Raw genomic sequence first — 72,089 nt, forward strand, 5'->3', positions numbered from 1 at the left:
ATTTTCTGTGCATCAGTTAAGAATTCATATGGTTATGATATAATCAAAACCTTTTTTAAAAACCCTAAAACAATTATAACACAATTCATCTCAAAATAGCATAGAATCTTATAGCTCTAAATTGTGGTATGACAATGGTAGCAGCAAACTTGTCAAATCAGATGAGAGAGTGAATGATTAGAAATCTCCAAGTGTTCTGTCAATCACTTATTATTCCCAGAAAAAAAGGGACAATAATAGAAAATATACTGAGACAACATAACAGGATTTTTTTCTCCTATTTAATTTAAAATGTCAAATTACTTTTTAAAACCCTCTCAATTAGAAATGTACTCTGAGGGATAACCAAAAAAAGTCCCTTTGAGCTGTATTTTATTGTTATTTTTAAGAAAATAGAAACCAAAGTTTTGGCTTGAAGACTTACCTAGAGTAAATCTATTCTGGCAGAAACCCAAACAGATACTAGAAGTTTCACATCAGGAAATGGGATTTGATTGACATCTTGCTTGAAATCCATCTTGATAGTTTAAGAAAATCATTGAGTTAACAGAGAGTGCCTTGCAAAAACAGTACAGAAAAACCAAGGAACATTCCAAGACTCAGATTCCATGAGATAAATGTTAGGTAAATTTTGGGCAAATGAGTTCAAGGTACATGGCTTCATTATTTCTTTATTGACTCACTGGATTACCCAGTATTGACCAGCAACAGGAGCCATAGCTGGAAATGCATTCCCAAAGTCACTAGGTTATGAGTATTGCAGGTGCATACGATCTGTTTGTTTGTTTTTAAGTGAGTTTGTATTTGTGGGCAGCCCTTGGGGACAATTAGAATTTTGGCAGCTGAGAAGGCAAAATGACTAACAGGCCCTGCAGCCAAAATAGCTTTACATAGAAATTCTTATTAAAGCCAATACTAAGTATACACAATTTCCTCTATGACTAAGATCCCAGAGATGGGAGAAACTAAAATTAAATTATTGGTTAGAATGACATTGCTATAAAACAACATGGCATTTGGCACCTCCCCCAAAAAAATCAAACCCCAAAAGTAATTATAAATCTAAGGTATCCTGACTGGGAGAAAATGCTACTTAGAGTTCCACAGAGGTCCTTTAGAACCCAGTATCATTCAACATTTTTATTAAAAGCTTTGAGTGGAGATGTTAACACTAATCAAACTTATTAATGGTTAGAATTACAGTGTTTTAGAAAATTAAGATTAAAGTCGAATATGAGCATGAAAAGTTTGAGAAATGGGTGAAAAACGATAAAATGCAACATTCAATAAAGGAAAAATGTGAAGTGGTTTACACAGAAAATGGTGAGTACTACAAAACACTAACAAGAACAAAACACTGAAAAGTATGAGAAAAACGAAAGATATCAATAATGTGTCACTAACACAAAAATGCTATATTTTATTCTTCATTTAAAATAGTATTTAATACATTGAGTGAATTTCATTTGCATTGCTTTGCTTTAGGACAAGTGAAATTTGAAGTTCATTGTGGCAGAATTGTGTAATAAGAGATAGTCCAATTACATCATTCAGAAGAGAATAGAGGAATTAATAAAAGGTTAAGAAAGAAATACCTTCATGGCAAAAGTTATAGAAAGTTAGGCCGGGTGCGGTGGCTCACGCCTGTAATCCCAGCACTTTGGGAGGCCGAGGAGGGCAGATCACGAGGTCAGGAGATCAAGACCATCCTGGCTAACACGGTGAAACCCCGTCTCTACTAAAAATACAAAAAATTAGCCGGGCGTGGTGGCAAGTGCCTGTAGTCCTAGCTACTCGGGAGGCTGAGGCAGGAGAATGGCTTGAACCTGGGAGGCGGAGCTGGCAGTGAGCCGAGATCACGCCATTGCACTCCAGCCTGGGCAACAGAGCGAGACTCCATCTCAAAAAAAAAAAAAAAGAAAGTTAATAGTCCAGAAAAAGAAAAGGCAGCAAAGGGGAAATGGTAGAACTCTCGAGTAATATATAAATAGAAAGCAGTAGTAAGTGTAATGGTTAAAAGACTTTTTAGAGCTATACGTATGGGTTTGAATCTAATATGGTTTGGCTCTATGACCCCACCCAAATCTCATCTTGTAGCTCCCATAATTCCCACATGTTGTGGGAGGGACCTGGTGGGAGATGATTGACTCAATCATGGGGGCGGGTCTTTCCTGTGCTGTTCTCGTGATAGTGAATGGGTCTCACAAGATCTGATGGTTTTAAAAGCAGTAGTTTCTCTGCACAAGCTCTCTCTTTTTGCCTGCTACCATCCACGTAAGATGTGACTTGCTCCTCCTTGCCTTCTGCCATGACTGTGAGGCCTCCCCAACCATGTGGAACTGTAAGTCCAATAAACCTCTTTCTTTTGTGAATTGCCCAGTCTTGGATATGTTTTTATCAGCATTGTGAAAACTGACTAATATAAATCCTACCTCTTCAACTTCTTACCATGCACAAAAAAATAAAGTCATGATTTAGTAAGTTTCCTCAATTCTCTAAATTTCCTCATCTGTAGAATATAGAAAATGAAGGTATCTAGGATTGGACAATTGTTGTGAGAATTAAGTGTGATAATACATTTAGTGCAGAGTTTGCATTGGTTTCTGGGTCTCATTTCCTTCATTAATTAATCAAATTTAGTTAAAATTATGCTTTTCTAAAGTCAAAGAGAGGCAATGCTAGAGTAGATCCCAAATATGAGCATTTTGTTTGTTTGTTGTTTATTTTTGTTTTTAATTTTCTTTCCAGAAAAACCAAAGGAAGGAGATCACCAAATATAGATTATTTTAAGACCAACTTATCCTTTCCCTCAAAGTAAAGGGAATGTTCTAACTCAGGTTCCCAAATTTGCAGACAAAGCTTGTTTATGATATTTTACCTTTCAGGAGTGCCTTTTGTCCTTGGAATATGGATTACTCTTACTCTTTCTATCTTCTGTGCCTTAAATTAAACTTCTCAACACGTTCTTTCCTACCTAAACCCTGTATATGCTCATCTTTTCTCATTCCAAGATACATATAATCTTCAGTCTACTTTTTTTCCAGCCTCTTCCCTTAAACGTCCACATTTCTTATCACTTCTCTGACCACTTTGATCACACTTTGGCTGTCCTGGATGTCATATGAAATGTGAGATATTCTATGAGGAGTGTTGAGAGGACTTTGGGAGAAATCTAGACCAAGAACCTGTAATGTTATAACTAAACACACCATTCCATGTATTTTATTGTATGTAGTTATCAAAAATATTTTCATGTAACTTTAAGAGAATTTACTAAAGAAAGGTATAATTTTCCTAATTTAATGTACATCTAAGTGTCTAAAAGGGAAATAACACATCATATATGTAGATAGGTGTGAATATGAAGTCAATTATGGTAAGTGCCTTGCAGTCTTTCATGATTCATGAAGCCTATCACTGAGATACAGGATATCTGGTGGCAGGTGAAGGCTCCAATTTTGTTGAAATAGATCATTTAGTAATGTGAAGGCTGTTAAAAATGAAACTATTTATATAATAAAAAGAAAATAATTCATTGCCTACATCTGTCTGCTGAAATTTAATAAAAATTGGTTATTCAAATGACATATTTTTACATGCAATGTGAAAATTCAGGGATGGATGCAGCAAACACAAAGAAATAATGGAGAAATTCTCACTAGGAGTTTGAACAAATCTTAAATTTAGTAAGTCCAAAATTAAACTCGTGCTTTTCCCCTGACAATGTTTAACTTTATCTTAGCCCTGTGCTCTCACTCTTTTGTGTTCAAATAAATGGGGAACCACAAAGAACCATCCCGCCCTTTAATATTCCAAGATAACCCATCTCTACCTTCCTTAATGACTCAGTTAAGAGCCCTCTCAACTCCTTCTCACCACTCTCAGAAGATAACCTGGTGACATTCTTGCCTATCTGCCCTTCATGCAAGGCCTATTTTCTTATCTTTGAGATCATCCTAGTTAATGAATTATCTCCCTATTACAACAGACTTTATAAAACCATCCCCTTAATTGTCTGGTACATTTTGTCTAGAAAAACCTATTTCAACTCTTAGTTGATGGCAATTCCAATTTTTTTTTCTTTTCTTTTTTTTTTTTTTTTTTTGAGACAGGGTCTTATTCTGTCTCCCAGGCTGGAGTGCAGTGGCACAATCACAGCTCACTGCAGGCTCAACCTCCCTGGGCTCAGGTGATCCTCCCACCTCAGCTGCCCAAGTAGTTAGGAACACAGGTACACACCACCATGCCCACCTAGTTTTTGTTTTTTGTGGGGTTTTTTTTTTTTTTTTTTTTTTGGAGAAATGGAGTTTCACCATGTTGTAGAGGCTTGCCTTGAACTTCTGGCTCCACCTTGGCCTCCCAAAGTGCTAGGATTATAGGTATGAGCCATAGTGCCCAGTGGCAATTCCATCTTGATGGCAGCTCAAGCCAAAACCCTGGAAGTCATTCTTGACTCCTCTTTTTCTCAAGCATCTCCATCCAATCTACCAAGGAATCCTTTTGGTTTTAACCTCAAAATACATCCAGAATCCTATCACTTCTAACCAATTCCATTGCTACCCCTATGGTTTGAGCCATTACCATCTCTTGCATAGATTATTTTAAAAACCACCCCACAGGCCTCTCAGCTTCCACTATTGCCTAGCTATAGTATATTCTCAACAAAATTACATGAATGAACTAAAATTCAGATCATGTCATTTATCTGCTCAAAATTCTCCAAAGATTACCAACTTCAGACAGAGTTCTTGCAATGGCTTAGAAGTTCTGTATGTTGTGGTTTCTCCATGACCTCTCGGAACTCATCACCTACGAGTCTCACTTGAATCTGACAAAACTAGCCTCTTTCATCTGTCTTGAATATGCCAAGCATGCTTCCACCACAGAATCTTTGCACTGGCTATTTCCTCTGACTTAAATTCCCTTTTTTCAGATAGCTACGTGGATCACTCTATCACCTCTTTCAAGTGTTTGCTCAAATGTCACTTTCTCAGTGAAGGCCATTCTAACCACCCTTTTAAAACTTGCACATACAAACTGGCATTCTGCATCCCATTATCATGTCCTATTTTTCCCAAAGCACTTTACACCTTTTAATATATTACAGAATATCCTCATGTCTATGATTATTGCCTATCTCTTCCTCTAGGAGGGAGAAGGATTTTTATGTTTTATTTATTAATGCATATCTCAGTTCCTCTTTTCTCTTTCATTGCTATATCCCTAGTGCCTAAAAGAGTGTCTGACACATAGTAGGTAGTTCACTAAATATCTGTTGAAAGATTGATTAGCCAAATAACTAATTGATTGGTTGAATGAATGAATAAATGAATATAATAATACTATCTGTTTAAAGTAATAATAAGTGCTGCAGCTGTGCACTGATAATCTGAATGATTTTCCATTCTGATTGTATTCAACTTTTTCTCAATACCCCTAGTTCTCTTTCCAGGCTCTGTATGTGGTAAGAAACCATTAATATTGCTGTGTTTCTTTCTAGTACCATGGACACCACACATGCATTACCATAATCACACAGCCCTACACAGGAAAATAGTGAGGAAATGGCATAAGCTAAGCTGTGAAGCAGACAAGAATATGTCCATCAGATAATTCTGATTGTGAATTCATTAAAAACCAGAAGACTCCGATTAAATCAGTTGGAGTGTATATCAAAATTATACTCTCAAGATCAAGCCATAGGCTACTAGGCATTTAATCAAGCCAAGAATATTCATTCTTGACAAGTACTATATAAACTGGCAGAATGAAAATTGAGGAAATAAGAGACTCTTTAGCCCTCTCTTTTATTGAAAAGAGATTCTTGATTGGTCTAGGAGGGGACCACAGGATTAATTTAAATTTCTAACACTAATTCTTAAGGCCTTTCTTTTAACTAGTTCATTTTCAATTTCCCTATTAATTACACTGACTTGATTTATCATTGCCTCAAAACTTTTATGACAAATCTTTGTGCATTTTAACATTAGAACTCTCCAGTAAATAATATAGAGCAAAGAAGTCTAGTGGAAACAACTGTACTTTAGAATCAAAAAGACAAAGTTCAAACCCAGTACTAACCATTTATTGTGTATCTTTAGGAGGTTATTTTTAATTGTGGTAGGAACATTTAACATAAGATCTACTCTCTTGACAAATTTATAAGTGTACAGTTTGTTAATTATAGGTACAATGTTGTACAGCAGATTTCTAGAACTTATTTGTTTTGCTCAACTGAAACGTTGTGCCCATTTGACTAGCAACTCTCCATTTCCCCCTCCCCCTGCCCCTGGCATCCAACTTTCCACTTTGATTCTATGTATTTGACTATTTTAGACATTTCATGTAAGTGGAATCATGCAGTGTATGTCCTTCTGTGACAAGTTTATTTCACTTAGTATAATTTTCTAGAGGTTCATCCATGCTATCACATATTGTAGAATTTCCTAGTTTTTTAAGTCTCAGTAACATTTCACTTTACTTATACACTACATTTTCTTTATCCATTCATCCATCAATAAACATTTAGCTGTTTTCACATCTTGGCTATTGTGAATAGCACAGCAATGAACATAGAGGTGATAATATCTCTTCAAGACCCAGATTTCAGTTCTTTTAGGTGGAAACCCAGTAGTGAGATTGCTGAATCATATGCAGTCCTATTTTTATTTTTTGAGCAATCTTCATACCATTTTTGATAGCAGCTGCACCATTTTGCATTCCCACCAATAGTGTGCAAGGGTTTCAATTGCTGCAAATCCTAGCCAATATCTCTTGTCTTTTTTTTTTAATAACAGCAATTTTAACAAGTGTGAGGTGATATCTCATTTATCTGATGATTAGTAATGTTGAGCATTTTTCATACACCTATTGGCCATTTATACGTCTTCTTTAAAAAAATATCTATTCAAGTCTTCAGCCCATTTTTTTGATAAGATTATTAGGACTGACTTTCCTATTGAAGTGTAGTTCCTTATATATTTTGAAGATTAACTCCTTATCAGACATATAGCTTGCAAATATTTTCTTCAATAGCACAGTTTGCCTTTTCACTTTGTTGACTGTTTTCTTTGCTATGCAGAAGCCTTTTAGTTCAATGTAGTTCCACTTGTCTGTTTTTGCTTTCATTGTCTATGTTTTTGGTGTCAGATCTGTGAAGTCATTGCCAAGACCAATCAGTAGTATAGAGCTTTTTCCGTATTTTTTCTTCTAGTAGTTTTACAGTTTCATTTCTTATGTTTACATCTTTAATTCACTTTGAGATGACTTTTGTGTATGTTGTGAGATAATAGTTCAATTTCTTTCTTCCTATGTAGATATCCATTTTTCCCAATTCCATTTGTTGAAGATACTATTCTTTTTCCATTGTGTATTCTTGGCACCCTTGTCAAAGATAAGTTGACTGTATATTTGTTGATTTATTCCTAGGCTCTCCATTCTACTCCATTAGTATATATGTCTATTTTCATGTCAGTACCGTATTGTTTTAATTATTGTTGCTTTGTAATGTATTTTATATTTATGTATTATATGATATATTATATATACTAACATTTATATATTGTAATATATTGGACAGGTTTTTAAATCTTTCAACCTAAATTTTTTCATCTATAAGAACAATAATCTATGCTTCAGAGAGAGGTTATGAGGATACACTTAGATCTCCAGGAACCAGACACCAAGTGGATTTAAATTAAATAGATTTAAATTAAATAAATGCCTCTTCTGTTCCTTATTTCCCTGCAGTTTGGAAACAATAAAAAAAACTCCTTCATTCAAATGCCAATTGGAATTAAAGGACTCTGCCTTAGATTGCTAAAAAGTCTTCTCGGTATGGTACTTTGTGCCATAGTTTTTTCCTGTTGCTTGAACACTCCAAAATTGTTTTTACCTTGAGACACTGACCTCTACCTTGAATGCTTTTCCCCATTTTACTACATAACTATCTTGTACTCAGGCCTTAGCATGGGATCTCAGAAATTTATTTCCATTAATGGTGGCTCTTTCTCCCCCTTTTACTCTCTATCATAACACCCTGTTCCTTAAGCTCTATAGCATTATTGAATATTGACTTGTTTGCTTGCTTATATTTCCTTTATTTATTTATTTACTTTTTTTTTTTTGACAGAGTCTCACTCTATTGCCCAGGCTGGAGTGCAATGGCACCATCTCAGCTCACTGCAACCTCCACCTCCAGGGTTCAAGAGATTCTCCTGCCTCAGCCTCCCAAGTACCTGGGATTACAAGCATGCACCACCATGCCCGGCTAATTTTTGTATTTTTAACAGAGATGGGGTTTCACCATGTTGGACAGAGTGGTTTTGAACTCCTGACCTCAAGCGATCCACTCACCTCGGCCTCCCAAAGTGCTGGGATTACAGGCGTGAGCCACCTCACCAGGCTGCCTGCTTTTATTTCCACCATCAGAAGGTACATTCATGGGAGCCTTGTTGAATTGTTTACAGCAGTATCCCCAGGACTTAGATTGCCAGGACCATTAGTTGGTGCTCAAAAACATTACTTAATGAAAGAAATTTAAAAATTTCTATTTGAGGATGAGTGAGTATCAGATTCTTTTTTGACAGGGAGCAAGTATGCTGGATGCTGACTGCTTACCAGGGGATGTAGGGGCAAGAAGCCCCAAACTCTCTGCTAGCCCCTACCCCCCAGGGCCAGGGGAAAGGAAACTTCATCTATTTCACATAGAAGTCTGCACCAGTCATGCATTCCTCACATTCTTCATTGATGGACAGTCCCAGCTGGGACAGCTGAAGAGCGCATTAACAACTCAATAGCAAGAGTCCAAACCTTAGAGAATCCCTTCCTCCTCCCAAGTTATCCTCTTCTTTTGAAACCAGCCCCACTCCCAATTCAGCCGGATTTCTGTCACATAAATTTCTGACAAACATGCGCTATTTTTATTCCTGAGTTCATTCTCAGGCTTGAGTTTAATCTTGCTTCTGGAGCAAACCCTACCTGAGCCTTCTCATTTGGCTCAGACAATTTGAAATGATAGGACAATGAAATACAAGAAGATAAGAAAAAAAAATATTTAATATGTTTGGGCTTGTAATTATTTGAACACTGATTTCTTGGTCCTATTATTTTTTCAATTTTGTTAAGTTGTGTTAAAACATATCTCCTTGGAAATTTTGCTAGTATTGTTAAGGTATAAATACCTATTATCTGTATATTACAATATGCAGGGTTTTTTAAAATGTAAACTCTTAATTAGGAGTATTGGCTATAAGAATCAAGGGTATTCAATTTCCCATATGTCTTAGATTTCATGGTACTTTAAGGATTGCTGCATATTCCATTCTGTCATGTTTTTATAATATTCTCGCCATTGTATATACAGGTGAGTGCAGGAATAGAGATTTTGCCTATGAAAGAAACCATGAATTACAGCAATAGGTCCAAATTGGTTCTCATATGGGCACCTTCAGTTATTTACTTCACTGAAATGGTTCCTTTCTAACTTCATGGAGTTCATTTTTATAAAGCAAATGTAATGGAGAAATATGGATATCTTTGGGATGTATAAACCGCCTCTTTAGACTTAAGATCTAGAAAAGACTGTATATGTGTGTGTTCGTATATCTGGGTGTGTCTACAATATTGCAATTGGAGTAATCGGCAGATACAATGAAAATAAGTCCAGTCCTTGCTGTTTTATGTTCTACTATTTTAAACTGTGCTGAGCTGAATGGCTAAAATGTTTTCACTTTGGGTTTTCTTTTCCCCCCTAAAAAAATGAGACTTATTAGAAAAAAAAAAAAAAAAACAAGCACTGGAAAGGGAGAGAGGCCAAGGAAAGAGCGGTGTGTGTGTGTGTGTATAAAAGGAAAGCATGGTGAAGGAGCCCCTTCCAGCCCTTATTCCATGAATACAAAGAAGGAAAGATGCTGGAGCCATTTTTTCCTGGCCAGCCTGACAGAAAAGGAACCACTAAACTGAAGGTACATTGAGGATAGGGGTCAGGTCTGTTTTATTCACTGTTGTATAATCAGTGCCCAATTACAGTGCTTAATAGCTGGGAAACATTTGTTGAAGAATGAAGGAATGAAGAGAGGGAGAGGAGAAGCGGGAGGGAGAGCTTCTGTATGCCAGCCAATGATGGAAAGATGAAGAGAGAAAGTTCTTCATGAGAAGAGATTTTCTAATACAAAGTGGACCAAAAATAAAGCTTTTATCCCGCTACTTCTTTATAAATATTGACTTTACTAATTTAATGTGTATTCATGTGCCTTTTTCTTATACACATATGTAGGAATACTTTAGAACTGCAGGATTTCTCTTGAAAATCAGGCTTGCATTACTGATAGAATATAATAGTGTTCATCTTCTACAGGATATCCCTTTTTTTCTTTTACTTTTCTTTGTTCATTGGGCATGTGGTTAGAGGTTTCATTTTTTAAATTTGCAATTTACCAGAATTCCTTTCCTTAACTATCACATGAGCCAATGGTTCAAGACAACTGTCCTGTATCTTTGTTTGAGGGTGGGGAGGAAGCAAAGCAAATCCTCACCCTTTTAAAAGTACAAGTAGGTCTTAGATCTTCTGTTTTCACTCTATTTAAACACTGATCCTATAAAACAAAACAGAATTTTATGAACTTCAATGTTTAATTAAACAAACATTTATTAAATCACATCTAGAAAGCAACATTTTCTTCCAATATTATTTTATAAGTATTCTTTTTTTTTTTGAGATAGAGTCTCATTGTATTGAGCAGGCTGGCCTCAAACTCCTGGTCTCAAGGGATCCTCCTGCCTCAGCCTCCCAAGTAGTTGGAACTGCAGGCTCATGCAGCCAAATGTAGCGCATTTGATATTCTGTTCCTTGCCAATAACACTATCAGTGCTACTAATATTTAAAATAGTGTAATTTATTAACAATAATAATTCTCAAACATTATGAGTAAACAAAGGAATTATTAAGTTAGGCATCAATCTGAAAATAATTTAGAGAATAATTTTTTTAAAAACATGCAAGAAAAGTAAAAAAAGAAAAACTAGAAAATGGATTCATATGCTTCTTGATAATTAAGATAACTTCCACAATTGCAAATGAAAAAAAACTTAGGAACATCAGGAGTAAGCAAGCTATGATCTTGACAACTGAAGGGTTAGATGTACACATTAGCTGAATGTTCTAAAAAGCTCAAGTGCTATCACCTTTTAGTGAATATTCAGAAGATGGTGCATATACATGTTGTATCAGCAAAAAGTTTCTTTATAGTCAGTAGAAAAATGCTAAGTCAACTTTACTGAAAGGGGACTTTTTGTCCCTTCTCTATTCCCATCTTTGTTCTATTTTGCTTGATGTGACGAAAAAGAAAGATCAGGGCCAGGCGTGGTGGCTCATGCCTGAATCCCAGCAGTTTGGGAGACCAAGGCCAGTGGATCACCTGAGGTCAGGAGTTCGAGACCAGCCTGACCAATATGGTGAAGCCCTGTCTCTACTAAATACAAAAAATTAGCCGGGCGTAGTGGTGCATGCCTGTAGTCCCCACTACTTGGGAGACTGAGGCAGGAGAATCGCTTGAACCCGGGAGGTGGAGGTTGCAGTGAGCCGAGATTGCGCCATTACACTCCAGCCTAGGCAACAAGAGAGAAACTCTGTCTCAAAAAGAAAAAAAAAAAAAGAAAAATCTAAATGAGATAAGGTGGCAATGTTGTAAAGGATTGAGCAAGATTTTTAACAATGGGGAGAAGAAATAAGCCATGTCCTTTTACCAATGAAACATCCAAGGTCTATTTAGAAATGTAAATGTTTTAGCATATTTGAATGAGGCAATGGGAGTGTTGAGATTGATACAACTGAAAGCAACAGAATACTGTATAACATTTTGACTACAGTTACTAACAAAGTATTCTATGCTTGAAATTCACTGAGAGTAGATGTTAATTGTACTCACCACAAAAAAGATAAGTATGTGAAGTAATGCATATGTTAATTAGCTTGATCCAGTCATTCTACAATGTATACATACTTCAAAACACTATGTTGTATACCATAACTATATATAGTTTTATTTGTCAATTAAAATATAACTTCTGTTTTTAGAGACAGGGTCTCACTTTGTTGCCCAGGCTCTAGTGCAGTGACCAGACCACAGCTCTCTGTCACCTGAAATTCCTGGGCCCAAGTCATCTTCCTACTTCAGCTTCCCAAGTAGCTAGGACTACAGGCGTGTGACACTATGTCTCCTAAGTTTTTAAAATTTTGTAGTAACGAGGTCTTGCTATGTTCCCCAGGTTCATCTCTAACTCCTGGACTCAAGTGATCCTCCAGCCTTGGCCTCCCAAAGCACTGGGATTACAGGTGTGAGCCGTCATACTGAGCCTAAAATATAACTTAAAAAAAAATGAAAGCAACAGAATTAGACAAGCTCACAATATTTCCCACCACTATTGTTTAAGGAAACTTTTTTTCCCAAAAAATATCCCAAAAAGATACTTAAGAATCCTCTTTAATAGATAACTTTTAAAAGTGTGCATTGTATGAAAGCCAAGCCATTCTAAAATTCTGTTGTTGAAATTGAAGCAAGAGATTTGTAATTTAAAAGTTAATGCTTCATTATGAGATTTTACCCTTTTTTGCTTTAGTTGCATAGAAAGTTCTCAGAAAACAGACAAGCCTACCCAGAGGGAGAACTAATGTTCAAGTTTCCAAAGTGGGTGGTGAATTGAAAATCATGAAAAATATTATGAAACTAAAGAAAAATTAAATGTATGATTTGATGAATGTATTTATGTGATGATTGACAAGTTAGCATCCAGATTCCACTGAGCAATATTTATGGGAAAGGAGTGGAGGAGACAGGGAATTCTGGCAGCTTGTGCTTGCTATTTATGTACCGTTCAGCTTAGCAGGAGAGGGAGGATGGACTGGGGCTGCATTAAAAAACATCCTCTGGGATGGCTCACTGGGCTTGCTTTGAACTCTTGTTCATCATTATTTTATGCTGCAGCTTGTCTTTGTGTTGGTGGAAGGGAAAAGAAAAACACAAGAGACTAGCCTTTAGTTTCTAAATCAAAGCTGTGCTTTGCTGACTGCTGGAGTGGCTTTTCAAAAGCAAAACAAGTGGGGACATTAAAATTCCTTGCTTTTGTGAACCAGGAGCTGAGTTGGGGTATTTTTTCTTCTTTTTAAATTCTCAGATGCAAAAGGGTATGTTTCAATGTGTCTTACATTTACCTTGAAACAATCTCAGTATTTTCTTTTTCAATTTGACTGGCACTTGGAGAAGATAAAGCAAGGTGAAAAAATACTAAGGAGGAACCTGCAGAGGTTTGGAGGAAAGGCGTTCATTGTCATCCAATTTAAGAAAGAGAAGGATATGCAAATTTTACTAATTATTGCCTCTTACACATCCTTTCTTGATAGTGACCCCAAGGTCCAAAGACGTTAAATCAGTTGCCTAAAGCCCAGACCCAGAAAGTCAGGACTAGACCTTCCTCTGTGGATTCCCACTCGTCCTCTTTACACTGCCCTATGCTGCCTCTAGCGTTAGCCGGAGAAACTGTAAGGAGGGGTTAGGGGAGGAGAAGGCAAAGAAAAGCTGGAGAGGGTCGTAGATTCTTGCCTAAGGAGGCAAGAGGTGACCTCCCTGAGTCAAGACACTTGAGCATTTGACTTGACTAAGAGAAGCAGCCCGCTAGTTCCAGGCGTTGAACGCGCCGATTAGCTGCCCCTGAGTATCTGGGATGTTTTTTGTTTGTTTGTTTGTTTTTCTACTTTGGAAGATCAATGTAAGGTAGAAAGTTAATCGCTTTCTTCTCGCCCTCCACGCCTTCCACGCTGATCGAAGCGACCGTCCTCCCTCGAACATTTCGTGGGCTCATTCTTTGTAACACACTTGATCTAGGCGTTAGGTGTCTCTTTAAACCCTCTCTCCCCTCTTTATTTCCAAATCTTTATCTTTGGCTTTCTAAAGCTGTAAAGGCACACTGGCACCTTAGGTGGTCAGGTAAGATCGCTGGATTCCTTATTTCGGCGGAAGTCCAGCGCACCATTCCCGCCACTGTACCCATTTTAGAAACACTTGGAAGACCCTTAAGGATCATTTACGGAGAGAAAAGGGTGCATTCTGCGGCTGCCGGCGGGCAGCTAGAGAACGTGGCGGGGGGCAACGCATCTGGCGCCTTGGCCGAGACGCGGAGTGGGAACAGCCGGCACGCGTCCGCTGCCGCCCTGCCTGGCGACGAGCGGCACAATCGCCCACCAGGAATCGGCTGGTGCCGCGGGTGGGCGAAGGCAGCGCCGCCGGCCCGGAGGGCGGCGCGGAGGGTGGCGCTGGCGGCGTGAAAGGCGTCTTTGTGCAAGACTGAGTGTGGTGGGGGGAAGGCGAAGAGAGAACTGATCCGGGACCTGGACGTGGGGGTCTGGGGCGCCTCTACGCCCCCAGCCGTCCGCAGTGCCGGAATGAGCCGGGTAGCGCCGGCAGGGGGCAGTGTGGAGATAGGCGAGTTGCCGGGGGGAGGGGGGGTCTCTGTTCACCTATATTTGAGGCTGACTGGGGAGAAAGCTGCCTGGAGGAAGCTGCTGGGGTGCGGGGGGTTGAGGGATTTGGCTCCCCGCCCTCTCCCCTAGCTGGCGGAGAAATCGGGCTAGCTGGAAGGGCGCAGCTCTTCTCCAAGAGCTCATTCCGGAGTCGGAGAGCTGTGAAAGCGGCCCCCGAGGCGGAGCCTCCCTCCCGCCCCAAGTCCCGCTGCCCCCGACCTGGGGGAGAGGGGCGGGCGCCGCGCTGCCTTCCCTCCGCGCCTGGGCCGCGTGGCTTGCGGCTTATTTTCCCAGCTGGCAAGCTTCGCGCTGCAGACAAGGGAATGCCTGTGGTGAGTTGTTTATTTTGCTGAAGTTTGCGGTGGGCCCGGGGGACGTGGGGGGCGAGCGGTAGGCAGCGGCCGGGACTGTTTTGTTTAGGTCTCCATCCACCTGTGTGGTATAAATCTGCCAGCCTCAAGGCGGCGAGGGGCCGGAGTGAGAAAGCTCTGACGCTCCCAAAAGCTCCTTTTCGCAACTTACAGATCTAGGACCACATTTGATTCTCCACGCCTGGAACCGGCTAGATCCTAGTTTACGCTCACCCCGCCCTCCAGCCTCCCATCAACGCTTCCCGCACCCGCTGTGTGCAGGGCTGGCGCTCCGCAGAGCAAACAGCGCCCACCACCCAGGGACAGCTGGCCACCGAAGTCCCTCCCCGGCGCCCTTCCCCGTTCCTTGAGGATAGGGGAGCTGAGATTTTCATGTGAAGGGCGCCCATGAAATTCGTGGGAAATTGTTCTGGCGTCTTCTGGAGTGGAGTTCTTTCAGGGGTGTCGGGTCTGCCCGGGACTACAAAATGGGATCCTGGGTTGGCTGGAGTTTCCCAGACTAGGCTGGAGAGAGGTCGGCTGTTGGCTCGCGGGAGAGCCCAGAGGAACCCCTTGAGCTGATGGCAGTCAAGACCGGCGGCTGCGTTTGCCTGGAAGAAAAGCCTAAATACATTAGCGAGCTGGTAAAGCTTTTAAGGCCTTCTTGGGAGAGAGTGGCTGGCTAATGAGAGGTTAATTTTGTTTCGAAGGGAAGGCTGCACTGGTTTCCTGAGATAAATGGACAGGAAGCGCATTACCTCCGCGCGCTGGCAAGCGGCTCCCAAATGCTTTTTGCACCTGCCGTTTTGAGCGGTGAGAGCAGCGGCGGAGCCCGCAGGGATTGCGGGGGCCCGTTGTCTACGAGCGGGTGATGAGCCCCCCGCAAGCCCCGGGCTCTCTCCCTCCCGGAGTGCATTGCTCACGCCAAGCTCTGGGACTCTTCTCTCACACCCAGGTCCTGCGTGTTCCGAAGTTCAGGGGCCCCCTGATCCCGCTGAGCCCCCTCCAGGAGCGGAAGGGTTAAGAATGATGTAAGTAAAGGCACTTGATCTCTCAAGTCGCCCGCTTGGCCCTCTTCCAAGTTGTACTTTCCTTATTTTCTCTCCTTTCCTTTCCTTACTGTTCTAACGCTTTTTAATAAACTTTCACTCCTGCTCTGAGAAAAAAATATTATGTAAGTACGAACCACGAGCTGCTTGACGCTGAGCTGTCGGACTCCGGGCTATTTCAGCCGCTGCTTTGGGTACACAGTGGCCGGGGAGCAGCCAGGGAGCCCTTACTCTAGAATGGATTGCACAAATCGGAAGCTTAGGTGATCTGTTAAGCAGTCAGAGATTCTCCTGTTAGATTTCTGGAAATGGAGACATATTAACTGGAGAACAGTTAAAAATATCACGTATAGGCTCAGGAAATGAAACCGCATCTTGTTTAGAATCCATTAGTGTTTCTGGCATGTGTTTTAATTCTATCCACTTGCACATTCATGCCGTGGTATGCTTTGCTGGATTCTCTGGATGTACTGTTCAGGTCTCCTCCTTCCTTTCTGAAAACAAAGAGGAAGGGAGAAAGAGTACCAGTGGCAAGAAACAGGGTGGATGTGTGAATTACACAAGTCATCAGTCACTTCATGATTTTTTTTTCTGACTAAAACATAAAACTTTTATAAGTCACTGATTTTATGTTTGTGTTCTAGCTCCCTCCCCGATTTTTCTTTGTAGAATCTAAAATCCTTTGTAACTTGCAGCTCACGGGCTTGAGGAGTGGCTGCGCTATAAGCGACTATTCACTACGCTCTTGCTTTCCAAGCTGATTCCTGATCTTGTGAACAGTACGAATTTACCCGCGAGTGTGTCAACTGACCTATGTCTTAAAAATAGGAACCACCTTGCGGTTTAATTGTGAAAATTAGCATTTTCCTCTAGCGGCTGAACACTTATGCAGCAATAAAGAGTGAATTGTTAAGCTTATAAATCTCGAGCTTGTCAAATTTTACAACAGAGGAGCAATAAAGCACCTTATAGACATGAAGTTTTTCCTCTGAAGAACAGTTCCGTTTAACGACACCAGGATTTGCAATGACTCGAGGACGCCCTCTATTGATAGGAAAATCTAGAGCACCCGTGTACTTATGAAATAGGATATTGGGGGAGGGGAGTAAAAAATCATAGAAAGTCACGAGTGGAAAGACCCAAACCAAACAGAAATTATTGATCCTTAACTATTGAGTATATGTTTTGAAGTATGATCAATAAAGTGAGATGCTGCTTTTATAGGGGTCGAATTAAATCTTGGGTTAAGAGAAAAAAATTTTAGTCTTTGTTAGCCAAATACTTTGAAAATCAGTATTATATTTGATTACTTTTTTAAGATGCTTCTTAGTATGTCATGAACTGTATCTCACTAATTATATGAAATAATTGCAAGATAGTAAATTTTTGCTCTAATATTTAGTCCGCAGCATTATCTAAAAATGTCATATAACTTCCTGCCCAAAAGTCATTTCTCCAGGCAACTGTGAAGCTATTATTAAGCATATTATGGATATACACAGGCTTGGATTATATCGTGGATAGTGAAAGGTGTGTTTACCCCTTAAGTCATCATAGTATGTAACAAGTAAGTAATGAAAAGTTACAGTAAAAACAGATAGGCATCCTTCATTAGGGACCTAGTGGTTTGGGCAATTCACAATGTGTCTAATGAGTGAGCTGGTGAGACCGAAGGTTTGCCCCTCAATTATCCTAGTCCATTGATTAGCTCATTTAAATATGTGTGGAATATCAGCATGTCCGTGGTTGATATGAAATTCCTAATTAGAGACTCTGAGTAATGTAGCGGGTACAGTTGCCAACTACGATTTGGATGTTAGTGGATTTTAAATGGCAACCCTGTGCTGTTTGGGGAAAGGCAAAGGCGAGGGCAGTATCAAGTGTCTCTCAGCCTTGAGGTCATTCTTGAGATTAGATACCACTTCACACCTACTGATAACAAATTGGTATCTATCATCAGTCTCATAACTGCTTTTCTGTCTCCACTTGGCAGCCTCTTTCTTTGTAGACAATTGTCTTTTTCCTCACTTTCGGACCCATCCGATCATAAAAGGAGAAAGTGAGCTGCCATTGAATTAATCCGTAGAAATTTGTGGAAAATTTAAATAATCTGTAGAAATTTGTGAAAAAGCCACTGAGCAACAACAAATCGTGGCATAATTACACTGCATAAAAACCCACCACTCATTACACTGTAACCGAACGTTGAAGTTTTCCCACTCTTAGACCTCTCCTTGCCGCTTTCAGGAAGGGAAATGTCAAAGAAACTAGAACACCTGAGCCTCGCACAGCTGCCAGCGAATTCCGCTGGCAGTTCGCGGGTATCTTCCCAGCCCATCCTATCTGCTCCGGACCGCGGGTGACATTCCGATTTCCAACACCGCTCCGAGCTTGCTTTACCAGACACCCTCAAACGACTCGGAATGCGGTTCCGCAGATGTGATTGGCTGAAAGGGGACCTGCCGCGCGGCGCTCTGTAAAAGCGCCTGCTTCCTCCAAGGAGGTGGAGCTGAAGCTGGCAGGGCCAGGGCAGGGAGGCGTAATTAAATTAAAAAAAAAAAAAAAAAACTTGGAGGGAAGATGAATCGGATCACATTAATTCAAGGAGAGGTCAAAGGCCGGTACCTTTGTAACGCCGGCGAGAGTGAGACTTGCGGTCGCCCATTTCTATTGGGCGCGAAGAAACAGTAAATCGCGGAAGGGGGTGGGGGAGAGAAAAGGGAGCGCGAGGAAACTTGCGACGCATGAGAGGACTTGCAGTCGATGGACACGGAACTCGAATTACACTGAGCGGGCGGGGGAGAGGGCCCTCTGGGTCCTGCGATTGGCAGGCTGAGTCGGGCGGACGTGCGGTCACAACCAATGGGGAGGAAGGGAGGGACGCGGCGGGGGATGATGGTGTCGTGGATTGGCGGGCACAGGGCAGGGCGGGACGGCAGTGCGGGACTGAGATTGATCGACCGCGGGGGCTGCCGCGCAGAGATATCCGGGCCGCAGGCGGCTGCTCGCTAGGGTTGGGCTAGCCAATTGGAGGTCCACGCCCGCCGAGCCCACGCTGGCTGGGGCCGGGGTGCCGAAGCGCTCGGGACTCGTCTCAGCAGTCGCTCACGGTCTTTGTGTCTTCTCTTCCGCCCCTCTTTCCCTGCCTGCCGCCTCCGGCCGCCACGATGCCCCTGCGCCCCGCTGCTGCCGCCGCGGACTGGCTGCGCCGGCTGCGCGGTGCTTGCTGCGGCTGTGGTGGCGCCCCATCTGCTACACCGGCCTGAAGGAGGAAGAAGAGGAAGCGAAGCGCGCCCCCCGGCCCATGCCGCAGCCACGGGCCCAGACCCGCCACGGCGCCCGCGCCGCCGCCCTCGCCGGAGCCCACGAGACCTGCATGGACGGGCATGGGCTTGAGAGCAGCACCTTCCAGCGCCGCCGCTGCCGCCGCCGAGGTTGAGCAGCGCCGCCGCCCCGGGCTCTGCCCCCCGCCGCTGGAGCTGCTGCTGCTGCTGCTCAGCCTCGGGCTGCTCCACGCAGGTAGGACGGGAGCGCGCGAGGGGAGCCAGCCCCGGGGCGTAGGGCTTTGTTCCCAAACAGCCCCAGGTCTCGAAGGCGCTCGCCGGGGCGGAAGGGCGGCGTGGCGCAACGGGAAAGGCCTCCCGAGCCCCTGACACGCACCTCTGCCGGGCTCCGGGCCACAGTAATGCAGTCACCCACCCGGCGGCCGCCGGGCGCAGAGACAAGCCCTCTCCCCACCCTCCCCGCCTTCGGCTCGGACCGCTGACAAATCTCCCCTCCGACAGCCGCTTATCAAACATTTAGCGGGCGGGGGCCGCGCGCCCGAGACAAATGTTCCGGATGCTTTATTGCTCTCTGCGCTGGTGTTTACTGAAAGTCAGGCTCGGATCAGGTTTCCGCCGCCGCAGCCGCCTCGGAGGGAGACGAGGAGCCTTGTGCTGCTTTTCTGGAGTTGGGGGTGGCGGCGAGGCGAAGGAAGCACACCAGATGGAAAGATTTTCACCAGATTTTGCAAACCTGGGAGTTAATCTCGAAGTAACGTCAACTTTTTTGACCAGGGATTTCATTCGTTTTGGCAAAAGCTGTTTTTAATTCAGCGATCAGCCTCCCGGGAAAAGCTCGTGCTTTGTGACTAGCCGGGTGTCTTCGGGCTCCTTGAGGGGTTGACAGATAACCATGCTGCCTTCTGGAGGTCAGCGCTTCCCCAGCCTTGAGGAATATGTTCCTAGGGAAGTAAGCCTGCAAATGAGCCTTCTACCATGTGATACCTATTTTTCTTTTTAAAAAATCGTTTCATGAAAATCCAGGACGCTCTTCACGCTTATTTTTTTCTAGGAATTTGCCTAGACAAAGAATTTTTTTTAATACTAAGGTCGAAAGCGGCATTCTCTTTTAGTCTTGAGAACAAACAGAGCATTAAATAAGTTTCTTTTCCTTCGAGACTTTTTTGTCTTGTATATATGAGACACTTCACAACGTTCTGGTCTGGAGAATCCTGAACTTTGATGCCACCTAACTGTGCGGAGTAATTTTTACTTATTAAACCATACCCGCCATGCTAAAAATCAGGGAGGTCTTTTAAGTAATGGGGGGGAGGAAATGTGACATCTGAGAAGACTTAATTTACTTTGCGTAGCTTTGCATTATGATGTAATAGCTGCTTTTTAACACCGACAATTAGGGAAAAGACGGCTTAATAAAAAAAGTGTAATAGAAAGTTTTAGGGTGATTACGGCTTTCAATTAGTAACCTAAGAACCTTAGAAAATAGTGTCAGTCTGCATGTAGTTACGTGGAAAATTTTTCTTGACATGTTAAAAGATATATTCAGGAGTGTTTGTGCGAAAAATATGTGTCCATAATACCAAAATGTACGTTTCATGAAATGGAAATTGTGCTAGATGGGAGTCTGTCCCCCTTGGCTGCTTGGATATTTTTTCCCATAGTTGCCATAGGATCCTGTGACAGAATTGGAATGTGGTCCCTGAAGATTTCTTTGCTAGCCTGTGAAAGGCATACTAAGTTGGCTTAAAGGTTTAGAAAAGTAGGGTGTCTTAGTTCAAGAATTTGGAATGTGAAGCTCTCAGTATCTTCATGTGTCCTCATTTAAGTCACCATTAGATTCAACCCAACAATGTGGTGAGTGATTTCTATGGACAACTTGTTGGAGTGAAACGATTAATCCTGTTAAAGAAAAGAACGCTCCTTTTGAGAGATTTCTTTGAAGAGTGGTGCTATTTAAATGCCCGGGTTGTTTCTCAGAGAAGGGAGCCCAGCAAGAGTGCCAGTGATCTTTGCAGATGGACTACTATATGTTTTATGCCTGGATCCTTATCATCTGCCTCAGCACCCCATATGGCTCCACATTTCACTTAATTCAGCTTCAGAATACCTCATTTCTTTTATTATAAACTGGTGATTGTGCTGCAGATTCACACGTGTAGTCCTGGTGTTAAACTGTCTTGAATGGTGAGGTCTTTATGTCCGATTCATTAAAAAATGATGAAATGAAAGCTCTAGACCCACAAATGCTTTAGCATGTTCAGTAACTGGTATGAAAATAACTGTCACACTGATCACAGATGATCTGACCCAAAAATAGAGAAGTCTGTAACTGCAGAGTTTTAATTCTGCCCTTGGGGAATGAAAAGAGTATGAAAAGAGTACCTTTAGTTGCTTTATTTTATTTATTTTAGCCAACCTCTGCAATTCCTGAATGGAGATCCAATATGGGAGTTACTTGCTTACTCATACACTTCATGGCCTTCTTGGCTACATCCTTGAGATTGTTTCTGCTCCGCATTGTCTTGGCATTTTGACAGGAGGCTTACTTTACCGCCTATAACAGGCAAAGTGTGCGTTGTCATTATAAATTCATGAAGCCTGGATATTTCTGGGTGTATGCTACAAATTAGTCATTATATAGGAGCCCACAAGGAAGCTGAAAATGCTGACCCAATTGCACTTTCTATTTAGCCCTCTTCGCTGCCATCATCTCTGTAGCAGAAGGCTGTTTGAAGCCTTAGCCAAAGCAGAAGAACCCCGGGAGATCTGTTTGATTTGAGATTTCTTTAAGCAGTCAGCACCTACCTGCTATGAAAAAGGGAAAGGTTTAGGCCGGGCGCTGTGGCTCACGCCTGTAATCCCAGCACTTTGGGAGACTGAGGCGGGCGGATCACCTGAGGTAGAGAGTTCAAGACCTGCCTGACCAACATGGAGAAACCCTGTCTCTACTAAAAATACAAAATTAGCCGGGTGTGGTGGTGCATGCCTCTAATCCCAGCTACTGGGGAGGCTGAGGCAGGAGAATCGCTTGAACCTGGGAGGCGGAGGTTGCAGTGAGCCGAGATCGTGCCACTGCTCTCCAGCCTGGGCAACAAGAGCAAGACTCCGTCTCAAAAAAAAAAAGAAAAAGGAAAAGGTTTGGGGGGTTGCAAGGAAGGTATGAAAAGGGAGCTGGGAATCTAAATTCTACTTTTCTTTCCTTCTGAATGGTTCCATCTGCATTTCCATACTGTTCTTTTGATATTTTATGACTATTTGAAATAATTATAAAGAAACGTATGCTCGGATAGATTTTATAGACAATAAAAAGAACAAATAGGCACTGCAAGTTTAGCGGGAAGTTCTTGTGCTGTCATTTATCCGTAGTCTTAAGAGCTCTTCATTACTGAGATCTTGGCCCCTTATTTATTTTCTTGCTGTCTGTGTATCTGATTTTAAAAGAAAAAAAAATGCAATGGCTACTTAAGTCTTTTTTTCAGCCATCAAGTACTGTCATTACAGTTAGGAAATAAGAGGAGACATGACCTGTGATGGAAGAACAACAAGTTTTGAGGGAAGGCACCACATCCTGGCTTGATGCTAGCTGTTTTATGATTCTGCCGGAACAAGCCCTTTAATATCCCTTTGCCTTGGATTTTCCATCTGCAAAATGGCTTTAACGCCTTTTGGGGTTGTTTAGTTGGTTGATTTCTGTTTTGGTTTGATCTGGGTTCTAGTGAAAAGTAGCTGAAAATTATTTGATCTGCTTTGGAAAGAGAAATTCTGTAAATACTGGAGCTACTTTTGTCAGCTTTGGAATGAGCAAACATAAAATAGATTCCACACAAAGATGTTTTTGTAACTTTTTTTTGAAAGTATGATTTAATGATTGCAGTAAATCCATAGCTCCAACATATTAAAATGTTTTAACCTTTGACTCAGGTTAAAGTGAATACTAAGCGTAGACTATATAGTATTTTCCCCTTTTTGACCCAAACACACTTTCTCTCTAGCCCTCTTCCCTCCCATCATCTCTGTAGCAAAAGGCTGTTGGAAGCCTTAGCCAAAGCAGAAGAACCCAAGAAGATTTGAAATTTAAAATTTAAAATTTAAAATTGTGCAAATTTAAAAGTGGTGACAGAGTTGTCTTCAGAAGTTGTCTTCTCCCACCTATTTCTCCCAGCCAAAGCCATAAACAGAGCTTACAAGCTACTAAATTCAGATTTAAGAGCAGTTTACTAGTGAAAATGTTAAAATACCTTTCTAAGACAATATTAGGCTTAATTTTAAGTCTTTATCAGATGGAGTTCCCTAAATCTTGATATCATCCTAAAGTTTATTGCATCCACATCTTGAAATAATTATATATTTAATAATAATCTACTGGCCCTGAATTTTTTCCCCCATCCAGAATACAAATCCTAAGATATTTACTGTCTGGAAAAGATGCCAAAGTTCGTCTTAGAATAGCTTCCTCATTTCTCAGATGAGATCCCTCACACTTAAAGAGATGTCTCCATAGTTTGAAGACCTATAAAGGTTTTATGTAACACAAATATGTGTTACAGTTCATTTATATAAAATTTGCAGTTGATGATAAAGAACAGTGTCTCTTTTCACTAAGTCTGTTGTTTCCATTTTATGGAACAGAATATTATTTGGGGGCACACAACTGACCTAGTATTAGTAGTTCTTGTGCTTTTTGTGCTTTAGGAGATTTTATAAATTTTTGTTTGAGAAACTAGTGGTAAAAAGCATCATTTGGAAATTGATTTTTTTAAAACTAATAGGGCAGTGATACTTTGGTTTTTCATAATGTTTATATGAATTGTTTTTATTTAGTGTGCTTTTACTTGTGATCTGCTTGGGAGCTAGGATCCTAGGGTAACGGAGATAGACGGTAAGGAAAAAGTAAATATATAGCTTGGTCAAGTGAATCTTGTTTTTTTTTTTCTTAGAGCATTTACATTTTGTAGAAATTAGGAAATTGTGTCAGTTTATTGACAGTTTCTTGGTAAACATGCCTCAGAAGTAGAATGACAGTACCTGGATTTTTTTTTTTTTTCTTATTCTGTAGCCATACAGGTAAATCAAGTAAAGGTGTTTTAACTAAGTATACTATAATTTAGGATTTTACACCTTCCTGAGGTGGGGAGGTTTTAACCATGGTTTTGTGCCTAGTGCTGCTTTTCTAATGCTTTCTGAAGGAAGTTATGCAATTTTGGAAAATCAAAACAATGTTCATGTTTTTGGTGTAACCTTAGAGTAATCTTTTTCAAAACCTATAAACAAATAGCAACATTGATAAAATATTTTATTTACTATTCCCTTGTAATCTCAACCTGTGATCACTGGACTAGACTCATGTTCACTCACAGTGGCTCATGCTTTAAAGTTTTAAGTTAACTAATTGCATGCAGTTTTTCTTCCAGTGGCTTAGTTTGAGAAAGACACAGGAACACAATGAAACCCTGTATCTGAAGGCTGCTTAAAATAGGAGTACAGTGTATAAAATAGAACAAACAGTTCCCAAAGAACAATGTGATTTTCTCATGTAGCTCAGGAAGTTATGAAGAGTTTGCAAATGTTTGGTCTTATCTTCTTTCCCATAGGTGACTGCCAACAGCCAGCCCAATGTCGAATCCAGAAATGTACCACGGACTTCGTGTCCCTGACTTCTCACCTGAACTCTGCCGTTGACGGCTTTGACTCTGAGTTTTGCAAGGCCTTGCGTGCCTATGCTGGCTGCACCCAGCGAACTTCAAAAGCTTGCCGTGGCAACCTGGTATACCATTCTGCCGTGTTGGGTATCAGTGACCTCATGAGCCAGAGGAATTGTTCCAAGGATGGACCCACATCCTCTACCAACCCCGAAGTGACCCATGATCCTTGCAACTATCACAGCCATGCTGGAGCCAGGGAACACAGGAGAGGGGACCAGAACCCTCCCAGTTACCTTTTTTGTGGCTTGTTTGGAGATCCTCACCTCAGAACTTTCAAGGATCACTTCCAAACATGCAAAGTAGAAGGGGCCTGGCCACTCATAGATAATAATTATCTTTCAGTTCAAGTGACAAACGTACCTGTGGTCCCTGGATCCAGTGCTACTGCTACAAATAAGGCAAGTATACCTTCTTTTTTCCCTCTCCCTACTCAACTTTCAGATGTTTGATTCTTCAGATGACTTTTGAAATGTGCTATAAAGGGCCTAGTTTAAAAGGAACTTCTTTTTGAAAAGCAATTAACAGTTGATAAAGGGTTAAATAAAAATTATTTAGTAAGGAATTTCTCATTGGAATGTAAGCATGGTTCTAATTTTAAATAGACAGTGATATAAATAAAAAGTAAACAGTGAAATTGAGTTCTCCAGGGAAAAGGCAGACCTGTTTAATAAAAAAAGGATGCTTTTTTCAGTGATGTCTTTTTTTGAGTGCATATGTGTGTGACTCTTGAAGAAATCCATGTTCAGATTTATCAGATGATTGAAGTGGGTGCTCTGAATAAAGAAAGCTGTGAGGCCTGAGGCAGTGACCTATCAGGAAACATATTTTATTGGAGATTTGGAAGCTATAGTAAAACATAATGGCAATAAGCCAACTTCCCAGTGGTAAACCCACAATGGTGGTTTAGTTACTAACCTCTTGATGACCGAGGAGGTTAATAATTGGATATTGCGGAGCAGCAACATGTAACCTGTGTGTAATCTCAGGGCCTCAGGTTAACAGTTTCAGTCAGAAGCTAAGAGAAACACTGACAAAATTTAGCTTACCATGACTAGCTGCCAGTTTATGTGGTCTGTGTTCATTTGTTTTAAAGAAACTAATACTGTACAGAGATCTTTGAAACCAACTTTAAGGCACCAGTGTTTAATGCAAGCAGGTAGAGAGGACCTATGAACTGGCTTTCCAATTGGCAGTCAGTGCTAATTCAGCCGTTAGTAAGTAAAGTCACTTTTCCACTAAAATAGTGTCCCAACTAACCACCTCCTTCCGTGTCTTTTCCAACCACAAAACCACACACATAGACCATCTCATCTTGCTTTATTTCTTGCATTTATTGTATCCAAAAAAATTGGCTTAGTTTTTTAATGTAATTACAAGACTCAAGCTTTTGAAATACTTATGACTGTTCTCTTGATTCCAGGACGCCCTCCCCGCATCTAAACATGTGTGGCATACTTTTTAAATAAATTAAAGTTATTTTACTTGGCATTTTGTGGAGGGAATTTTACACCTCAGGAGATATCTGCAGACACCCTGGGGTGTCACAAATTTAAGACTAGAAGTCATTGCCCTAAACAAAGACGACTGTTACACTGGTCTAGACATCTTAGGGGAACTCCAAAATGTTTATACTTCAACTCTCAGTAAAAGCTCAAGCTTGTCTTTTGCCTTACCAAATTCCATATCTCAAAATAAACTTTTCTCCCTCTGGTTTTTGTATGTACGCAAATCATTTTTTTATAAATATCTCAGAATATGTATTTGCTATAAGTTATATATAAAGTTATAGAATTATGAAGTTATAAGAGAAACGATGGCCCCAAATCCATCATTACTGCAGAGTCATATGGCACATAAAAGCTGGGAATAGTCTTTGGGTAACTGAAAGAAGGCAGTCCATTGAGAATGGAAAAAGTCATCAATTGTGCAAATAATTGAGGATTTGGCAGAGTAACCTTCAAACAAAACTATAGAGATTAATCAGAGCTTGTACATGGGGAAATACTGGTTCTCTTCACAAGAAGCAGTATTCAGATTTTATTCTTCGTGCCTTCCATCCAGTCATGTCACTTCTGTTATTCAGTCTTTCAGAATTCTCTTGTTACTGATTATGGTGAAAATATGTGGGGGATAACCTTATGAATATTGCTATATATATGGAACAGTTTATGCTGAAGTATTTAAGATCATTTTATTTCAGTTGAATTCTTTTGTAATTTTTAGCAAATAAATAAAAAGGACAATCTTGTTTTCTCCCTCAGTTTGGAATAAGGATTAAAGGTTTTACCCATTCAAAAAAAGTTGGAGAAAGTGGTCCTCTGACATAAATTCAAGTAGATGATGAGAATGCTTGGTCTTTAATTGCACTATTGGGAAGTATTTTCCCACACCTGGTGATCATGCTGTTCAGCAGCAAACTATTCTGTAGCTTCATTTGACGACCTCTAGGAGTTGGGTTTGGTTCCCCATCCCCCTTCTCTTTGTAACTCTCTCCAAAGCCCCATAAGCATCTGGAAGTTTGCTCTTGAAGACCTGTCTCAATACTAGTATGACGTGTGCTGGTGAAACCAAAGAAAGGCCTAAATCTTGCAATACGATTTCCTTTTACCCAGCCAGGACCAAAATAAAACCTTTAAAAACCTTAAGCACAAAAAAGTGGTGGTAATAAAAATAAAAACAATAAGAGGCATAAAGTGCTTATAAAATAAGTTCTAAACAAGATCTGAAATTTTCCCTTAATGTCTACCACCATACTTTCTTTAAAAAATCTTCTGGAACATTTTTTCATGGGAATCCCAGCTTTACTGAGAATTTAAGCAAGTGCATAGACCAGTTGTTGGGTAACCTAGTACTGTGCCTTGTAGATACCAGATCATCCTTGTGTGGTCAAGCATTTTTAATAACCCACATGCTCATTGCCGCTAGATTGAAAGACTGATGATGTCATTGGCTAGCTGGCCAGCTGTGATACTGAAATTTTCGGAAACATCCATTCATTTCGCTCCCTTTAACACTGCACTGAAGCACTAGACCCCAGGGTATTTTTTTCAATGAGGCTGTTAAGACAGCTTCTCAGTCCTGGGAACCTGGCCTCTTGGAGCAAGCCATCTTCAAGCCCAACTTTGTGAGCTCTGCCTGTTCCTGGGTACCCCCCTTTTCCTTATCACAAAAAGACAAAGTGGGGAAAAAATCTAAACACCATAAAATAAAATGAAGTCACCCGGGGCCATATATTAGCTAAGCCTTTTCTTTTTTTCTACATGGCAAGCAGTGAGTTCAAGGCAGACAGGCCTGCGGTGCTTAGTGATGTTGCCTCATCTCCCCTGGTCTGCTGTTTTCTTCCCCACCGTGGCCCTCTCCTCCCCTTCCTTGGGAAAGGTAGGGCTTGTTTTCCCATTGGTCATGGTGTGCACAGGTATGCTTTCTCAAGGCCTCTGTGTTTTTAGTTTTGCCCTCTGCCTGCCTCCCTCTCTTTGGAGGAGCCTGTGCCAGTTGGCTACCTTGCCAGGTAGATGTGTTTCTGAAGGGGAAGCCAGGGCTGGTTTTTCATCTCTCCATCCCGGGGGCTGCAGGGGTGTCTGGCACACACACATAGCTCGGCTGACATCCACATCAGCTCTGGGCCATCTTCCCCACCTTTGGCTGTGAGAGGCGGCTACAGGCATGTAGGCACTCAGAATGAGATGAGAGGGACAGGCTCTGAACTGGCAGAGTTAGCTACACTGAGAAGAAAGGCAGGTTTTGTTTTGCAGGAGGAAGTAGCCCACCCTTCACAGGCTCCAGAGAGGGCACATGTCAGTAGTTGTCCTGTGCCTCATACACTCAAGAGAAACCAGATGATCTGTTTTGAGGATGCTTGACTTCTTCCATGTTATTTTTGCCAACCTCTCAGTCTCAACTCTTGTTTCATTCATTCTATGGATCTTTGTATCTCTGTTTAAGTGGGTTCAATAAGAATCTGTATATGCCATGATCACAGAAGGTGATTGGGGAATACATTTTTTTATGAAAGATTCTGCACTTTGCAAATGTATTCCCAATAGCATATATTAAAATTACCAGTCTCCAGGGAATTCAGAAGTATTCCTTTTTCAAAAACAATTCAGAAATTCATTTATTATTAAGTTGCATACCTAAACAAACAATGAAAATGTTTTTAGTAATTATTTTTGTACAAGTAGTTTGAATGCCTTCACTTTATTTTTCCTTTTGTTTTAATGTGTTTGCATCCTTTTTCACCACTCTTGCTTTCTTATTCTATCCTTCCACCTCAGTAACACAAAATAAAAAGTAGGAGTGGAGACTGGGGATGACAACAGGTCCTGTTGCAGATCTTCTGCTACACATTTTACTGTGCCTCACCTTTGAGTGAGAGAAGGTGGTTTACCTTAAGGCGTCTGAATTTGGGAAAGGGCTGTGCTCATTGTACTTGACCAAGCCAGATGGCTGTTAGGTAGATGGGCAGATGCTCTGAGGTGCCTGTCTTGTACGTTTTTGGTGCTGCCAACGGCCACCAGCTCCTGGCAATCCTATGGGCAGCACTCATCACCTGTCCAAAGCATAGTAGCATACCCATCATGCATTATGGATAGTCTAAATTCCATACTTACCCCTGAATTTCAAATTCTGTAGCTACTTTCTTGGGAGTTCTTGAAAATTTCCAATGGTTGAAGATACTAGAGATGTAGAAAGACTTAGTTTGGTTTGCTCTTGGTTAATGTCTTCTTCAAACTTTATAACCCACAGTTTTCCATTGTAAGAAACACCATTACCTTGTAGGCTCCTAGAGCATGAGGTAGGTCTACTGCTTTCTAGTGCCCCTTAGCAGGTAGTTATTGTTCTACAACAGCATGTGGGCATGTAAACCAGTGTTCTGGGTCATTCTTTGTTGGTTACAAAATCAGAACCAGACATGCCTGCATTGCAACAGCTTTCAGTTGTCATTTTAAGTATATCTCTGCATAAGGTTTGGAAATCTGTCCTCTGTTGACCCCAGACCTAGTACATTTATTGTAGCTAAGTTTTTGCAACCCATTATGTTTTTAGCATCTTTATGGAAACCATGTGAGCTACATAGTGTTTATCATTATTTTTCTGAACTAAGGGATATGGTTATTCCATTGATAGGTTCTGTGTTTTGAATCTATGGACACTGTTCTTGCATGCAGTGTTATAAAGAGGGGGACGCATGGTATTTGTGGGGGAAAAATAGACCATTTTCCCTCCACAAGGAAACTACAACTCTCTTGCTGATACATTGTAACTAATTCTTATAATCTGAGATTGCTCTTTATTTTTGTTACAATTATGTTGTTGCATAGGTGATTCTTGGCATCTCTTTGAGATTTGCTCCTCATTGTGACCCTTCTTGCTTTATGAAGATGCTAAGAAGTTCTGACTGGTTGAGGCATATTGGGAACAGATGGGAAGGGATTTTGCAGTTACAGCTCCCTGCTTAATGTAATTGTTTCCCTGATAATCATTCTCTGATAAATGTATGGTTAATTTGGTGCTGCATTTGAAACAGAAGGTACTAAAGGGCCCACTGTGGGAGATGTAGAGGTGAATGCAGCCTTTGCCTCAATCTAAGCACATAACTAAAATTTGCAGCAGTTGGTGGGAAAGCATGGGGTTTGTGTGTAAACCCAGCATTTTCAGGGTTCTTTTCACATTGACAAGCTGGTTCCAATTGATGTTATTCATTTAGCAAGTTGGCAGGGGTGTCAAGAAGAGCCAGAAGAGTGGGCTGCTACAAAGGTCCGTCCCACGCTAACACCCCTCCTTGCCAAATCATTGTCTTTACTCCTGGGATTTGGCACAGTCTCTTTCCACCTCCCACAGTAAGAATGCTAACCTGCGTCTGTATTTCCTCATCTGCATACAACCTAGCAGGGCCTAGAACCCTGGCTCCCACTTTTGAAAGGCTGCTGATCTTTGATGTTATACCAAAAAGCTTTCTATAATTTTATTGTCACAGTCATCAGTTCTTAATTAAATTCGTTTTCCAGAGCCTCATCTCATCTTTAAAATTCTCATAAAAGCATATGTTAACTATTTTTACTCTCCCTGAATTTTTTTTATTATAGAAACAATATTTGAAACATTAAAAGCCGGGTTTTCAAAAAGAGCAGAAATCAGCTGTAGTTCCAGGCGGCAGTCTTCTTATTTGTCCTTTTCTATTTACCACGCAGCTCTTGTGCATACTGGATTATAAGATCTTAGGCCCAGGAAGTACTCAGCTTTGCTTTATATCATTTCAGTAAATTGCCTGGAGGTGAAAAGGTTTCCAAGTGGATGTGGGGAAAACAAGCAGAGAAAAATGGGGAAATCGCTAGCTGTGTAATGAACCTATGTCTGAAAAATCATTTTGTAAGATAAATGAGCTACCTGTTTATTCTTTATGCTATACTTTTCGAAGAAGATATGCCTTTATTTCATTCATACACATTAAAAATTCTGGGTAATGAGTCTTTTACCATCTTTCTAATCTCCCTGACTGTGCCACTCCCTCTGTCCCAGATGTGGTTTGGAAGGAGGAAGAGACCTTCAGAACGCCCCCCATTTGTAAGTGAAATTAACCCAGCGCCTGTCCCTGTGTGAGCCAGGCAAGATTCCGTGAGGGTGCTATGGGGCTCTGCTGCTTTAAAACAAATCCACACTCTTCCATAGTTTAAACCAGAGGCATGAGGCCAAGTCTGATACACAGCTGAGAGTTAGAACTTGTTTTTCTGTCACATTTCCAAATGTCTCTCTGCCTGGTTAAATTTTCTTTGAGTCAACATTTTGAGGGGAAGGGGCGAGAAGGAAACATTGGATGGTTGGTCCTTTTTTTGTTGGCTTCGATTAATGCTAACCAGTTTCTGCTCATGTGGAATGTGGCATGTAAAAAGTTACCTACAGTGTTGAACAATGAAAACTGCTACCTTACCCATTTTGTTTTTATTTCTTTTGACTGCAGTAGAACTTGCTCTTCCACTGTTTCAAATTTTGTGTTCTTGTGGGTGGGGTAACTTAAGGACTTTTCATACTGACAAGGAAGCTGGCCAACTTGTCAATAAGTGATAACTTAAAAGAAAAGCTAACATACATCTAAGTTACAGACTTCAACTGGACAGCCTTGCAGTGAAATCACAGTGCTATTGGGTCTAGAAAGAAGTTTAGATGAAACTGGTTCTATGGAGAGAGAAGTTTTTTATGCCCCAGTTAACTGGTTACTTTAAGAGTTGGAGCCAAAAGAACATGGGGTTCTTTCATGTTGGGACATAGCATGTATACTGTGAATAGGATGATATGACACCATCTAAAACTCACTTCTCATCTGCTCTGCATGTGCTCCTGAAATGGAGGTCAGTTTCCATTTAAGACATGTGTGTGCATGCACAGATGTACATGCATGTGCTTTTACATGGTATTGAGGTCTTCCCCTCACCCTACCCAAGGAAAATGCAGACATAAAGATACTGTTTTGTAGGATTTCGGTTAACTGACTTCTTGAAATGCATAGTAACCACTTCTAACCACTTCATTCCTGAGTTCTCATGGGCCTTTTCTTTTTCAGAGTGTGTGTATTGTGAAGATCTTCAAGCCCTTTTACTTTTTTTGCTCACCTCCCAAAGCTGAAAAATGATCAAAGAGGCTGTGGTTTTCTAATCCCATCGGTTTGGAGAACAGCTGTGCTGAACCTAGGCCCAGAGCAGAGCCTGGGGTCTGTAGTCCTGCCACCTCTCTCTACCAGGAGGGGGAATGCCTGAAGGCAAGACCTGCTAGGACAGATTCGGCTGAGAGTTACTGCCACCAGCCCTGGCTCTCACCTTTCAAAATATTTTTAGCCTCTAGTCTGAAGCAAGGTGGCAGCCTAGGCCTGTAATGCTGTCCACACAGGCCTGACTTCATATCTGGGCATATAGTGAGTTCCTACACTTGCTGGCCTCATCACAATGTGGAGTCCGAACACAACACACAAGCTGAGGGAAAGGTTCCATTTGGAGTTTTTGGAGTGACCAAGACTTACAGGACAAAGGCCTTCCCTCATGCTCACCCTAGCATTGCTCTGGTCTGTACAAGGGAAGTAGGCCAATTTGCCTGTCTCTGTGCCTATTTATGCTTCCAGCATTCATTGTCTTAATTGTACAGAAATTACTCTTGGGAAGCAGCATTTTTGTGCCTGTTCCTTTCATGTGTCTTCTGGGCCAGCTTCCCTTTCATTCTCTTTTTAGCCACTGAGCTTGATGCTGCTTCTCTAGACCACCCTAGCTGCCTTCAGCTCTGGGTGTCCTTCCCCTCTGGTTTGGTTTCTTCATTCTCTATCTGCTACCAAGTACCCCTTCAGCAGCCAAGGCAGCCCGTGTTTCTGCATGTATTTATTACCTAGGGCAACACTGAAGAATAAGTTTGGTCCATTCCATTTCTCTGGATCCTGTAAGTGCTCCAAGCTCTGTGGAAAGAGACATGAGGATAGAGAAACTCTTTTTAAGGTAGCTGATTTTTTAGTCTCATTCAAGCCCTAAAAGGAGTCCACAGTATGAGTTTTAATCTGCCACTCACCTCGTAAACACAGGTACTGTCTTACTGTTAGTATCTTGTCCTAGTCCAATAAAATTGTTTAACAAAATGTATTTTTGTGGATCTTAAGATGAGCTGCCTGTAGATATTTGTTTTACAAGATATTTGATACGTAGGCTGAGTGGTGATTGTAAAATTACATCCCAGTTCATTGAGTTCATAGCTTCCTAACAGTTTTTTTCATAATTTTTAAAGCAAAATTATCAATGACATCAAATATTTTCTCGTCCAGTATTTTTTTCTTAAATATGGCATACATAAAAACTCTCCTGGGTTTTGCATGAAATTGTTCAGAAAGAGTTATTGTAAATCAATATACCTCTTTTCCCCCCTCGAGAGGGAGACAGAGTTCTCCCCACTTTTTATGTAACCAGGGGACAGTTGCCACCCTGCGTGGACAGAGTACCTTTGCTCCGGCCAAGATCCACACTTCAGAATTACGCTGGCGGGTAGGGAGGAGTGGGACCAGGGAAGACACTTGAAGGAAGGTGCTTTCAAAGGCCTCTACTTCCTTTAGGTGCTTCAGAGCATCCTAGTCTCTGACTTCGTAACATTTAGAAAAATCGACCCTTGGAAGTAAAATTTGGGTTTTTTAGGAATGGAGAGAGAGCATGTATATTTTTTTCTCCTTTGAAGCATGTGCTCTTGTTGGAATGGTTTCTTTTTTGTTCACTGGGGAAGACTGTAGAGGCTGCATGCTGTTACCATGTGTTAAGAGTAAAAGGGGCTGTGAGCACCATGGGCTTATTCTCCCTTAGAGTCTTCTATTTTTCAACCTATCATTGCACCCAGAGGATATGGCAAAGTAGACACATCAGCTAATTATATGAAATAAAATTCATCGACTTCTTTGACACAGCAGAATTTTAACCAGGTGCATATCAAAATTATGTTTCCATGTGTTTCAAGCTAGTTTCTGTGCCTCTTCAGTTTAGTTTACTGACCAATCTAGAGTCCAGAGATGAGAGCTCCTAAAGTCTGGCTTTCATGTTTTGAGGATTCCAGAAAAGTCCTACACTCACAGTGCCAAATGGCCTGATTAAACACAGATAAATGTTTCTTCCAAAATATATTACGCACAAGTAGTCAAGGTGCACAGCCATTTGAGAAGTCTGCTGTTTTAAAACCTGTTTGTGGTATTTTGCAAGGCTGCTGTGCTTTGGATAGATACCTGTGTATCTTTTGGCGAGGCAGTACCTGTGTATTTCCCTCTTTGTTGGCTACCTCATTTTCATTTAATATGTTTTTTTTTTGTCTCCTGGTGGAAAGGAGAGGCAGGTGCCTCTTAAAATTATTTCACAGCAAACCTTCGTAAGTTCTTGTTGCCTATTTCGTGTAGAAAGGTTGATTTGTAGCTGCTGTCTTTCTCTTCCTAATAAACCTTGTGGGTGGTGAAGATCTAGGAGAGTGAAACATTAAAAATGAATGAAGAGAACTGGAGTAGTTTGTCTAACATGGGGGTTGAGAGGGGCTGGGTGGAGGAGGTTTAACAAAAGGCATTGATGTTTTAAATGCACAGAAATGCCATCTATCAATAATAAATGGTGTGGCATAGAACAGATGTGCCAGATTGAGTTATGACAGCATATAGATTAGTTCATAGAGGGGAAAAGTAAGTAGCATAGCTAGCATTTTTAAATTATCTGTGAGCTTTTGATATACAATTTTATGTATTCAGTTTTTATTTTCTAGTGGCTGCTAGCTGGAAATATTAAAAGTTTGGTGTTTTTTAAAATTCCGATTAAATTGTGCATGTTTCTAAAGTAAGAATTAAGAATGAATAAATTTTGCTTTTCTGAAGAGGAAGACAGTCTGAAATGAATTTCTTGCCCTTCATTGGCTGAGTACTTGCCTTTTAAAAGCTCATGTTGTAATTGTTATGAGGAATGAAATTGCATTATAAAACTTAAGTCATGTGAAACTATTACCCAGTGTTTTCTAAATTTACATTGATTATATCTCTAAGTACCTGTTCAGTGCATATTTAAACTACAAGGGACTACTCAGGAAACCCACTCATGCTTTACAATCAATTCATCACCCTCAGCATTTTGATTCAAGGGATAATTCTACACATATGCTCTGTGTGAGAATTACCTTGCTCGGTTGGGAAACAACAAGAGAAATATCCACTTGTCTCAGAGCAAATCACTACTAGTAAATTGGAAAGACAAATCTTTTAGGTTAACTAGGATATTTTGTAGGTGTAGATACTAGAGCAGAAAACAAGTTTTAAGCTTCTAGATAGGTAGGAGTTATTGTTAATGTCACTGGCATAGCAGAGGACAATACTGTGGGAGGTTTGAAATGAATCCTGAGTTCCTGAGTTGGAATTGGTGTGCTTAATGAAAAAAACAGCCTTGGTGAGACATATGGAACCATTCCACTCATCTCAATATGGACCCTTGCTTGCTTTTTGGAAACTTGTTTGGAATCGGTTATCTTTGCTTTGTTGGCCCAACACAAGTAAATCCTCTTTGTTTTTCCTAAGGTGAACAAAAAAGTAGTTCTTGCAGATAATATCAAGTTGGTTTAAATTTTAGGTTTGTTAGACTAGAAAGACAAATTATTTAGCTGTTATTGAAGAGTTTAATCTTTGAGTAGATGTTACAGGTGAAAATGAGCATAGTGATTATATAAAAAGTCTATTACTCTTATTTTAGCCATCTGTATTGTTAACTTTCAACTTTTTCAGGTGCAAAATTTTCTTGACTCAGTCTTGTCATCTCCAAGGGATCCCAGCATGCCTTAAAAAAACACCTGTCAACGGATTTTAGAGCCACCAAATAAATCTATTTTATGGTCTTGTTAGATATCTAGCTCAAAACCCCCATTCACTCTGAAAGGTCCTATGGTTGGATGCACAACAAATTTCCTGAAATCATCTCTGATGCACCTCCTTTGGGTTGTTAAGAAGGTGTTGAAATGTGAGAAGGCTGGTAGTGAAATCAAGTTGTGGCTCAGGGTAATTAGGAAGGGAGAAAACCCAGCATTTTCATAGTACATTGTCTGGCTTTTAGTTGCAGCTGCAAACAACGGATATGAATTTAACCGGTTGCTACAGTGCAGCTGGTTCAGATCTGGCTTTATAACTGGCTGAAGTAAAATGAAATGGCTGGAAAATTCCAGTCAAGTAACACCAGTGGGAACATGTGGAATTAAATAGTGTGAGCAAATGCTGGCTGAGTTGGAGAAAAACTTCAGACATAAACTTGAGGGTGGTGGTGAGGACCTCGGGCGGGCAGGGTGGGGGTGGCATTTTCTGGTCTTTTTCACAAGGGTCTGTTGTTTCGATTAGTTTCCTTGCAGGAGGTAGAAGGTTTCCTCCATCCCGAGTAATTCATAGAGTGTTTGGCTTGTCTACCTTCCTCCTGAATGAAGTCACCTGATACTTTTTGTTTTTTTCAAGAAGGAAGAGAGAACCCTGTTGCTTCAGTTACTAGCAATGATACAATTCTCAAAATGTGGTCTTTTTTTATTTCTTTGAAATAGTTTCTCCATGTTGTGTGACACAGCAGCCCCTGTCTTATCATAGTTATCTTCCCTCCACCACCTGTACCAGAGATGTTGGATATGTTGGAAGTGAAGGTGTGCAAGGTTTTTAACTAACTGTTCTAATTAAAGGATTCTGCAGGAAAGAACATGGGTTTACAAAAGAGAGGCTTTTGTATTAGTAATTTTTTTCTTTGATGAATTTATGTGCTTAGTTTGGAGAATCGAGAGTTGGCTGGGAAAAGATTTCTGAGGAGTTAAGGGACTCTGGTGCTGTTTGGGAAAACATTTGCTGTAACTAGGTTTAGGGTATTCAGTCTCTGCCAGTGCTTAGGAGCTATATTTGCCAGGTGATTTCCCTGTCACAGGGATTAGCCAGCGATGTGAAACATTTGATTAAGGGACTAATAGAAATCTTTCCTGGGGTACATGAGTGGTGGCTGTTACTGGGGTGCCCCCTCCTCAACTCTTTCTCTGTATTTCGAGTAAGTTTGTAGTGGTGAGTCATGGGATACAGTTTTTTAATCCTATGAAGAATCTTGATAGGAAGCAAAGTTCTGTTAGGTATATTGTTAATTAAGGCCCTTAAAGTTTCTGCATAATAACTCAGAAACTAACCTTTTTCTTAGAACTGTGCCATGACTCATCCACTTTGGAAGGAGACAAGATATAAATTATCAATAAAAATTGCCCATTATCTGGCCTGGCACAGTGGCCTCATGCCTGTAATCCCAGCACTTTGGGAGATGATGGTGGGAGGATCGCTTGAGGCCAGGAGTTCAAGACCAGCCTGGGCAACGTAGTGAGGAACCCCCGACCTCTGCCGTCCCCCCCGCCCCCTCCAACCCACTCACTTCAAAGTTTTTTAAGTCAGCCAGGCATGGTGGTATATGCCCTTAGTCCTGTGTACTCAGGAGGCTGAAGTGGGAAAGTCCTTTGAGCCCAGGAGTTGAATGTTGCAGTGAGCTATGAATGTGCCACCGCACTCTAGCCTGGGCAAGAGAGCAGACCCCGTCAAAAAGCCGATATTCTGATAGCAACACTGCTCACTCGCTCGCTCCTTCTCTTAGGAAAGTAAAAAAGTTTTGTCTTGATGCACGTTCCCTGGATTTATGTTAAACTTTCATTCTAAATATATAGGACTTTAAAAAATATTTTCTGAAAGTGATATCATCCATTTTTGATGTGCAAGCAGTTGGGTCCATTTTGGAGATTCCGCCTTAAGCCATTCAGCTTCAAAATGGCGGGGAGCTCTTGCTACAGAGGGTTGCCCCGTTCTGCTTCCTTCCCATTCTGTTAAACATTGTACATGCTCCTTCCCACAGATCACTATTATCTTCAAAGCCCACCATGAGTGTACAGATCAGAAAGTCTACCAAGCTGTGACAGATGACCTGCCGGCCGCCTTTGTGGATGGCACCACCAGTGGTGGGGACGGTGATGCCAAGAGCCTGCGTATCGTGGAGAGGGAGAGTGGCTACTATGTGGAGATGCACGCCCGCTATATAGGGACCACAGTGTTTGTGCGGCAGGTGGGTCGCTACCTGACCCTTGCCATCCGTATGCCTGAAGACCTGGCCATGTCCTACGAGGAGAGCCAGGACCTGCAGCTGTGCTTGAACGGCTGCCCCCTGAGTGAACGCATCGATGATGGGCAGGGCCAGGTGTCTGCCATCCTGGGACACAGCCTGCCTCGCACCTCCTTGGTGCAGGCCTGGCCTGGCTACACACTGGAGACTGCCAACACTCAATGCCATGAGAAGATGCCAGTGAAGGACATCTATTTCCAGTCCTGTGTTTTTGACCTGCTCACCACTGGTGATGCCAACTTTACTGCCGCAGCCCACAGTGCCTTGGAGGACGTGGAGGCCCTGCACCCAAGGAAGGAACGCTGGCACATTTTTCCCAGCAGTGGCAATGGGACTCCCCGTGGAAGCAGTGATTTGTCTGTCAGTCTAGGACTCACATGCTTGATCCTTATCGTGTTTTTGTAGGGGTTGTCTTTTGTTTTGGTTTTTTATTTTTTGTCTATAACAAAATTTTAAAATATATATTGTCATAATATATTGAGTAAAAGAGTATATATGTATATACCATGTACATGACAGGACATTTGTCCTGGGACACCCACCAGATTGTATATACTGTGTTTGGCTGTTTTCACATATGTTGGATGTAGTGTTCTTTGATTGTATCAATTTTGTTTTGCAGTTCTGTGAAATGTTTTATAATGTCCCTGTCCAGGGACCTGTTAGAAAGCACTTTATTTTTTATATATTAAATATTTATGTGTGTGCTTGGTTGATATGTATAGTACATATACACAGACACCCATATGCAGCGTTTCCTTTGAAGGTGACCAGTTGTTTGTAGCTATTCTTGCCTGTACCCTCCTGCCCTTTCCTATTGCTACTGATTTGCCACAGTGTGCAGCTTTTACTCGCCACCTTCCGGTGGAGCTGCCTCGTTCCTTTGAACTATGCCCTCACCCTTCTGCCCTCACTTGATTTGAAAGGGTCGTTAACTCTCCCTTACAGGTGCTTTGACTCTTAAACACTGATCTTAAGAAGCTTTCTTCATCTAACAGCTGTTACTTTTTCAGAAGGGGGGTATTATTGGTATTCTGATTACTCTCAATTCTAATTGTTATATATTTGAGCCCATACAGTGTATTAGGTTGAACCATAGAAACTGGTATTCTTGTAGGTCAAAAGGGTCTAGTGATGGAAGTTTCGTAGATAAGTACCAGGCATCTCAGTAACTCCTAGACTTTTTCTCATCCTATGCCCCTTTTTAAATTGTCAGTTTTCCCTCTGACTCTTCTGTGTTAAAACATGAAACTACAAATTTAGTAATTATCATGCCTTGCTCTTTTTAATCTACATGACTGATGCAAGCCCCTCTTCTTAACCTTTTCTTGGCTTTGAGCCCAGAAACACACAGCTCTCCCTGTCTCCACCTCCAGTAAACCCTCCTCAGCCTCACCTTACGATTCCAAAGAACTGGGGTTGGTTAGGTTCTTTGTCTAATGTGGAGGCCCAGATCCCATCACAAAGTTTTTCATTCTTCCTTGTCCACCATGATCTTCATCACAGTCTTTGATATGTCTGCATGCGAAGTGGAACAGAGTGGGGCGGCAATGATACAAAAGCTTCCTTGGCCTCACTTGGTGTGCGGCCACTTCGGCACTGCTTAATCCAGATATTCTTGTTAACTAAGCATTGTGCTTCGCAGGTGGTCTGAAGTCAGGTACTCTCTCAACACCTGTAGTTGAATATGATTTAGTCAGTTGCTCATTGTAACTTGGAGAAATTCCTATAAAGTAAGATCTCTCCTTGCCTCTTCCATTCCATTGTTGGCACCCCCTTGCAAAAGGAAAAGAACAGCAAAAGGCAGGAGCAGTAATCTGAGAGTTAACTCCAGGATAGGTAGGTTTCTATTGTTATATCTAGATGTAAATCTTTGGTTCCAAGAAGAAGTGATAGAGTTTGTGCTTATAATTTATTGATAAGTTTACATAAACAGAAATAAAAGGTACTAACTTTAAGTGCTGTAGTAGTTTAGGCCAAGATTATGCTTAGTTTTAGTTCTCCAGGTAGTTACTTTTGCCATGTCCTAGTGATCAGTGACACTGCCAGAGGCCCATACCGGCAGGAGAAAGAGGACGTCATTTTGTAAAGTTTAACTTCTTAGTGAACTGATGTGCCACCCAGTTACAGAGTGGAGTTGTGAATTCATGTAGAGGTGGCAAACCTCTACCTTGTGTTTATAAGAGAATAATCTTGGGCAGTCTGGGAAAATAAGGAAGGCATCTGCTTCTTACTCATGGAGATTCAACTATAGAGAGTTGAAACCTAAACCCGCCTTCCTTTTATAGAAGCTGGACTAGGGACTGACTTACCATCAGCTCTGAACTGTGGCTTTTTTTGTTCACCTGTGATGCCATGTACCAAATTCAGAAGCTATCGTTAATAATTTGTTTTATAATTGAGTAGTACAAGCGAGGAAAAAATACGGAGGATACTTTAACCACTATTTTTGTGCAAATAGTATGAAAGTGAAGTAAAAGCAATAGAAGAAATTTCTATAGGATCTGGGTTTACAGTGTATATGATTAATAAATATACCTTTGCTCTTTTCAGGGAAAATAACAACCACCCTTACTGATAGTTGGGAAAAGAAGATTGGGTTATTTTGCAATATTATTTAGCTGGAAGTGACATTTAAAAGCACCCTGCATCACTGGTAATAGTGTATTTTGCTATTCTGCCCTTACAATCAGTGTCCCTGTAAAACAGTCCCCACAGATTACTTTTGGAAATAGATAATATTTCTCTACGTAAGGGCCAGGTTTATTTTCTCCTTTTCTGAGATTTCTAGAAAAAATGCTGCTTGCACATGTTGGTTCTTGAAACCTTAGCTAGAAGAGTTTCAGGTCATACCAACATGTGGATAGGCTATAGCTGTTCAGAGGTCTCCTGGGGGAGCTTAAAACGGGGGAAACACTGGTTTTCACAGATGTTCCACATGGCTGTCTTTAAAAGACTCAAAACTTTTTTTCGTCCTCTTTGTTATGCTTGGAAACCCCCCCACAGTGTGTCCAGTCTTTGCAAAGAAACCTTTAGATGTGGTTCATAGATATATGAATACGTATCTGTGTAAAACAGTGAGTGTGCAGTGTGTAAATACTTTAAATTATTATGCTAGAAAAATAAAGTTACATACCATGCTGTGGAATGTCTGTTCTGTGATTATAGGGACACCTGCTGGAAGAACTGAGAGCTGCAGAGGAAAGGGAGTCGGGGGAGGGGGAATTGTATAAAATCCCTAAAGGTTACTGATAAGTCATGCCACCTGCCCACAAATTCACTGATTTTCAAAACTATAGCACTACTGTCATTTTTTTTTCTTTTTAAATTTTAAGCAGTTACAAATGCGTATCGGTGAGACTGGTCCACTAGTATTGTCCCCCAAAGTTCTGTCTTTAGTAACAGTTTTGGTCCCTTGAAGACATACAGCCTGCACTCTAGTTCTTTTTAAGGTAATGTGAACAGTAACGACTTCCTCCTAGTGGGAAGGATTTGGGAGGGCAGGATTTTCTGGCTTTGAAAACAAATCCTAACTTTTTGGGTTTTAAAAAGAGACATCAAGAGATCACAAGTTGGTCTTTGTTCAAGAAACACACCAAAGGGTAGAAAAGTTAGGAAAATAACTGAAATGAAAGGCACAGGGAAGCACTGTTACTTGTATTAGGTAGAATACTAAATGGATCAGATTCTGACTGGGATAAACATACATGTAATAAATTCTTTTTTTTTTTTTTTTCTTTTGGAGACGGGGTATCATTGTCACCCAGGCCGGAGTGCAGTGGTGCAATCTCAGCTCACTACAGCCTCGACTTCCTGGGTTCAAGTGATCCCCCCAAGTAGCTGGGGCTAGAGGTGCATGCCACCACGCCCAGCTAATTTTTGTATTTTCTGCAGAGACTGAAGGCAGGGTTTCACCATGTTGCCCAGGCTGGTCTCAGACTCCTGGACTCAAGCAATCCGCCTGCTTCAGCCTCCCAAAGTGCTGGGATTACGGGCATGAGCCAGCACACCTGGCCATAATCATTTCTTAAAGAAAAAAGCTTAACCATTGCAGTTGATTATTTACATGTAGCAGTTCAGAGCAAAAAAAAAAATGTCAGCTGAACCACATAAAATAGGATGAAGTGACATAGTCACTGAGTACCCAGTGATGTGTCTGTGCTGAATGAATGCAAATAATCTATAGCACAATGAAATGTGCTATAGACTATTTGACTTTTATGCTTAAAGTCAAAAATAATTCTTTGCCATTCTGTCTTCATTCCCAGAACTCCAGCTCTTTGGGGACTGAAACGTCAACTCCAAAATCCCAACAGCGACATCAACCCTAAGAGTCCTGCTATCTGATTTATTTTTTATCTTGTTTATTTTTAATTTTGTAGCATCGGCAGCATTCTATTGTCTGGAACTAGCTGGGACAACAGAGTCTTGGATTTCTGCTGTCCTTTCCTAGCAAAGATACCTTGCTGCAGATTTTCTCCCTGTTCTATTTGTATGTGAACCAATGTCTCCCCCACAGAGAAAGTAATCAGGATGTTCAAGGAGCAGTTCAAAGTTCTTTATTATTTCACTACCTAATTCACCATATTGTTTCTTTCTGCTTCTATCCCTTTTCTGTATGTCTTCCAAATGGACAAGTCACATGAAAACAATTGTTATTATTTAGATGCTATTTTCCTTTAAATTTACTGCTCTTTGGTTGGGCACGGTGGCTCATGCCTGTAAACCCAGCACTTTGGAAGGTCGAGGCGGGCAGATCACTTGAGGTCAGGAGTTCGAGACCAGCCTGGCCAACATGGTGAAACTACGATCTCTACTAAAAATACAAAAATTAGCTAGGTGTGGCAGCACACACGTGTAATCCCAGCTACACGGGAGGCTGAGGTGGAAGAATCGCTTGAACCCAGAAGGCAGAGGTTGCAATGAGCTGAGATCATGCCACTGCACTCTAGTCTAGGGTGACAGAGCAAGACTTTAAAAAAAAAAAAAAAATCTGCTCTTCTTCCCCCAAGTACCTCTAATAAGCATGCCATTTGATACTATCAACTAAATAATAGAATATGCTGTCCTTTGTACCCAAAAGGTTATGTCATGGCTCCCTGAGAGTGAAATATGTGTGAAATCCAACACCCAGCAGGATATACTAACATTCTACAAAGCCAGAATGGATGCCCTCAGCCTCCTTGGAATGATGTTAAACCAATTGAGTAAACTGGTCCTGCCAACTGCAATGTAATAAAGTAGGTCTATCAAACTTCAGCAGGAAGAAAGCAACAGGGCAATATTTTCTGAGTTCTTCATGAGTAATATTTCTATGACCCATTTTTTATTTCAGTAATGAAAACTCCAACTCCAGAAGGGAAAAAAAAGCATTCTGCTACCAGATTGAATATACAAGACCTAGCCACAGATGAATTAACCAAGTAGGAATTGCACCTGCCATAGATGACATTTTCAGAAGATAACATTATCTCAATCAATAATGTAACACTGCCAAGGGAAATGGTGCTATTTGATAACCCACAGGGTTTTCAAAGCCTTCTAACAGGAAGCAGTAAGGTGGGATTCACTGAAGGGGGAGATGGAGGGGGACAATAAATTTATTTTCTAGTGAGTCCTTCTTTTGCGCTGCTAAATAGCAATGCCATTAATGCAGTGTTGGTCATCAGCACAGTGAGGACTGTGGGTAGAGCTATTGATTGGCTCACCCTAAGTGGAAGGGAAAGATTCTCGGCCTGAGTCAGCTCATGAATGTTCATCTTCCTTCTTGGGAAGGAAAAGGAAAAAGGAGTGAAACAATTTGAGGCAGCACGCAATACAAGATCCTCAGCATCCTGTCAAATTGGAAATCTGGATGACATTTGGAGGTTGGGGAAGTGTACCTGGGGAGCTGGGAGGAAGGGTGGCAACAGGACAGGAAGAGCTCACAAAGCAAAATGACAAATATGGAATGCATTCTGGTTACATTTTGAGCCGCAGGCCATTATGAAGGGTTCATTTGTGCATGGTCATTGATTTTATATATTCTGCCTTGAGGCAGCATACCATAGTGGTCAAGATTGTGGGCTGTGGAGTAGACAGTTCTGAGTTTAAATCCACCTACTTTACTAGTTATGTGGCCTTAGATGTGCCAAGCTGTACTTAGGCTTCAGTTTCCTCATCTTTACAGTAAGAATTCTAAAAGAAATTCACACCTCCAACATTCATTGTGAGGTTCAATTTGTTGCATTTTAAAGTGTTTAGCATAGGACCTGATACAAACCTAGTGTTCAACCTACATTACTCAGAAATGGACCTAAGATGGATAGTGAGTTGTATGTTCACCTTTGGGAACTGGTAAACCTATAAGCTATTCCTAGAATGAAATTTGCATGTATGACCGGGTGAACATCCAAGAATTTAGGACTGGGCCACAGCTTTGCAGAGTTTATTCACATCTATGAGGGAGATGTGCTGTGCACATGGTTCCTAGGAGAGTGCATGAGACCAAATGCAAAACCTGTGCATATCAGGTACTTCCTACTGGCCCCCTCACTGCAGCCACCCCAGAAATCCAGTATACGTTCTTTAAAGCACCTACTAAAAAAATAACCCTGACCTGTGAGTAACCATTTGCCCTGGACATAACTTCATAGGGATAAACTGGGGACAGAAAGAACTCTGAGGAAAAGCTGCTATTGGAGAAATTATTGCTAGCGACTGCTGGTCATGTATTATACACCTTGGCAAATCATAGTCCCAGTGTAGAGAGCATCTAACTTTGGGAAAGGACACTGAAATGTTTCGATAGACAGAGTTGTATATAAAAGGTGTGGAAACTGGGCTTCCAGTGCTCACATCATCACCATAACTCTTATCCACAGATCCTTTCCCATTCAGCCTAGGCCAACGATAGCATTCTTCTCAGAATTGCTTGAAATAGACAATGAAGAAAAGAAAGAGAAGAGGCCATCTGCCATGAAGGCTGACAGATTTAAATTGGCCCAGTTGAGCAATGCCCCTTCTCCTCTCTGATCTTAAAATGGTTTCAAATGTGAGAGGTGAGAGGCGTTGTGAGAAATTTTACACAGATGCTCAATAAAAAGGCAACTTGGGAAAAAATTAATGAAAAGATGTCAAAAAAACTATAAAAATAACAGAAATGGGAAAGGGATCATGGAGCAAGTGACAGAGAAGGGTGGAAGAGAGATGATTAACAAAGTTGTATACAGTTAATAGAAACACTGATTAGGGAGACAAAAATACAGGCAATGCTAGCGGTGTTTATGGAGAAGAGCAGTGACAGGGAGCAACCATGTATCCTTTCATATCATGGCTTCTAAAATTTATTTTTATTTATTTATTTTATTATTATTTTTGAGACAGAGTCTCACTCTGTCACCAGGCTGGAGTGCAGTGGCGCCATCTCGGCTCACTGCACTCTCCACCTCCCGGGTTCAAGCGATTCTCCTGTATCAGCCTCCTGAGTAGCTGGGATTACAGGCACATGCCACCACACCCAGCTAATTTTTGTATTTTTAGTAGAGACTGGGTTTCATCATGTTGGCCAGGATGGTCTCAATCTCCTGACCTTGTAATCCGCCCCCCTCGGCCTCCCAAAGTGCTGGGATTACAGGCGTGAGCCACCACGCCTGGCTTAAAATTTATTATAGATCCCTCAGGCATTAGAGAGCATAACTGGCCAAGACTGGTTTTGTCAACAAAATCTAATTTGAACTATCTCCAGCATGAAGGGAGACGGGAGGGATTTATTTTATGGTTACAGAGGTACCTTGTGGAACCCAAGGGCAGGAATGGAGCCTGGGAAGCTGTTAGGATCTCATCTTCGCTTCTGACTCTAAAGTCACTTTCTCCTCTCGCACTTGGCAAGCTGACTTCTCTACCTTGCAGGTACTCATGGTGGAACATGGCCACCTCACAGACTTATAGTTTCATCCACCTACAGAGTTCACATCCTCAGGGGAGAATCCCTTTGGCTTAGCTTAGGCCAGGTAAGATAGCATAATACAAAAAGAGCAGCAGGCATCTCCCTCATTTCACCACAGGCCTCCTTGAATTTTTGGCACTTTGGGGCTCTAAGGCATTGGTGGTGTGGCCCAGCAGAAGAAAGCAAAGCACCAGCACCCAGCAGTGCTGGGCAGCAGCATCCAGGACAAATAGTCTAAGCTCTTCAGGAAAAGCAGCAGTCCAGCTGGGCACAGCAGGAGGAACACAGGCACACTCAGAGCAAGTGGTACAGGGCAGAGGCACCACCCAGTTAGCAAGACTTATCCAAAAGCCCACGCAATTCAGCCCTGTAGCACTCACACCTAGGTATCTGAGTGGAATCTATAGGAGGCAGATGGGGCAAGAATCTTGGAAAGTTGTGCTATTAATGCTAATATCACTGTATTTGTTGAGGTTTGAGGGTGTTATGTATATATAAAGCTCCTGCCAAATTAGCTAGCACATCAATGGTGCTTAATAAAGGTAGGTATTCTTGTTATCAGTACTGAGATTTAGATAGTTTGGTTTTCCAATCCCAGTCTCTCACCTGAATTCCAGCCTTGTATTTCCAACTACCTACATATCACTTCCACATTAATATGTCATAAAGATCTCAAATGTAACAAATCTAAAACCAAACACTTGATCCCTGTCACCCATACACAAACACTCTCTGCTCAACCCACAGCCTCCTCCTGTCTCTAGCGATGGCACCACCCTTCACCAGGGCTCAGGCTTAAATAATGGCTCAGAGAATCGGCCATGTCTCTTTTCATCTCACACCGTACATTAAGTTCAACAGAAAACTCTGTTACACATATTCCAAATCTGACCATTCGAAAGGTCTCCCTGCTGACTCTTTCTCCTGCCCATGCCTCCATGGACGCTAACCTGGACTATAGCAAGATACTCTTCACGAGCCTTCCTGCCTCCACACTTGCTCCTCTGTGGGCTCCAGCTCACCGTGTGGCAACCAGATAGAACTTACAAAACATAAGTAGAATCACTCCCTGCTCAAAACTCCCCCCTGGTTTTCATCACATTTAGAATAAAATTCAAAACCCATAGACAAACACAAATTGATGGACTTTCTACAAAACTATTGACTTGTACTCTTCAAAAAGAGCAGTGTCATAAAAGACAAAGCAAAGCTGAGGATCTGTTCCAGACTAAAGGAGACTAAAGAGACATGGCAGTTCGATGCAGTCAGTGTAGGATTCTGGACTGGACCCTGATGAGGGGGAAAAATGGTTCTTAAAGGACATTATTGGGACAACGGATAAAATTTGAATATGAACTCTTAGATTATAGTGTTATACAATGTTACATTTTTATGAATTATAAAAGAGAATATCCTCGTTCTTAGAGGCATACACAGAAATATTTTGAAGTAAAAGCTCTGCAAGTTATTCTCAAATAATTCAGCAGATAATGGTAACATGTATGTGTATACATAGCTAGATCAATAGCCTGAATGTGGCAGAAATTTAATAATTAATTTAGGTGACATGTACACAAAAGTTCATTGTACTATTTTTACAAGTTTTCTGCAAGTTCAATTTTTTTTCCAAAAAAGTTAAAAATGATCCTTAGCCCTATGCTGGCTGATATGGTCTAAATTTTCGGCCCACCCCCTTCTCACTTTAACCACATCTATCTTTGCTTCTTCTAGGACAGGTATGCTTCTGCCTCAGGACTTCTCATCCACTCTCCTTCTCCCTCAGATATTTGCAGGCATAAAGCCCTTCTCTTTATTCAGGTTCTGAGAGGCCCATCATGACCACTCTATCTAAAATGATACCCCCTCCCTTGCACCCTGCTTTGTTTTTCTTTGTTATCTGACTATAGTCCTTGTTTATGTGTTCATTGTCTGTCTCCAGCATTAGGATGTAAAGTCCATAAGGAAGAAAATTTTTCCTATTTATTGTTTTGTGCCCAGAGAAGACAGTTGTGCCCACTATGTATAAACAGAGGAAAGAAGGAAGGGAGGGAGGGACGGAGGGAGGGAGAGAGGGATTCAACTTGGTAATGCTTCAAGAGTATAAGTAGAACTGAAACTAGAAGAAACAAAAAGTGAAGGAGTCAAGAGTAAGCTGACAGATGTGATTTTATAATCAGAAAGGCTTTAAGCTTATGGTAATCACTTTTTCTGCTACTTGCCTATTAGAGATATCAGTAATGGAGGCTCTATGGAAGGGAGGGAGTTGGTTCTAGAACTAGACTGATCCTGTATCCAGTGCAGGGGAAGCAAAGGGATCTAATATCTATTGATCACCTACTATGTCCAGACACAATGCAGGCACCTTGCAAACTCTATGAGATTTGAGGAAACTGAGGAAAGTGGTTGAGTAATTAGATTGATCACCAGTGGGGGCGGAGCTTACATTAGAATTTAGACTCCTTGGCACTCTAAAACTCATGCTCCCCATATGAAGCCATGATCCTGCCCAATAATGTCTTACTGTTGCTATAAGATTTACATTGAATTTTAGTACCTATCTGAAAGAAAATACTAACAAAGTCTGAACAAATAGCCCTATTAAGCTAATTCCCTTTTATGAATAAATAAACACTAAAAATGACCATTTTAATTGTTTGCTAACAGGGCATCTAAAATATTTGAGAATACTGTCATTAAAATGTAAATGTTTATCCTATAATATTATCAAACACTTGTTTAACTATTATAAAAATGAATTTTTCCCCTAGTCCATAGCAAATACAAAAATGAATTGTATTATCTTTGTTTAAATCAGTGGGGTCAACGAAGCAGGCTAAAGAATCTTTAGCCTGTTTTGTGCGCAAACATCTGTATAAACACATATGCATATGTATAATGTCAATAAAACCTTATGTAAGCTTCAGCATTACTAATCACTTCATTAAAATGTGCTGAAACTTGTCCACTCATCAGAACCACATTCTTTGGCAATCACAGGATAGTATTATGAATTCATTTTATAAAATAACTACCTGCAATAGAATAGAGATTTTAGTGAGTAGAAAAATTGGACTTAATATAGCATAAAATGGAAGAGTCATTCATTTAGCAAACATTTATTGAATACCTACTAAGTACAAGCCACTCTGTTAAAAACTGGAAATTCCACACTAAACAGGCCCATTTTCTTTCCTGGAAGAACTTATGGTCTAGCAAAAAGGAATATTATGTTCAACCTTCAGTGCTCAACTTTGAAATAAAAATGTTTTAAGAGAGACTAATATGGTTTTAATATATCAATAATTTATTTCTATAATGCCTATCCATGATTTCAATAAAATAGAGTAATTTCTCTCATGGTGTGTGCACTGACTGCACTCAGCTGGGTGGTTCTTCCTTGGAATCGCTCATGAAGTGGTGGTTAGAGGTCACCTGAGGGCAGCAGTGATCTAAAGGTTCAGTTGGGCTGGACATCCAAGGCAGCCCACTCAAATGGTTTCAGTAGACTGAAAGTCTACTGAAACTTGTAACTTGCATTCATTTAGAAACAGGTTCAAGCATCTTATTTGCCCATCATTAGAAACAAGATCACTTTTAAAGTCTCAACATTTTTCCCTAGTGTTTCATATAAAAGAGAACTATGATAATTTTCACAATAACTAACATAAATTAACTTTGGGAAATTGTTTTCAATTCTTCATATTTGAATAGGTAGGCTTGGAAAACCCCCAAATACTCTCCCTATAATTAAAAATTTGTAGCTCTCCATGTGGTTTGGTATTCTCAAAAAGATAAGTAAGGAAATAAAAAAAATTCCAGATGGCAACATGACAGCATCCAGATATATAAAGCAAATATTAGGTCTAAAGAGAAAGATAAACCCCAATCAATAATAGATGGGGATTCCAACACCCCACTCTTGGCACTGGAAGGATTATCTAGATCTAAAACCAACAAAGAAACATCAAATTTAAACTGTAGCATGGACCAAATGTACCTAACAGAGATTTACAGAACATTGCAATCAACAGCTGGAGATACACACATTTTTCTCATCAGCACATAGAACATTCTTCAAGACAGACCATATGTTAAGATACAAAACAAGTCTAAAAAAATTCAAAACACTTAAATCATAACAAGTATCTTGTCTAACCACAGTGGAATAAAACTAAAAACTAGAAACTAACAGCAAGAGAAACATTTAAAACTATACAAACGGGCCAGATGTAGTGGTTCATGTCTATAATCCCAGCATGTTGGGAGCCCAAGGCCAGAGGATCGCTTGAGGCCAAGAGTTCGAGACCAGCCTGGGCAAATAAGCAAGATCTCATCTCTACAAAAAATTTCAAAAATTAGCTGGGGATGGTGGCACATACCTGTAGTCCCATTTACTCAGGAGGCTGAGGCAAGAGGATTGCTTGAGCTATGATCATGCTACTGTACTTCAGCCTGGGCAAGAGTAAGACTCTGTCTCTCAAACAAAAAACACAAAGAAAAACAAACAAAAAATACTATACAAATACATGGAAATTCAACAACATGCTCCTGAATGGCCAAGGGATGAAGAAAGAGATTAAGAATAAAATGTTGTAATTTCTTAAAACAAATAGAGACACAACATATCAAAACCTACTGGATACAGCAAAAGCAGTATTGAGAGGCAAGTTTATAGTAAATACCTACATCAAAAAATAAAAAGGTTTTAAATAAACTACTTAATGATGCACCTCAAAGAAATAGAAAAGCAAAAAAAAAAAAAACCCAAAAGTAGTAAAAGAAAAGAAATAATAAAGATCAAAACAGAAATAGACAAAATTGAGACAAAAAAATACAAAAGATTAGTGAAATAAAAAGCTGGTTTTTTTGAAAAGATAAAATCGACAAACCATTAGCTAGACTAAGAAAAAGAGATAGAAGACCCAAATAAATAAAATCAGAAATCAAAGATAAAGAGATGTCACAATGGATACCACAGAAATAAAAAGAATCATTAGGGACTACTTTGAATAATTATATGCCAATAGATTTAAAAGTAAAATGAAAAATTCCTAGACACATATAATCAACAAAATTGAACCAAGAAGAAATAGAAAACCTGAACAGATCAATAACAAGTAACACGATTGAATCAGTAATAAAAATCTTCTAAACAAAGAAAAGTCCAGGACTGAATGGCTTTCTTGCTTAATTCTATTACACCTTTAAAGAATAATTAATACTGATTTTTCTCAAACTGTTTCAAAAAATTGAAGTGGAAGAAACTTCTCCTAACTCATTCTATGAGGCTCAGCATAACCCTGATAACAGACAAGGACACAACAAAAAAAGAAAACTATAGGCCGACATCCTTAATGAACATAGACACAAAAATTCTCAACAAAATACTAGCAAACTGAATCCAACAATATATCAAAAAGATAATACACCATGATCAAGTAAAATTTATCCCAGGAACGCAAGGATGGCTCAACATATGCAAATAATAAATGTGATACATCACATCATCAACAGAATAAAGGATATAAACCATATGATCATCTCAATAGATGCAGAAAAAGCATTTGCTAAAATTCAATATCCCTTCATGATAAAAATTCCTAACAAATCAGGTATAGAAGGAAAGTGTCACAATACAATAAAGGCCATATATGACAGACCCACATCTAACATCATATTGGACAGGAAAAAGCTTTCTCTAAGGACTGGAACAAGACAAGCCCCACTCTCACTACTCTTATTCAACATGGTACTGGAAGTTCTAGCCAAAGCAATAAGGCAAGAGAAATAAATGAGGGGCATACAAGTTGGAAAAGAGGAAGACAAATTGTCCGTTTGCAGATGACATGATCTTATACATAGGAAACCCTAAAGACTCTATCAAAAAAAAACCCTTAGAACTGATAAACAAATTCTGTAAAGTTTCAGGGTACAAAATCAACATACAAAAATCAGTAACAGGGCCAGGCATGGTGGCTCATGCCTGTAATCCTAGCACTCTGGGAGGCCAAGGCAGGCTGATCACCTGAGGTTGGGAGTTCAAGACCAGCCTCACCAATGTGGAGAAACCCCATCCCTACTAAAAATACAAAATTAGCCGGGTGTGGTGGCACATGCCTGTAATCCCAGCTACTCAGGAGGCTGAGGCAGGAGAATCACTTGAACCCGGGAGGCGGAGGTTGCAGTGAGCCAAGATTGTGCCATTGCACTCCAGCCTGGGCAACAAGAGTGAAACTCCATCACAAAAAAAAAAAAAAAAAAAAAATCAGTAACATATCTATACACAAATAGTGAACTAGCTAAAAAAAATCAAGAAGGCAATCCTATTTACAAATGCTACAAAGAAAATACAATGTTTAGGCATAAATTTAACAACAATAAAAACAAAAACACAACAACAACAAAGGAATAAGTTTAACCAAGGAGGTGAAAGATCTCTACAGGGAAAACTATGAAACACTGATGAAGGAAATTGAAGAGGTCAAAAAAAATGAAAAGACATTTGCATTCATGTTCATGGATTGAAAGAATTAATATTGTAAAAATGACCATACTACCAAAAGCAATCTACAGATTCAATGCAATTAATATCAAAACTACCAATGATATTCTTCACAGAAATAGGAAAAAAACCTTAAAATTGGTAGGGAACCACAAAAAAAAGCAATCCTAAGCAAAAAGAACAAAGCTGCCGACATCACACTACCAGACTTCAAAATATACTACAAAGCTGTAGTAACAAAACCAGCATGGTGCTGTCATGAAAACAGATACATAGAACAATGGAACAGAATAGTGAACTCAGACATTAATCTACACATTTACAGCCAAATGATTTTTGACAAAGGCACCCAGAATACTCATAGGGTAAAGGACAATCTCTTCAATAAATGGTGCTGGGAAAACTAGATATCCATATGCAGAAGAATGAAACTACCTGTCACCTATTAAAAAAATCAACTCAAGTGGATCCAAGACCTGAATGTAAGACCCAAAACTATAAAACTACTAGAAGAAAACAGGGGAAATGCTTCAGGACACTGGTCTGGAAAAAGATTTTATGTATAAGACCCCAAAAGCATAAGCAACATAAACAAAAATAAACAAATAAGAAAGGGGCTTAACATCCAGAGTACACAAGAAACTCAAACATCTCAATAGCCAAAAAAAAAAAAAAAAAAAAAAAAAATCTGATTAAAAACTTGGCAAATGATCTGAACAGACATTTCTCAAAAGAAGGCAAACAGTCAATAAATATATGAAGAAGTGCTTGACATCACTAATCATTAGGAGAATGCAAATCAAACTACAATAGTATATTATCTCAGCAGAGTTAGCATGGCTATGATCAAAAAGACAAAAAATAACATGGTGGCAAGGATGTGGAGCAAAGGGAACTCATACACTGTTTTGAGAAAGTAAACTAGTGCAGCCACTGTGGAGAACACTGCGAATGTTAAAAACAAAACAAAACAAAAAAAAACTACAAATAGAGCTACTACATAGTTCAGCAATCCCATTATGGGCATTTATCCAGAGGAAAATAAATCAGTATATCAAAGAGACCTCTGCACCCCCATGTTTAATTGCAGCACTATTCATATTAGCCAAGATATTAAATCAACCTAGTTGTACAACAACAGATGCATGGATAAAGAAAATATGGTATATATACACAGTGGAATACCATTCAGCCATAAAAAAGAATGAAATTCTGTCATTCACAGCAACATGAATGGAACTGGAGGATATTGTGTTAAGTGAAATGAGCCAAGAACAGAAAGTTAAACTCCACATGTTCTCATTCTTATGTGGAATCTAAAAAAAGTCGATATCACAGAAGTAAAAAATAGAACAGAGTATACTAGAGGCTGGAAAGGAGGAGAGCTAAGAGGGAAATAAGGAAAGATTTGTTAAATGATACAAAATTACACCTAGATAGGAGGAATAAGTTCTAGTGTTCTATACCACTGGAGGATGACTATAGTTAATAATAATATGTTACATAGTTTCAAATAGCTAGAAAAAGGATATTGGCCACATGCAGTGGCTCATGCCTGTAATCCTGGCACTTTGGGGGGCTGAGGTGGGAGGATTCCTTGAGCTTATGAGTTCAAAACCAGCCTGAGCAACATAGAAAAACCTCATCTCTATGAATTTTTTTTTAATTAGCTGGTCGTGGTAGTGCACACCTGTAGTCCCAGCTATCACTTGACAGCTGTGGCAGGAAGATCACTTGAGCTCAAGAGGTCCAGGCTGCAGTGAGATGTGACAATACCATTGCACTTTAGCCTGGGTGACAGAGGGAGACTCTGTTTAAAAACAAAACAAAACAAAACAGAAAGAGAAAACTGAATGTCCCTAATAGAAAGAAATGATAAATGCAAATAAGATTATGAATATGCTAATTATAACTACTATGTATTAATTTTTAAATGTTATTCAGTAAATATATATGTATGTGTGTGTGTGTATATATATGTGATATGTGTATGTATGTATGTATGTATGTATGTGTAGACACAGGGTCTGACTCTGTCACCCAGGCTGGAGTGCAGTGGCACAGTCATAGCTCACTGCAGGCTTGAACTCCTGGGCTCAAGCATTCCTCCTGCTTCAAGCCTCCTGAGTAGCTAGGACTACAGACACTGCCACCATGCCCGGCTAATTTTTGTAATTTTTTGTAGAGGTGGGATCTTGCTCTATTGCCCAGGCTGATCTTGAACTCCTGGCTTCCTGTGATCCTCCCACTTTGGCCTCCCAAAGTACTAGGATTACAGGTATGAACCATCACTCCCAGCCAAAAAAATTAAGTTAAAAAAAATTTAGTGAACTGAGTAAAAACAAAGAAAAAACCAGAAATGTCCTGATAGTAAATAACAGATTCTACCATAGAAGGAAGAGAAAAAGTACATTAAGAGGTCTCAGTTGCAATTTTTTCCAATAAGAACTTTCTCCAGCCTCACTCTTTGGTAGGATGGAGACGAGTGTTCCCTGTACCTCCTGTTCTCCATAAACAAAGATTCAGTCCCATTTCCTAGCTCCCATTTTCACTGTAAGCCCTGCTGCCATTTATCAGTAGACACACATGTTGATTCCCGAGCTCTCTGGGAATCTGTGGATAATAAGATTACAAAGAAAGTCGCAGGACGCTGGTTCACTGGAGGGCATTTTGAATCCATTGTGAACATGTGTTGGGTATGTGAGTCAATGAATTCTGGGGGTAGGCTCAGGTGGCTCAATGAAGAAGGTTACTTCCTTAGGCTACCTCTGACCTCAATTTAAGCAATTTATTTATAGTTGGGATAATGTAGTTTTTGCCTGACCTTAAAGTAAATTGAACAAGCCAATAGACAATGTAATGATCACCCACTTTGAAGCTCATTTGTTTTTTTACAGGAAAGAGATGCATTTAGATATTTGGTAAGAACTTCATAGAGACTAAGGTGATGGAAGTGTGGGAAGAAATTTCAGAAATAAAGAGAAATGGTTTGTTTTTTAGAGAAATAAATGGGTCAGTATTTCAAATACTCCATTTCATTCATCAAGTTGGCAGCAGTATCAATGAGCTCAATTGCTAGCAAATGGTGATCTGATTAAAGTGGGAAGAATATATCCAAATAGGTAGAGATTATGAACTAAAATTCCTAAGATTAAATTACTGGTTTTTTTGTTTTGTTTTTTTTTTTAGATGGGGTCTCACCCTGTCACCCAGGCTGGACTGCAGTGGTGCAATCATAGCTCACTGCAGCCTCAAACTTCTGGACTCAAGTGATCCTCCTGCCTCAGCCTCCTGAGTAACCAGGATTAAAAACATGTACCACCATGCCCCATTAATTTCCTACCTTAGCCTTCCAAAGTGTAGGGATTACAGGCATGAGCCACCATGCCTGGCCCAAAAGTACTTTCTTTCTTTCTTTCTTTTTTAAAGAGATACTGTCTCATTTTGTTGCCCAGGCCGGTCTTGAACTCCTGGCCTCAAGTGATTCTCGCACTTTGGCCTCCCACAGTGATAAATTACAGGAGTGAGCCACCACTAAAAATACTCTTAATGAATTATTTTCTGACTGTGTTAGTAGTACATTGGGTAACTTTTTTTTGCCAGAAAAAAAATCTCAAAGATTTGCTTTTACTTTACAAATTATGCATTCCTTGTTCTCTTGAGAATGTCATTCCACTTTTCAAGCTCACTGAATTATACCAACCCACTTGAAAAACTAAATTGACCTCCGTTATCCTTTTCATGCTGTTGAAAATGAACTTACTAAGGTCATATTGCATTACATTGTTCATTCCTTTTGTTGTCCCATTCCCAAGTATCTCCAGGTGCTTAAAATATCGATAGTAATAATGAAATCACTAAATGAAAACTGGAGACAATATGCCCAAATTTCAGGGAAGAAAGAAGAAAATGTTCTTTCTCTTCACTCCTCCCATGGAATATGAAAATGATAAAGAGAAGCAGTGACTAACCTCCAAACTCTTGCTTCAAGGGCAGGCAAACAGTGTTTCAGATGGATATCTAAGACATTCAGGCTCCAAGCCCCAGAACTGCAACACCTCTGTCTCCTATCCTTGGATGATTCAGTTCTACAGTTTGGTTTATATGGTCCCCATTCACCTGGAGCTCTTGCTTAACTGATCTATTATGTATAACAGGATGGCTCACCTGGCAGCAATTCTGCAATCTCTTTCTCATGAAGTATTTTGCAAGAAAGCTCTCCCTTTGACACCCTATTCAGCATAATATTGTATCATGTGTAGATTAATATTGCATTTGTTCCATGATCAGTTATCTTGCAAAGTCAATTATTCAGAGCACAGCCAAGAATCAATAGGAAGATGAAAAAATTATCTGAACAACCAAGTAATACTCTTACAGAATATTACTCAAAGAAGAATCTCTCTGGCCATTTCTCAGGACTTATTTAGTTCTATTTTAGATACAATTCTTACATGCTTAATAAACCAACTTGTTATTGAACCAACTCTATGCAATCTTTTTTAGAGATAGGGTGTCACTGTGTCGCCCAGGGTGGAGTTCAGTGGTGCGACCACAGTTCACTGCAGCCTCAGCTTTCCAGGCTCAAGCCATCCTCTCACCTATACCTCCGGAGTAGCGAGTAGCAGGGACTACAGGCAGGCACCACTTCCCCTGGCTAATTTTTTGTGTTTTTTAAAGAAACGGATCTCACTGTGTTACCCATACCTGCCTCAGGCCCACAAAGTGTTGGGATTATAAGCGTGAGCCACTGTGTCCAGCCACTAATGACATTCTTAAAGTTACTCCTAAGCTAACCCAGGCCGTAAAGATGGTGTGGAACTGAAACACAGTGCCTGGTCTTACACAGGTCCTCAGCAGCGTTAGAATGTGCTCAATGAATTGTTTATGATGTAACTGAATGGGATGATGAGATGCAGCCCAACAACACTATGTTCACTATGAGAAACTTAGTGAAAATATTTGGATCTGAGGATGCATTTCTTTCTCTTCTTAATGTAAGGAACCACACTAGCTCTTGTTTTTAAATTGTAGACTCTGCGAACAATATAAGTGATCGTCATTCATATTCTGCCTTGGTATCAGAAAGCTCAAAGCCAAGATTGTGATCCATTTCTCATTAGTGTAAGGATTTCATGGGAATTATTTTGTGTTTTGCATTTTGTTTTGTTTTTTATTTGCATCATTTTTCTCACTTATTTTGAATTTACATCTTTTTGCTATATGGTTTATTTTATTTTTAAAAACTCATATGGAATTTACCATATGCTAGACACTGTTCTAAGCACTTTGCAAATATTAATTCATTAGGTCTCATAGTTACCCTATGTTATCATATCCATTTATGGTTAAAAATGGAGGCACTTAGAGATTAGTTATATATATTTTAATCTACACAAAATCTTTTTGGAATATGAGAAAATATATGGCTAGGCGCAGTGGCTGATGCCTGTAATCCCAGCACTTTGGGAGGTTGAGGCAGGTGGATCACTTGAGGCCAAGAGTTCGAGACCAGCCAGGGCAACATGGCGAAATCCCATCTCTACAAAAAATATAAAAATTAGCCAGGCATGGTGGCTCCAGCCTGTAGTCCCAGCTACTTGGGAGGTTTAGGTGGGAAGATTGCTTGAGACCAGGAGGCAGAAGTTGTAGCGGTGCTGAGACTGTGCCACTGCACTCCAGCCAGGGCAATGGGGGGAGACCATGTCTCAAAACAATCAATCAATCAATCAATCAATCAATCAATAAAGCAAGTTTATTCAAGCTGGAAAAGTTGACTGAAAAAAAATTAATGCTTAAAATTGATAAATTGGGAAAAAGCAATAGGTAGAAATATAGAGGTAAAATACTAGGGGAACAAAAGCTAAAGGTTTAAGTGATTGGTTTTGGGGAACACGATTCAGGTGTAAAGGATCATGGGAACTGCTGTGTGTGTGTGTGGGGGGGGTGGTGTGTGTGTGTGTGTGTGTTTAAGCCTTTTAACACTTTAATCCTTTTTAAACCAGGAATGTGATTTCTTTGAAACTTCTAAAATATTATGAAAACATCCACACAAACTTCTCAAATCATAAAAATGACTATCCTTTGATCACTGGCTGTGTGTGGTTCACTGAAAGGATATGAATCGTGTGATATCATAGGGAATTTCCTGAGCAACAGAGTGAAATTGAAAAATATGTTAGACTCTACTTCTGACTACATTTGAGGTTGGTATAGCTCTTCTGTCAAAGTACATGTCTTCAGATTATTAAGGTTCTACTTCTCTGATACATAGTACAAAGCTATGGCACTTTTGAAGCAAATGCTTAAGAACAGGGCTTTTCACAGTGCTGGCCTCAGACTCTGTCCCTCATGGTCCATGAAGGATCATCTGTCTGTTTAGCAATTAAAAAGTTTTTTAAACTTACAACAATTATTTATACATATTTTGTAAATTTGAAATGTAAGATTAACTATAAGTTTTGCTAAAATCTTACTCTGTTCTAATAATTTATAGGCTTTAAGAGTTTGTACTGTATTAATAAGAAACTCTTGCTTAACATTCAACTAAACTGAAATATTGTCTCGGGCTCATAGTGTTTTCAGGTTAATTGAATATTATCACTTAAATTTGTTACATTTGCATGTTTCATTGCTATCATTCTAATTCAAAGAAAATATACCCATCTATCAAAAGTAGCTCATTAAACATTAAAAGAAGTTATAAAAATGGCAATATAAATACTGTGACCCAAAATAAAGTTGGAAGTATGAATAGGGAGAAGTGCTCTAGTGTGAATGTAAAATGCAGATCTGTGTGTGCAAAAGCAAATAAATCTAAACATGTAATGATTTTGCACAAGCAGCCAAAAAAGAAAAGTGTGATTAAGTCCAATGATGAATATATGATAAACAAACTTTATTGGAAAATTGATCCACTGCCACCAGTCCCAGTACATTATCTGTTAGAATACTTGTCTATAGCAACATACAGCTCTAGAGGACTTCAGGCATAGCGACTATTCGTGTAAAATCAATCAGTTTTTATGAAACTGTGCAGAATTATGGTATTCAATAAATGACTGTTTTTTTTCTGATGACATATAACTGACCAAACTACCAACTGATATTTAATCAAATTTATATACCTATTATACTTTATTGCTGTGAAGGTTTTTAAAACCATAAAAAGTAAACGCCTTTTGTTATACTGGGTAGAAAGCAGAATACTTTTGAAGAATAATATGTTCAAACAACATGTCTTACTAGGAATGAATAACTTACATAACACATAACAATTAAAGTAATGTTATACTGCCTCAGAATTAGAAATACAATCTAGTGAAACAGAAACCAGTAGTTGACCCCAGCATATATATAGAAATGACATATAATGGAATTGACAATTCAAATCAATGGGAAAAGAATAACGTATTTAATAAATTGCACTTGAACTATTGTTTATTCATCTTCAAAAAAAATGTATCTTTACCTCACCCTACATGAATATAAACTCTAGATGGTTTAAAGACATAAATATCAAAAGAAAAACACTTTTAGATGTTAGAAGAAAATATAGATGTATTTGTTTATATATGAACCTTAAATTGAGTAAAAATTTCTTAAACAATATACCAAAAACAGAAGAAGCAAACGACATGAAGAAAACATTGATATATCTGATTATATCAAAATGCTTAGCTTGGATATAAAATTTTAAGATATATTTATGTACTAAAAATATAAAATCATGAATCACTGTTAATTTGAGAGAAGCAGGAAGAACAATAGATCCAGAGATAGTACCCAGGATATTTTAATTATATGTATAATTTCTCAAAAACATCTTTATATCCATATATGCTTATCTATATATAATTGTATCTATATTTCTCAAAAATATGTATAATAAACATTTATGGCAAAATGCTATAGTTTGACAAAGATGTCCTACTGGTGCAGGTTATATTGTTTTCTATAATTTGTCTATCTTATGCTTGAAATAGATTGTAGTAAAAAAATTAAGAATGTTTAAGAGACATGGAAAATAGAATTTCAGGTCCATCACATAGTAATAAGAGCTCCAGAAGGAAATATTAGGGAAAATGGAAGCTGAGTGATATGGTTTGGCTGTGTTCCCACCCAAATTTCATCTTGAATTGTAGCTCCCATAATTCCCCCATGTCATGGGTGGGACCTGGTAGGATGTCATTGAATCATGGGTGTGGGTCTTTCCCATGCTGTTCTATAAAAGGGAGTTCCCCTGCACATGTTCTCTTTCCTGCCGCCATGTAAGATTGTGAGGCCTCCCCAGCCATGTGGAATTGTGAGTCAATCAAACCTCTTTTCTTTATAAATTACCCAGTCTCAGGTATGTCTTTATTAGCAGCATGAGAACAGACTAATATACTTAGTATATTCCAAGAGATAATGGCTGAATATTTTCCAAAATTCACAAAAGACATAAATCAAATTTAAAAAACACATCCCTCTACACACACCCTCTCATAAATACAGATTTTCCTCAAAGATCAGTTATGCTCAATCTGGGATCTTTTTGGCTACAATTTGTGTCAAAAGTATAAAGGTATCTGAGCTGGGATGGAACAAATTTATTATAAGATTAGAATATCACAATTAACTATTCTTACCTAGATGGCCTGGACTGTCTCCTGAGAAAGTTAAATACTTACTCTGGCCAACTTAGGGCAAGTTATCTACCCCTTCTACTACCACAGCTGGTGCTCTCTTGAAAGCACCACCTTTTGGCTGGAGGCCAACCAACCCAGCCCATTACAGTAACTCCATAAGAGAACAACCCTGCTCCAAAGAAGGAGAAAACAGCTAATTCCAGTGCCTGCAACATCCTGATTAACGAGAGGTCCTGAGTCTTTCCACATGACAACTTCAGTGCTAGCATAAGCAGCATTTGAGACAACCACCACACTAAACAAAACTACAACCACGGACTCTCACAGAGTCCACTTCACTGCCCTGCCACCTCCACCAGAGTAGGTGCTGGTAGCCACAGCTGGGACACCTGAAGATTGACCACATCACAGAACACTTGCAGACATTCCCTAGCACCAGCCCAGCATCTGGTATCCCTGCTGGGTGGCTAGGTCAATAGCCACCTGGGATCACTCCATGGGACAAAAGAATCTGAACAGCAGCACCTGAGTTCCAGATTTTTCCACTGAAATAGTCTACCCAAATAAAAAGGAACCAGAAAAGTAATTCTGGTAATAAGACAAAACAAAGTTCTATAACACCCCCAACCAGATCATACTAGCTCTCCAGCCATGGATCCAAACCAAGAAGAAATCTTTGAATTGCCAGATAAAGAATTCAGAAAGTTTATTATTAATCTACTCAAGGAGGTACCAGAGAAAAGTGAAAACCAATCTAAAGAAATTAAAACAACAATACAGGATATAGAGGAAAAAGTCTCCAGAGAAACAGATATGATAAAGAAAAAACAACTATAACTGCTAGAAATAAAAGACACACTTAGAGAAATATTACTGTAGTATTGTGGCAAAAACACAATTACTTTTGCACCAGCCTAATACAAAATACACTGGAAAGCTTCAAGAATAGACTAGAACAAGTAGAAGAAAGAAATTCAGGGCTCAAAGACAAGGCTTTCAAATTAACTTAATTCAACAAAAACAAAGAAAAAAGAATTTTTTAAAAATAAATAAAGCCTCCCAGAAATGTGGGATTGTGTTCGATGACCAAATATAACTGTTCAATATATGTTCAGTGACCAAATATAATTGTTTAATGTATGTTCAATGACCAAACAATTGGTATTCCTGAGGAAGAAGAGAAATCTAAAAGTTTGGAAAACTTATTTGAAAGAATAATGGATGAAAACTTCCCTGGCCTTGCTAGAGATCTAGACATTTAAACACAAGAAGCTCAAAGAACACCTGGGAAATTCATTACAAAAATATCGTCACCTAGGCACATAGTCATCATGTTAACTAAAGTCAAGATGAAGGAAAGAATCTTAAGAGCTATGAGGCAAAAGCATCAGGTAACCTATAAAGGAAAATCTATCAGATTAACAGCAAACTTCTCAGCAGAAATCCTACAAGCCAGAAGAGATTAGGGCCCATCTTTAGCTTCCTTAAGCAAAGTAATTATCAGCCAATAATTTTGTATCCAGTGAAACTGGATACATAATCTCCTTCATAAATGAAGGAGAGATAGTCTTTTTCAGACAAACAAATGCTGAGAGAACTCACTACCAAGCCAGCACCACAAATCTTGAAAAACCTCAAAATATACCAAAATAGAACCTCCTTAAAGTATAAATCTCATAGGGCCTATAAAACAATAATACAATTTTAAAAACACAAGGTATTCAGGCAACAACTAGCATGACTAATAATAGAACAGTACCTCACATCTCAATACTTATGTTAAAGGTAAATGGCCTAAATGCTCCACTTAAAAGATACAGAGTGGCAGAATTCATAAAAATCCACCAACCAAGAATCTACTGTCTTTAAGAGACTCATCTAACACATAAGGACTCACATAAACTTAAGGTAAATGGATGGAAAAAGATATTCCATGCAAATGAAAACCAAAATTGAGCAGGAGTAGCTGTTCTTACATCAGACAAAACAGACTTTAACGCAACAGCAATTTAAAAAGACAAAGAGGGATTAGTCCAACAGGAAAATATTACAATACTAAATATATATGCACCTAACACTGAGCTCCCAAATTTATAAAACAATTACTACTAGACCTAAGAAACAAGATAGATAGCATCACAGTAATAGTAGGGGACTTCAATACTCCACTGACAGCACTAGACAGGTCATCAAGACAGAATGTCAACAACAAAAAATTGACTTAAACTGCATTCTAGAAAACATGGACTTAACATATGTTTACAGAACATCCTACCCATCAGCTGCAGAACATACATTCTTTTCATGAGCACATGGGACATTCTCCAGGAGAGGCCATATGAAAGGCCACGAAACAAGTCTCAATAAATTTAAGAAAACCAAGATTATATCAAGTACTCTCTCAAACCACAGTGAAATAAAATAGGAAATTAACTACAAAAGGAATTCTCAAAACTACACAAATACATGGAAATTAAATAATCTGCTTCTGAATGATTTTTGGGTCAACAATGAAATCAAGATGGAAATTAAAAAAAAATTATTTGAACTGAAAGATAATTGTGACACAACTATCAATACTTCTGAGATACAGCAAAGGTGGTGCTAAGAGAAAAGTTTATAGCATTACATGCCTACATAAAAAGACTGAAATAGCACAAATAGACAATCTGAAATAGCACAAATAGACAATCTAAGGTCACACCTCAAGGAACTAGAGAAACAAGAACAAACCAAACCCAAACCCAACAGAAGAAAAGAAATAACAAGGATCAGAGCAGAACTACATGAAATTGAAACAACAACAAAAAAATACAAAAGATAAACGAAACAAAAAGCTGGTTCTTTGAAAAGATAAACAAAATCAATAGTTCATTAGTGAGATTAACCAAGAAAAGATCCAAATAAGCTAAATTAGAAACAAAACAGGAGATATTACAAAAAATACCACAGAAATATTAATGCAAAAGATCATTCAAGGCTACTATGAACACCTTCACATGCACAAACTAGAAAACCTAGAGGAGATGGTTAAATTCCTGGAAATATACAGCCCTCCTAGATTAAGGAAGAAATAGAAACCCTGAACAGACCAATAATAAGTAGCAACATGGAAACAGTAATTAAAAATTTACCAGCAAAAAATAAGTCCAGGATGAGATAGATTTACAGCTGAATTCAATCAGACATTCAAAGAAGAATAGTGTCAATCTTACTGAAAGTATTCCAAAAGGTAAAGGGAATCCTCCCTAAATCATCCTATACAGCTGGGATTACCAAAATACCAAAACCAGGAAAGGACATAACAAGAACAAACAGACAAAAACAAAACTACAGAACAATATCCTTGATGAACATACAGGCAAAAATCCTCAACAAAATTCTAGCTAACCGAATCCAACAGCATATCAAAAAGATAATCCACCATGATCAAGTAGGTTTCATAGGAGGGACACAGGGATGGCTTAACATCCGCAAGTCAATAACTGTGATATACCACATAAACAGAATTAAAAACAAAAATCACATGATCATCTCAATAGATGCAGAAAAAGCATTTGACAAAATCTAGCGTCCCTTTATGATTAAAACCCTCAGCAAAATCAGCATAGAAGGGACATACCTTAAGATAATAAAATCCATCTATGACAAACCCACAGCCAACATTATACTGAACAAGGAAAAGTTAAAAGCATTCCCCCTGAGAAATGGAACAAGACAAGGATCCCTACTTACACCACTTCTATTTAACATGGTACTGGAAGTCCTAGCCAAAGCAACCAGACAAGAGAAAGAAATAAAGAGCATCCAAATTGGTAAAGATGAAGTCAAACTGTCACTGTTCACCAATGATATAATTGTATACCTAGAAAACCCTGAAGACTCATCCAAAAAGCTGCTAGGTCTTTACTAAATGAATTCAGTAAAGTTTCAGGATGCAAAATCAATGTACACATATCAGTAGCACTGCAATACACCAACAGTGACCAAGCTGAGGATCAAATCAAGAACTCAACTCCTTTTATGTCGGTTGTAAAAAATAAAATAAAATATTTGGTATATACCTAACCAAGAAGGTGAAAGATTTCTATAAAGAAAGCTACAAAACACTGCTGAAAGAAATCATAGTTGACACAAACAAATGGAAACACATCCCCTACTCATGGATAGGTAGAATAATATTGTAAAAATGACCATATTGCCAAAAGTAATCTATAAATTCAATGCAATTCCCATCAAAATACCATAACCATTCTTCATAGAACTAGAAAAAATCCTAAAATTCATATGGAGCCAAAAAAGTGCTTGCATAGCCAAAGCAAGGCTAAGCAAAAAGAACAAATCTGGAGGCATCACATTATCTGACTTAAAACTATATTACAAGGTTATAGTTACCAAAACAGCATGACACTGGTATAAAAATAGACAGGTAGACCAATGGAACAGAATAGAGAACCCAGAAATAAAGTCAAATACTTACAGCAAACTGATCTTCAACAAAACATATAAAAACATAAAGTGAGGAAAGGACACCCTATTCAACAAATGGTGCTGGGATAATTGGCAAGCCACATGTGGAAGAATGAAATTGGATCCTCATCTCTCACCTTATACAAAAATCAACTCAAGATGGATCAAAGACTTAAATCTATAGCCTGAAACTATAAAAATTATAGAAGATAACATCGGAAATACTCTTTTAAAATTGGCTTAGGCAAAGAGTTCATGACCAAGAACCCAAAAGCAAATGAAACAACAATAAAGATAAATAGATAGGACTTAATTAAACTAAAAAGCTTCTGAACAGCAAAAGAAATAATCAGCAGAGTAAACAGACGACTCACAGAGTGGGAGAAAATCTTTGCAAACAATGCATAATATCCAGAATCTACAAGGATCTCAAACAAATCAGCAAGAAAAAAAAAATCTCATTAAAAAGTGGCCTAAGGACATGAATAGACAATTCTCAAAAGAAGATATACAAATGGCCAACAAACATATAAAAATGCTCAACATCACTAATTATCAGGGAAATGCAAATCAAAACCACAATGTGATACCACCTTAACTCCTGCAAGAATGACCATAATTTAAAATTCAAAAAATAATAGATGTTGGCATGGATGTAGTGAAAAGGGAGCACTTTTATACTGCTGGTGGGAATGTAAACTAGTACAACTACTATAGAAAACAGTATGGAGACTCCTTAAAGAACTGAAAATAGAACTACATTCCATCCAGCAGTCCCACTACTTGGTATCTATCCAGAGGAAAAGAAGTCATTATATGAAAAAGACACTTGCACATGCATGTTTATAGCAGCACAATTTGCAATTGAAAATATATGGAACCAGCCTAAACGTCCATCAACCAATGAGTGGATAAAGAAAATATGGTATATATACACACATATATACCATGGAATACTACTCAGCCATAAAAAGGAATTAAATAATGGCATTCACAGCAACTTGGATGGAGTTGGAGACCATTATTCTAAGTGAAGTAACTCAGGAATGGAAAATCAAACATTGTTATGTTTCCACTTACAAGCAGGAGCTAAGCTATGAGGATGCAAAGGCATAAGAATAATGTAATGGATTCTGGGGACTCAGGGGAAAGGATGGGACAGGGGGATGAGGGATAAGACTACACATTACATACAGTGTATATTGCTTGGATGTTGGGTGCACCAAAATCTCAAAAATCACCACTAAAAAACTTATCCATGTAACCAGACACCACCTGCTCCCCAAAAACTATTGAAATAATTAAAAAAAGAAAAAATATATATTATTCACTAAACTCCATAGCCTGAAATATTAGTTTCTCCCTGATGTCACTTGCCTTCTTTCTAGCCTCGTTTTGCATCTTAGAAATCTTGCACTGAGTTCTGTACAAGGTCACATGTGTCACTGAGGGCCTTGTTTTTTTAACACTTATAGGTGTTTTTAACACTTATAGGTATTTTATCTTCCCAAGTTTCAAAAATCCAGTTTTGCTCCTACCGAGGATTTTTCTGACAAGAGTGGGTTCCTTCTCATGTTTATGCCGGCTTTTCTTTCTGAATGCCTCACATGAACTGTAAAAATATAAATAGAAACATAGAAATATTAAAATATATCAATGTCTTAGTCTGTTCAGGCTACCATAACAAAAAAAAATCATATCTGCCTGCCAATGAACAAATTAAAAAAATTAAGCTACTGGTAAAATTCATTTTTCAAATGACACTGTTAGATATAATATAAATGGTATAAAAGTGTAAGAGCAATAATTTTCTTCTTTGTGTTAGCAGATAATTCACTTTACTGTTAAATTACTACCAATGGTAAATGTATTATTTAGATTTGGGCATATATGTAATACACATAAAGTGTGTATTTGATTATTTTTATTTGTTTCGTTTATCACTGAAAACCCAGACTACATGAGAACAGACTTGGTTAATTGGTTTTCTTTTTGAGCCATAATATAGGCCAGGAGTTGACAAACTATGGCCCACAGATCAAATCTGGCCCACCACCTATTAGCCCTCCAGCTAAGAATAGACTTATATTTTTAAAGGGTTTTTAAAATAAAATAAAAAGCAATATTCCCTGATATATGAAAATTTTGTGAAATTAATACTTCAGTATCCATAAATAACAATGCTATTTTTTAAACACAGGCACCTTTGTTTGTTTATGTATTGTCTATGGCTGCTTTCATGCTACAATGGCCAAGTAGTTTCAACTGAGGCCATAGGACCTACAAAGCCTAAAATATTAACTCTCTGGTTTTTTGCCAAAAACGTTTACCAGCCCCTGACATAGGATACAAATGGGTGACTCATATGCTCCAATTGAATATGAAGGAAAGAAAAGAGGTAAATTGCAAATAAAATAGGTTATACATTAATGCCAATGTATACACTACTTTATTCACAAAAAACAGTTGTGAAGAAAATATGACACCTGACCATGAATGATTCAGCACTAGGTGAAATTGTAAAAATTATTAAGATAATTAAATAGTGGTAATTAATATAACTCCTTTCTTCATGTTACATGAAGAAATAATGAGTAAGTAAATAACTATGCTTTTTCATACTACAGTTACCGAGATTTTGAAAGGAAAGTTGCTCACATGACTTTTGGAAAGGAGAGATGAAATTAAAACACTTCATCATGATGCTAAAAATGCCAGGAAAGATTATATTTTTAGTTTCATGTTGTGTTACTCTAGTGAATAGCCAGAATCTAACACTTCAAGACCAAAATCTCACAAGTTTATATGTTGAAAATAAGATATAAATTTTCATCAAAAGACAAAATTGTGGCTCAAATTATTCCATTGCTGAGTGTTACTCTTTTTAAGCACTTAATATTTTTTCATTTTTCAGAGAATTAAATCAATGATATATTATTGTACAAACTTAAGTACCCAACCCCACAAATGCATAATCAGAACATGAAGAAATTTTCCAGAACTACATGAAACCTACAATTTTAACCTCACGTGTCAAAGCAATCAACCTTATAGGTTCCTTTTTGTTTTTAGTTGGGGTCTCGCTCTGTCACCCAGGCTGGAATGCAGTAGCACAATCATACCTTCTGCAGCCTCGAACTCCTGGACTCAAGCAATCCTCCTGCCTCAGTGTCCCGAGTAGCTGGGACTACAGACATGCACCACCGGGCCCACCTAATTTTAAAATTTTGTTTAGAGAGATTTTGTAAACAGTATTTCTGTCTTGCCATGTTGCCCAGGCTGTTCTCAAATTCTTGGGCTAAGGCAATCCTCTTGTCTTGGCCTCCCAAAGTGCTGGGATTATAGATAGGCATGAGCCACTGTGCCCAATCCAACCGTATAGGTTGCTTTGGTGGCTCTTGTTATTTTAATGTGATAACTCATCCACACCATGTCCAAGAAAGCAACTAAAGTCATTTGCAGTGAGCAATCACTCTTTAACTTCAGGTTCATTTTCAATACAAACATGGAAAACTGATTGTTATCAAATACTTGCTCCCATTCTCAGTAATGCACAAATGTAATGTTCTAGTTCCATTGAAATAATCATCAAGATAAAAACTGCCTGGATATGGAACCTCACTACTACCTTCATGAAAACTGCACATTGATTAGAAAAAAAGAAAAATTATTTCCAACCTAGAATTTTAAAGTCTGCCCAATTATCAATTAAGTGGGAGAGTAGAAAAAAAAGACATTTTTAGAAATAGATTCTCAAAAACTTAATTCCTATTTATCCTTTCTTAGAATGCTACTGGAGAATACCCTCCATAAAATAAGAGAAAAACCAAAGAGGAAAATAGGAGATCCAGGAACCAGGGAATCCGACACAGGAGGGAGACAAAGAGAACCCCTATTTATGGAATGAAGAAAAATCCCAAGGCTATGGTTACATAGCAGGGTAGAAGCACACCAGTCCTGAAGGGGATAGGTTAGAAAGTTTTGGAAGAGACTTCTTAAAGGATGAAATTGATAGAGTATCTAATGTGTTTGAATATCATAATTGAAGATTTACACAATTAAGGGAGAGCTTGGGACTAAATTAAGTACATAAAAAAAAAAAAACAAGTAAATTGACAAACAAGACACTTAAAAATTCCAAGGAAGACAAAATATTGTGCTAGCAAAAAAAAAAGTAACCACAGAATACTACCTGGTTCATCAACAAACTGGTTACATGGTCATGATAATGTAAACACTGAACATTGCTCTCTTTTTGAGACAGTCTCACTCTGTCTCCCAAACTAGACTGTAGTTGCATGATCTCAGCTTACGGAAACCTCCGCCTCCTAGGGTCAAGTGATCCTCCCACCTCAGTCTTCCTAGCAGCTGGGACTACAGGTGCGTGCAATCACATCCAGCTAAATTTTGTATTTTTTGTAGAGATGGGGTCTCACCATGTTGCCCAGGCTGGTTTCCAACTCCTGGGTTCAAGTGATCCTCCTTCCTCAGCATCCTAAAGTGCTGGGATTAGGCATGAGCCACCATGCCTGCCAGAACATTGTCCTTATATCTATATAGGAAAGATGTGGCATGGGAATGCTGTGGGGGGGAAGCTGGAAATAAAATTCAACTAAATCCTTTCATAATAGAAAGTTAATAGTTAATGCCTAAAACAGTAATATTGAGAAGTAGAAATACATACCTTTTATATAGATTTAAGTCAGTTACAACCACAAGAATCAATCAAGAGAGTTAAGAAGGGAAGTAGACAATGCTGGGGGTGAGTTGGGGGAGGCAAGGGACTGCTCTTTTTTATAAAAGCTTTGTGGAGGCATTTCTGTCTTTATATTATATGTATGATTAATTTCAATAAAAACAGAAAAGTATGTTTTAAATAGTTAATAGTTTTAAATAGTTACTTTTAATAGTAAAAGTATGTTTTAAAAGTACGTTTTAAATAGTTTATATATAAATATTCATATATATAGAAAGAGAGAGAGAGAGAGAATTTATCTATCAATTAAAAAACCAACTTATTTAATTGAATACAAGGATGAGTCTAGGCAGGGCTGGGAGAGGGGCACCACCCACAGAAAGCACAAGTCCCTCCCCAACACCTCACCATATAATTTTTAAATGGATAGTGATGAGTATCAAACTGCTATGTCATTTAGATTCCTTCGGATATATGAAAAATGTTCTATTTTATTTTAAAATGCCATATTAGTCAGGGTTCTTTAGAGGGACAGAACTAATAGGATAGATGTATATATAAAAGGAAGTTTATCAAGGAATATTGACTCATATGATCACAAGGTCCCACAATAGGCCATCTGCAAGCTGAAGAGCAAGGAAATCAGTCCAACTCCCAAAGCTGAAGAACTTGGAGTCCAATGTTCGAGAGAAGGATGCATCCAGCACCACAGGAGAAAGATATAGGCTGGGAGGCTAAGCCAGTCTAGTCTTTCCGTATACTTCTGCCTGCTTTATTCTGGCTGCTCCGACAGCTGATTAAATTGTGCCCATCCAGATTGAGGGTGGGTCTGCCTCTCCTAGTCCACTGACTCAAACATTAATCTCCTTTGGCAGCACCCTCACAGACACAGCCAGGAACAACACTTTGCATACTTCAAGTCAATCAAGTTAACACTCAATATTAACCATCACAAATTCCAATATTTAAAATGCACTAGAAATTATATCCTTTATTATAACATACAAAAATTTTGTCTTATCTGGAACAATTTTAGATATCAACTTAAACTGTCAAATGGGATTCATAATTTTTGAAATTATTTTAGGAAGTCTGAGACCAAGCATTTCATACCAAACACCTGTTAAAAGTAAACACGTCTGTGGTTCAGTTTAATAGGTGGACTTATACTCCCCTCTGGTGGTTAAGATGGTCAAAAACACATGAGATACAAATCTGGACCTGTGGCATTTTGGAAACACAGGAATTTCACTTCCTTTTGTTGCATTAAACAAATAGCAAGTTTTGTGAAATCTGGATATAGTAAAAGGATTTTGAAAAC

The 72,089-nt window shown here is 39.3% G+C and overlaps 1 protein-coding gene across 3 annotated transcripts; it reads left to right on the forward strand.

The window, feature by feature from the left end:
• Window positions 1–14,530: 14,530 nt before the first annotated feature.
• RGMB (repulsive guidance molecule BMP co-receptor b) lies at window positions 14,531–41,691 on the forward strand. 3 transcript variants are annotated; one of them, XM_054489771.2, is made up of 5 exons: window positions 14,531–14,847; window positions 15,821–15,896; window positions 19,183–19,433; window positions 24,790–25,298; window positions 38,280–41,691. In XM_054489771.2, the coding sequence occupies exons 2-5, from the start codon at window positions 15,892–15,894 to the stop codon at window positions 38,946–38,948; spliced, it is 1,434 nt and encodes a 477-aa protein (XP_054345746.1). In that variant the 5' UTR covers window positions 14,531–14,847; window positions 15,821–15,891; the 3' UTR covers window positions 38,949–41,691. The 3 variants fall into 3 exon arrangements, with proteins under 3 accessions (XP_054345746.1, XP_063521122.1, XP_063521121.1); XM_063665052.1 differs by lacking the exon at window positions 14,531–14,847 and adding an exon at window positions 14,945–15,509; XM_063665051.1 differs by lacking the exon at window positions 14,531–14,847 and adding an exon at window positions 15,661–15,678.
• The last annotated feature ends 30,398 nt before the right edge of the window (window positions 41,692–72,089 follow it).

This window comes from Pongo pygmaeus, chromosome 4 (genome assembly GCF_028885625.2).
Source record: "Pongo pygmaeus isolate AG05252 chromosome 4, NHGRI_mPonPyg2-v2.0_pri, whole genome shotgun sequence".
Lineage (NCBI taxonomy): Eukaryota > Metazoa > Chordata > Mammalia > Primates > Hominidae > Pongo > Pongo pygmaeus.

Bases quoted from the DNA above. Each gene is read 5' to 3' on its own strand.
- RGMB (XM_054489771.2), top strand. The intron at 19,434-24,789 runs GTAGGACGGGAG...TCTTTCCCATAG, and splicing joins CCTCGGGCTGCTCCACGCAG to GTGACTGCCAACAGCCAGCC. The intron at 25,299-38,279 runs GCAAGTATACCT...TCCTTCCCACAG, and splicing joins GTGCTACTGCTACAAATAAG to ATCACTATTATCTTCAAAGC.